This window comes from Ricinus communis, chromosome 10, assembly GCF_019578655.1.
Source record: "Ricinus communis isolate WT05 ecotype wild-type chromosome 10, ASM1957865v1, whole genome shotgun sequence".
Lineage (NCBI taxonomy): Eukaryota > Viridiplantae > Streptophyta > Magnoliopsida > Malpighiales > Euphorbiaceae > Ricinus > Ricinus communis.
Genome location: NC_063265.1, coordinates 15408315 through 15459123, shown reverse-complemented (window position 1 = coordinate 15459123; position 50809 = coordinate 15408315). Strand labels below are relative to the sequence as shown.

The 50809-nt window shown below is 30.7% G+C and overlaps 5 protein-coding genes and 2 pseudogenes across 10 annotated transcripts; 5 read left to right on the top strand and 2 right to left on the bottom strand.

Moving 5' to 3' along the window:
• The first annotated feature begins 2413 nt into the window (after positions 1-2413).
• Positions 2414-7272, top strand: LOC8274873 (beta-galactosidase 15). 2 transcript variants are annotated; one of them, XM_015725035.2, is made up of 17 exons: positions 2414-2706; positions 2856-2951; positions 3080-3192; positions 3318-3384; positions 3465-3557; positions 3670-3813; positions 4009-4097; positions 4186-4291; positions 4390-4477; positions 4590-4714; positions 4822-4980; positions 5092-5303; positions 5404-5513; positions 5616-5731; positions 5825-6061; positions 6166-6663; positions 6767-7272. In XM_015725035.2, exons 1-17 carry the CDS (start codon positions 2542-2544, stop codon positions 6872-6874), a joined length of 2526 nt encoding a protein of 841 aa, XP_015580521.2. In that variant the 5' UTR covers positions 2414-2541; the 3' UTR covers positions 6875-7272. The 2 variants fall into 2 exon arrangements, with proteins under 2 accessions (XP_015580521.2, XP_048236033.1); XM_048380076.1 differs by having other exon boundaries at positions 5404-5731.
• Positions 7273-7665: 393 nt separating this feature from the next.
• LOC8274872 (GDSL esterase/lipase At5g03820) lies at positions 7666-9869 on the top strand. Its single transcript, XM_002528582.4, has 5 exons — positions 7666-8194; positions 8283-8413; positions 8506-8739; positions 8982-9237; positions 9438-9869. Exons 1-5 carry the CDS (start codon positions 7951-7953, stop codon positions 9629-9631), a joined length of 1059 nt encoding a protein of 352 aa, XP_002528628.1. The 5' UTR covers positions 7666-7950; the 3' UTR covers positions 9632-9869.
• Positions 8778-23083, bottom strand: LOC8274871 (E3 ubiquitin-protein ligase UPL7). 5 transcript variants are annotated; one of them, XM_002528581.4, is made up of 15 exons: positions 22926-23083; positions 22710-22832; positions 22149-22389; positions 20749-21341; positions 19151-20146; positions 18713-19047; positions 17902-18180; positions 17549-17801; positions 16195-16365; positions 16016-16108; positions 12724-12831; positions 11900-12016; positions 10817-10906; positions 10318-10435; positions 8778-9251 (listed from the first exon to the last, which is right to left on the bottom strand). In XM_002528581.4, the coding sequence occupies exons 1-14, from the start codon at positions 22947-22949 to the stop codon at positions 10352-10354; spliced, it is 3507 nt and encodes a 1168-aa protein (XP_002528627.3). In that variant the 5' UTR covers positions 22950-23083; the 3' UTR covers positions 8778-9251; positions 10318-10351. The 5 variants fall into 5 exon arrangements, 4 of the variants coding, with proteins under 4 accessions (XP_002528627.3, XP_025014799.2, XP_015580524.2 ...); XM_025159031.2 differs by having other exon boundaries at positions 8778-9246; XM_015725037.3 differs by lacking the exon at positions 8778-9251 and adding an exon at positions 9275-9684.
• Positions 23084-24566: 1483 nt separating this feature from the next.
• Positions 24567-27596, top strand: LOC8274870 (pentatricopeptide repeat-containing protein At5g03800). The gene has a single exon (XM_048370263.1). The coding sequence runs from the start codon at positions 24690-24692 to the stop codon at positions 27381-27383; it is 2694 nt and encodes an 897-aa protein (XP_048226220.1). The 5' UTR covers positions 24567-24689; the 3' UTR covers positions 27384-27596.
• Positions 27597-31597: 4001 nt separating this feature from the next.
• On the top strand, positions 31598-33042 carry LOC125371383 (annotated as a pseudogene).
• A 54-nt stretch (positions 33043-33096) lies between these two features.
• Positions 33097-33772, top strand: LOC125371382 (annotated as a pseudogene).
• A 2669-nt stretch (positions 33773-36441) lies between these two features.
• Positions 36442-40589, bottom strand: LOC8274901 (threonine dehydratase biosynthetic, chloroplastic). The gene is made up of 9 exons (XM_002528579.4): positions 40039-40589; positions 39137-39316; positions 38783-39052; positions 38388-38594; positions 37895-38143; positions 37745-37815; positions 37455-37572; positions 37198-37332; positions 36442-36764 (listed from the first exon to the last, which is right to left on the bottom strand). Exons 1-9 carry the CDS (start codon positions 40522-40524, stop codon positions 36624-36626), a joined length of 1857 nt encoding a protein of 618 aa, XP_002528625.2. The 5' UTR covers positions 40525-40589; the 3' UTR covers positions 36442-36623.
• Positions 40590-50809: the final 10220 nt, after the last annotated feature.

Sequence of the window (50809 nt, the reverse complement as noted above, 5' to 3'; positions counted from 1 at the left end):
ATGTCTTATTCTTTATTGTTCATAACTCAGCCTGACCGCTAGCCTTCAATATAGACAATCTATAGTGTAAATTCTTGACACATACAAAATTGACAATCCGTGAGATCACATGCAAAGAAGAAACAAAAAAAAAAAAAAAAAAGAAATTGCTTCCCTCTATTTATTTAGCGGTTCCCATTTAAGAAAACCACCTTTATATTATATACATTTATGTTTGGCCTTTAAGAAAATGTGGGTGCTTCTCATCCTTATTCTTTATGTTAAATGAAGTTTGATAACATATAGTTTAATAGTGTTTATTTTGATGTGCACATTAGAAGAAGGAGATTATTGCGCAGAATTTTTAGCTTTTACTTGTTTTAGGGCAATGGGTGAGGTGAGACACACTCTTTTTATTTTTTACTTCTTTATTGGGGCCAGAAATTGGACTTACTTGGAGATTACTGAATAGTTTGGCCAAATAAAAATTAATTTTTGCGCTAATTTCTCATTAAAATAAATTAGAGGGTAAATTGCTATTTAAGCCAAGAAGAAAATATTCATATTCTTAAAAGTCTACCAAAAAAATAATAGAAAAACAATAATCAAAAGTGTAATGGGGGGTCTTTATTGTTTGAACTTTATTTTTATTTTTAGAAATAAGATATTGGTTCTTCATAGTTTTGGCTTAATGTAAAATCAAATAAAAGGGTAAAATTATTATTATTATTATTTTAGTAAAATTTAAGCTTTAAAATCCGATTTCCACTTTCATGTTATATCTATACAAAAGAAGATATTGAGTAATTAATGATCTTTTCTCAATCTAAAGAAAAATTAGATATTATAACACTTTCTCCTGAAATTGGGTTCAAATCAAAAAGATCCCTAAAAATTATACCCAATATCCTTACCATTATATATTAAGAGATTAAGGATATATGTGCAAAAAATCATATTCATCCTTTATGAAAACTCTGAACTTAAATTAAATTATATTCACTCCTTTTCTTTTTCTTTTTCTCTAAATTATTCACCATTGGATGAGTGATTTTTTTTGGATACTTAAACCTTTTATAACCATAAAAGAAAGACTAAGTATTCTTGAGTTTTTACAACAGTTGACCCTCCAATTCATCTGTTTCTCAAATTACTCCTTCCACATTCTTTTGTTCTTCATTTGAGTCCTACCTATGCCGACCCCCTAATAAGGTCCCAAAAATCTGTTCTTGTTAGCGTTTGCTTAACACCCTAATAATGAATAATTCAAAGAGTGTCAAATTTTGGAAGGGCCACAAAAGAAACCCTAATAGAGAAAAAGTAATTTCTAAAATAGAAAGAGAAAGCTTTGATGAGAGGCAACCCTATCATTCTCTATTTATATGAAATATAAGGTCATCCTAATACGTAAGGCGGCTGAGATCTAATCTCAGTTATGTATATATATATAAGAACTATTTTATTAATTTTATTTAGAGTTTCAGTTTGAGTAAAGGTTTCATTTCGAGTAAAGGCCAATTCTGAATTCTTTAATAGTCGGTTAATAAAAATAAAATAAAAAAGGTTTAAAAGCTCCAATATAAGACAAGATAGCTAGGATTGCATGAGACATTGGGAGACCAATCTCCATCATATGTATCAAATTAATTAACCAAATTTAATTGCAGTTTGCTGTCAGAGAATAATATATATAATATATAGATGTGGGTTTATAACTAAATTAAAATCATAGAACAAGGGAATTTGCAGATACCAAAATCGGCATTGTAGGCAAATGTCGAGGTACATGCTGCATTTTCTATTCCAATTTAATACGTAACGCAGACGTTGACTACCACTACTACTTCTTCCCTATTTTACTGCAAATGGACAGTAAAACCAAGAAACAACCATAAATTGCACCGTTTTGACCTCTGCCCCATTATTATTGGCAGAGAACTGTAAGCAGCATCTACCCACTTAATATCTCTTCTCCATGAAGTAGTAAAAAAATGCAAAATAATTATTCATTTACACAATTTGAATCCTACACATGCTCAAACCTCAGGATTTGAATTTTCATAATTATCATTTGTACATTCAATATCTCTTCTAAAATCTATCCAGAAAACTTAGTGAATAATTAATTAATTAATTAATTAAATTAAACCCTTTGACAAATGTTACAAGTATCTAATAAAAACTTAATAACTACTACAAACAGGATATTAATCAACAAACTCTTATTAAAAGAAACTAGAATAACAGTGCATTTTCAGGAAAAGGATTAGGCAAATATGCCAAATTTCTGGGAAAAGGACTAAACACACGTTAAAGAAAAGGATAAACATAGTACCTTTTTTTTTTCTCTTTTAAAAACCATTTCCTTGAAAAGATAATTAATTAGATTTATATGATAATTATCATTTGATAGATAATTACATTTCCTGGTGAAGTGAAGACTCCAATACAATCTAAATCTCTTGTGAAAACCAATCTGTTTCACTTGTTTTTCAATTATAAATACAATTACCATTTTGCTCAATTCTTGTTTATGAAATCTTTATTCCACAATTGCTAGAAATGGGGTTTATTTCAGTGTTTAGGTTAAGTATTTTATTATTAGTTGCTAATTGTATTTGTAGTTTTGGTTATGAGGTGACATATGATAATAGAGCCATTAAGATTGATGGGGCAAGGAAATTAATTCTTTCTGGTTCTATTCATTATCCTCGTAGTACTCCTGAAGTAAGTTGATCCATTATAATTATCAATTCTTTTTTCTATTAGTTTTTTTTTTTTTTAATTTAGTTCTAATTATATGTTTGATATTTCGTTTTAGACTTATTTTTGCCTTTTATTTTAATTTTATATATATTTTTTAATTTTTAATGCAGATGTGGCCACAGCTTATTAGAAAAGCAAAAGAAGGAGGTCTTAATACTATTGAGACTTATGTATTTTGGAATGCCCATGAGCCTCACCAACGTCAGGTTTAATCTCAATTTATCTATAACTAAATTAAAATTAATTTTATTATCGTAAATTAAGTTACAAGTTTTCTGATTAAATATTTTGAAGCATTTCATTTCTCTAATTCATTCATTTTTGTTGGTTCAAGTATGACTTTTCTGGGAATCTGGATCTTATAAGGTTTATAAAGACTATTCGCGATGAAGGTCTTTATGCTATCCTTAGAATTGGGCCATATGTTTGTGCAGAATGGAATTATGGGTAAATAATTACTCTTTCTTCTATATCCACTGTTTATTTTAATTTTTAAATTATTTAGAAACTTAATTATCAATTATTTTAAGTTTTATTAGTACTTATATACAATTTTCTCCAAATTATAATAGAGGGTTTCCAGTTTGGCTGCACAATTTGCCAGGCATTCAGATCAGAACTAATAATGAAGTTTATAAGGTATGTTTTTTGTTTTATTTAACAATTATTGTTATCTTCTAATATAATTTTGCTTTTTCTTTTTTTTTTTGAAATTCCAGAATGAGATGGAAATTTTCACAACACTCATTGTAAACATGATGAAAGATGGAAAGTTATTTGCATCACAAGGAGGACCCATAATTCTTTCTCAGGTTTATGAATGAATTATGTCTTAATTACTCACTAAATTGGCTTCAATTTCTCTTATTTATTAGATTATGGTACTAATTAATTTTGTTTCATTTGGTGGTGTAAATATTAAAGATTGAAAATGAATATGGAAATGTTCAAAGCTCTTATGGCGATGAGGGAAAGGAATATGTTAAATGGTGTGCTAATTTGGCTGAAAGCTTCAAAGTTGGTGTCCCATGGATCATGTGCCAACAAAGCGATGCACCATCACCAATGGTAACTCTTTCTTTCTTTTTCTTTTAATATTTGTTACTAATAATAATTTTCATTCTTTATTAATTTAATTTGAACACTGTTCGTCAGATTCTATATGTTATAGTTGTTTTTGAGTTATTTTATTAATGGAGTTTTTTCTTAATTATTCTTTTGTGAAAATAGGAAAAATTAACTAATTTTGATTTGTTTATGCAGATCGATTCCTGCAACGGCTTTTACTGTGACCAATACTATTCTAATAATAAAAGCCTTCCTAAGATATGGACTGAGAATTGGACTGGCTGGTTGGTTTCTTTTGATTTTTTTTTTTTTTTCATTTTATATAAAAATAATGATTTATTTATTTTTTAAATTCTCATAAATTAATATTAGGTTTCAAGACTGGGGACAAAAGAATCCACATAGAAGTGCTGAAGATGTTGCATTTGCTGTTGCACGTTTCTTCCAACTTGGTGGCAGTGTTATGAATTACTACATGGTTAGTCTTTATTTTATTTTATTTTCCTATTTAATCTTTTTACTCTATGTTAATAAATAAACATTATGGTTTTAACACATATTATTTGTCTTATTTAGTACCACGGTGGTACTAATTTTGGTACCACAGGGGGAGGACCATATATCACTGCGTCTTATGATTATGATGCACCACTGGATGAGTATGGTGAGGAAAATAAAAAAAATAAAAACAAATTCTCCGTTTCTAATAAATTATTTATCATTTTAACAATTTAATTCATTAATATTTGTTTTCTCTTATTAAATATTATTAATAGGTAACCTTCGTCAACCTAAATGGGGTCATCTTAGAGATCTTCATTCAGTACTGAACTCAATGGAGCAAACACTCACCTATGGAGAAAGCAAAAATTCGAATTACCCAGATAATAATAACATATTTGTAATTCTTTTTATTTACTTTTTCTTTAATTATACCTCTTTATTTTATTTAATATTTTTCTAAATTTAATTAACATGAACGTTCATTTCTGCTTTCCACCTTTGTAGATTACTATTTTTGCTTACCAAGGAAAGAGAAGCTGTTTCTTTTCAAGCATAGATTATAAGGATCAGACAATTAGCTTTGAGGGCACAGATTATTTTCTTCCAGCATGGTCTGTCAGTATTCTTCCTGATTGCTTCACAGAAGTTTACAATACAGCAACGGTAAAAATTCATTATCTTAAATTATTTTGTTTTACTTTTACTTTGAGTTCTTTAATTATGTTTACTTTTAATGATGAGTAATATTATTAAGAAGACAAAATTGTGTTACAGGTTAATGTCCAGACATCGATAATGGAGAATAAAGCAAACGCTGCTGATAGTTTTAGAGAACCCAATTCACTGCAATGGAAATGGCGACCAGAGAAAATTCGTGGACTAAGTCTGCAAGGAGATTTTGTGGGCAATACTTTGGTTGCTAATGAACTCATGGATCAAAAGGCTGTCACTAATGGTACGAGTGATTATTTGTGGATTATGAACAAGTAAGTCTGCTTCTTTTTTAACTTATTATTTATATTGTAATTGTTTTTATTTTTCAATAAAATATTTGATTTTTTTGTGTGTGTGTGTGTGTGTGTGTAGCTATGATCATAATATGAATGATTCTCTTTGGGGAGCTGGTAAGGATATAATTCTTCAAGTACACACTAATGGCCACGTTGTTCATGCTTTTGTGAATGGCAAGCATGTTGGTATGTATTATTATTTCCTTTTCTTTTTCCTTTTTTTCCAATTTATAAAATATATAATTTATTATTATTATTATTATTATTATTTTATTTTTTTGGTAATAGGATCACAATCTGCATCTATAGAAAGTGGTCGATTTGACTTTGTTTTTGAGTCAAAAATTAAACTGAAACGAGGGATCAACAGAATATCTTTAGTTAGTGTTTCTGTAGGATTGCAGGTAAGTGCTAAAAATACCTCTTTAACCATTTATGTTTTTATTTATTTATGGTTTTGTTTTTGTGCCCTAATTTGGTGGTACGTATTCGGTTAGAACTATGGTGCTAATTTTGACACTGCACCAACTGGAATCAACGGTCCAATCACAATCATTGGAAGAAGTAAATTGGGCAATCAACCAGATGTGACGGTGGATATTTCATCAAACAGATGGGTGTACAAAACTGGTTTACATGGTGAAGATCAAGGATTTCAAGCTGTTAGGCCTCGCCATAGACGTCAATTTTATACCAAACATGTTTTAATTAACCAGCCCTTCGTGTGGTATAAGGTATATATATGTATATATATATATAAATGATACTTTCTTTCTTGATGGGTTAGACACTTAGATTTTCTTTTACTAATTTTTTACTCTTTTTTCTAACTTGGTAGACAAGTTTTAATGCACCCCTAGGGCAAGATCCTGTGGTGGTGGACTTGCTTGGATTGGGCAAAGGAACTGCTTGGGTTAACGGGAGAAACATTGGGAGGTTTTGGCCGAAGGCTCTTGCCCCAGATGATGGTACTTGTAATGCACCTTGCAGTTATATTGGTACATATGAACCTAAACAATGTGTCACTGGTTGTGGGGAGCCAACTCAGAGGTACTACCATATTCCAAGAGATTGGCTAAAGCCAGAAGACAATAAGTTGGTTTTATTTGAAGAGTTAGGTGGAACACCAGACTTTGTTAGTGTCCAAACAGTTACTGTTGGTAAAGTTTGTGTGCATGGCTATGAGGGTCACACTGTAGAATTGTCTTGTCAACATGGAAGGAAGTTTTCTAAGATCACTTTTGCTAGCTTTGGTTTGCCTCAGGGTAAGTGTGGATCTTTCACTCCAAGCAACAACCATGATTGCCATGCTGATGTTTCAACTATTGTTGAAAAGGTTCGATCTTAAATACCCTTTTCCTTTTTCCTTCATTATTTGATGGTTTAAAATCTTATAAGGTAATTAATTAATATTGAATGATTTGGGTTTGTTTTTGCAGGCTTGTGTTGGCAAGGAAAGATGTTCTATTGATATCTCTGAAAAAGCTTTAGCACCCATTCACTGTGATGCCAGGATCTACAGATTGGCTGTTGAAGCTGTTTGTTAGTTTTTTTTGTTTTTTTTTTTACATTAGAATCGGTTTGTTAGGTTTTCTCTGATTTAGCATTTTTCTTGTTCCTTTGTTATTTTGGAAACTCAATTATATTTCAACTATGAGTTGATATCTAAGTCTGCCCTTTTTACTTTGTTTATCTTCCACATTCTTTTTGAGTTTCTCCTTCTAAATATGATAATCAATTTTTGTATATCTGACTGCACATTTAATTGTAATTTGAATTTCAGACATTATCACTTAATAATAAATGCTCAATCTATTGTAGGTATTAGATAATGGGATGTCTTAAAAATAACAAAAAATAAAGGAAAAAGAAAAATTCTTCCACTACAATCGTGCCATTGAGCCCTGAGCAATATTGAAGGACACATGTCAAGAAAATAAAATTATAGAACAGTAAACCTAAGCTGAGTCACTTGTGCATCGAAAAGAAATCAAAGCACTTCTGCCCGTCATAATGAGGTTTTTCTTGGTGCAGTGTTATCATTAAAGAAGTAAAAGAGTCACTGACCTTCTTTTTGTTGTAAAATGACCTTAATGCTCTTCTTTTTCTTTATAAAACGAGAAAATAACTATATATTAACTACATGCTTGATTAGTATTTCATGGTAGTTAATTTTAGCTATATGTCTTTATAGAGAAAGGAAAGTCAATTTATAATTAGCTTGAGTTGAGAAAGAAGACAATTGGCTACCTCTGGAGCTGCATGTATAATGTGATCTTTAATTGGAAATGCACAAGACTTTTCCTCAATCTCTAACCTCCTCAAAAATTTGCATATAAGAATGGCCGAGGAGGTTACACTTTTGGTTAGCCTGATGAGTACATATTAACACACAGGACAAAAAGATGGTGGACTTTATAGGGTGCTAAACATGCTTCATTTCCAGAAAAGAAGTGGCTTTTGTTGGAAACATGCTATTTTATGACAGTTGTGTCATCTTTTGACCTCTATTCATTGGAATTTCCCTTCTTAAATTCTTTCCCACCTGCCTCTGTTCAACATTCATTCTTCTCTGTCTCATACAACATAACTAGAATTCTAGTGGGAAGGAAGGAAAAGAGAAATGGGGTTTGCTAGTAGTTTCTGGGGTACTTCCTTTTGCCTTCTTGTTCTAGTATCCTCAGTGGCTAATGCTGATCCTATTGTTCCAGCGCTCATCATCTTTGGGGACTCCGTTGTTGATGTGGGTAACAATAATAATCTGAATACACTTATTAAGGCAAACTTCCCTCCTTATGGAAGAGACTTCGTTACTCACAGGCCAACTGGAAGATTCTGCAATGGAAAGCTAGCTACAGATTTTACTGGTAACTTTAATAAACCATTCAGCTCTTCCTTTTCTTCTTCTGCTATAGTCTTATGGGGTTGATTTTGGTTTGATTTGTTCATGAACAGCTGAGTATCTTGGGTTCACCTCATACCCACCAGCTTACCTTAGCCAAGATGCCCAAGGTAGAAACATCCTGACTGGTGTCAACTTTGCCTCAGCTGCTTCTGGTCTGTATGATGGCACAGCCACTCTATATGTAAAACCATAATCTCTTTCTCTCTCCGCCTTTTTCCTTTTTCTGTAACATTACTATAACTCACTTGACTGTTTCTTGTGCGCATTATGTAGAGTGCTGTCTCATTGACTCGGCAGCTGAATTACTACAAGGAGTACCAAACAAAAGTTGTAATCATGGTAGGACAAGCCAAGGCCAATGACATATTCGCTGGTGCTATACATCTTCTGAGTGCAGGGAGCAGTGATTTTATTCAGAATTACTACATCAATCCTCTTATTAATGGAATCTACACACCAGATAGATTCTCTGATAATCTCATCACATTCTACTCTTCTTTCATTCAGGTATTGCATTTCCAATTCTCACTTGGGGGACAATCTTATGCACTAAACCGTGATTAACAAAATCTGCCAACAAAAAAATCAACATGTTTCTACATCATAAAGAGAAAATAACAGGAATCAGTAGCATGATTTTCGTTTCAAATATCGGCATGAGTTGAGTTTGATATCTAAATAAATAAGACATCCAGTCTAGTTTCTTGGAGACACATAACTGCTGCTAACGAGGGCTGCGTTCACCACAGAATCTATACCAACTGGGAGCTAGAAGGATTGGAGTGACAGGCCTACCACCAACGGGGTGTTTGCCTGCAGCTATCACGCTCTTTGGTGCAGGAAGCAACCAGTGTGTTGAGAGGTTAAACAGAGATGCAATTTCCTTCAACAATAAATTAAACAGCACTTCTCAAAGCCTCGTGAGCAATCTCCCTGGCCTCAAACTCGTGGTTTTCGATATCTACCAGCCTCTCTTGGATATGATATTGAAACCCACTGACAACGGTAATGTGCCTATTCTGCAGTAAGATGATAGTCAATGTGGCGTAAAAATAATCCACATTTCGTATTTATACAGAGTACAAACATATTTTGGTAATACTATCATATATAGTAGTACGACTTGTATAGATCAAAACAATGGGACCAGTAGATTGCTGGGTGAATACTGTCATGTATAAACATCATTTCTTGATCCGTCACAGGGTTCTTTGAGGCGAGAAGGGCTTGCTGTGGAACAGGTACATTAGAGACCTCAGTGTTGTGCAATGCAAGATCTCTGGGGACATGCTCCGATGCTACCCAATATGTGTTCTGGGATGGATTTCATCCTTCTGAAGCTGCTAATAAGGTCTTGGCTGGTGATCTACTTGCACAGGGATTTGACCTTATTTCTTGAAGCAGCTCAACTAGAGTTGGAATATGTTGCTACTGTTGTATTTCTACAACCCTCTTATATATGCCATATATGAATATTTATTAGAAATATATAGGTACTTTGCTGGTTCTGCAATATAGTCATGTAAAACCTTCAGCTATACACGTAGGTGGGATGATTTTTTGCTTTCATCTTTTGGAAGTTTCATGCTTTGCTTTAATAAGATAACTATTGTTTAATGAGTGCATTGTTTTGTTTAGTCAACTTGTCCAGCTGAATTCTTATTTTTAAATGAAATAAGCACTCGAAATGATTTACCAAATCCTCAACGAATGCAGTTGTCATTTTAAGCATTTCTACTTTGTCAGAATTGAGTAAAGACAAAGTACATTAAAAAAGAACATCACATTCAATCACCTAGAAAATTTTTTTAATCAACTCCTTTCATTTATTTGTTCTTAGGACTGTCCCCTCCAATGGTTATGCTCATTTCTTCTTCCAGCCAAAGAAAAGAAACAGTTCTTGTTCTTTCCATGCTTGAAATTGTTTTAGTTATCTCAAAGTTGCAACCATGCATAAGTAAGAAATAAAATGATGCTTCATAATTGTACCCCATGGTGAACCATGTGATAATTTAAACAAGCATAGAAGATCTTCAATGATAGATGGCAATCAAAACTTAAAGATTTAGGACAAGGATAATATACCTGAAACATCAAGAATGCGAAGACCCCTGAATCCCTAAGAAAGTTCAAATCCAGTGTTGGAACTGATTGCGTAAAGAAGTTTTGCTCTCAAAGTGGTTGCACGTTTATATGTTGGAAGCTGTAGCCATCAAGAATGACGGAAATTGGATGAAAGAAATAAAATACATCAGATGAAGTGCGCACACGTATAAGTGTATGTGTGTGTGTAATGTTACTTAAACAATATTTAAATATGAGAATTTAGAAAATTTAGATTAGATATTATTTAAAATATTTGAATCAAGTTTTTATAATGCTTCTCCTAAATTAATCGAGTATAGAAAATAAGTTAAGGTTGACTTTGTCAATTCATAAAAATTACATGCCCCTCCTCTGTCCAAAAAACTTATCCCTCGACAGACACCTTGATATATATATATATATATATACATATATATATCCCATTTTTTGACTGGAATACATAAAAGCAATTTGATCATGAGCCTTGTATTACAAGTACCTTGAGAGTATTGTAGCATGTAGAAGCTGATGGAAGCCGCTCCACATCCTGTCCTCCAATCGTTGCCCATAGAGAGGCATCACATGCAACCTGCAAAAAATTAAATTCCCGACTTTCATTTCCTCTTGTGAGAAATATTGGGATTTCTTCTCTTTCTCTGTAGTTGTTTTTTATCTACTCAATTTAATTATGGGAGAGTTATAAGGAGGTTGTGAGCATTGTTCTCAAAGAGAGCAGGTCAATTCAATAAGGTAAAGAGAAACCTGCAAATTTCTGCGGGCATGAAGTTGTTACAGAACCATTTCCCTAGAAGAGTAATCAATTACAATTTTCTAAGCAAACCCCAGAGCAAGATATACTTCTGTAAGAGAACAAAGTCTGCAAGACATCTTTGGAAGAAGGAAAAATATCAAATTAATAAAGTGTGGACATGAATATTGTTTTCTTCTTAACTTTTCACTTGCCACATCATGTAACTGTGAAATTTCATGCAGCAGGAAACCCACCCATGCTGAGCATACATCTTGTTCAAAACTAGAAAGAATGCAGCCCATTCAATTTATGTTTACGTATACTTTCAGCAACTTTTAAATTGGTCCATTCTTGCTGTATGCTTGTGTAAAACAGTAGCAAAATAAGTTTTACTTTTCATAATCACAAGGGAAAGGCAAAAAGATCTTTAACATCTATACATAACACATGTAACTATTTAATTCATCATTTTCTCACCCAATACTGTGTATCTTAAGATGCACCCCAAGTGACAGGACAAAACAAAATATCATGCTAAGCCATCCGAATAGCATATTGTACTTTACGAAGTCAAAAAAAGCACTCAATCAAAGCCTCGTTACTGTATGAAAATATACCAAAATTGAAATAGAAACTAGATGCTAAGATTAGAAATTAAACAAATAGTCAGAATTTGAATAAAATTCCAATTACATGCCCAATCAAACATATAAGGCAATTGACTACATTTCTCACATTATGCAATTACATTTCTGATTCTAAAGCCACATCCTAAAAGTTCATTAATCTAACACTGTCTTGAGGCCTTGATAAGCGAGATCAAGAACATACCTTATGGATGGTAAAAGAGGGTTGCAAGTGTTTGAACCCAAGTAATGGAGCTCGAGAACAACTGGTGACAAATTTAAGCAGCATACACCATTCATTTGGTTCAAATCCTTTAATTACCTGAAAAATTTCAGAGAAATTCAAGAAAATACATTAAACCAATGCACTTCAGCAGATATCAAAAGATGAGCAACTCTGGAATTAGACTGCATAATATCATCAGTTCTAAATGAAATAATGAAAACAGTGCCTAATATGGCCATGGCTGTCTTAACTAAATGCTATCTTTTCTGATAGATGTAGAATATGCTTGCTGAACAGGGAGTCGTTTTGGAGGGGATAGTTGGAGGCAGCCCCTCCAGCAGGGAAGCAGATGAGGGAGTCTGGATGAAGATTCTGTTAACTATTATAGAGTGAGAGCGCAAACATGAGGATGAAAAATTAGAAAATGTATTTTATTTCAAAACAAAAACAATTTAAAGGAAAAATTCCAAAAGAATCATAGAAAAGAAGTTCCATGTGCAATTAGATAGAAGAACTACTACTGATACAGATCATTACATGGTTTGTTTAAGATTTGGACCAAATAAATTGCTGAGGTTTTCTTCTTAGGCAAAATAAACTCTAGCCTTTATCTTTTCAGAAACACTTTGTCTCTCTAAATGTTTAAATATTTGTCTAGCAAATCAAAGAAGACAATAAAGATTAAAGCCCTCTGAATCTTTATCCAAAAATAAGTTCAAAATGCAATGAAAATATAAATTAAAAAATCTAAGAAAAAATATAAAAACAAACTCTTAACCTCCATTATGGGGGACAATAAATACCTCCCAGAAAAGTTTGATCGTTCGACTCCCCTCAGAGTAGCCACCTGTGTAACGTGTGTTATCTCTTAGATCATCAACATCAATGTCAAAGTCACCACCTGAAAGTAGCTGAGTAAAGAAACCTGGATTAGCATTCAACCAACAAATGAACCCATGAAAAATGACAGATAAAGCTCTGGAAGATAAAATAAAGTAGCAACCATGTTGGATGCACAACTGTAACTATGTAGAAAGTATGACATTTACATGAAGAATGAAGATTGAAGGCCATGTCTAAAACTTCAAGAATTTAATTTACAGTAATCTCTAATCCACCATCCAAACTCCCCTATTGATAAAATTTTTTTCTTTATATACTTTTGAACTACACAACGGTCTCTTATAGCATAAAATTTTCAGCAAACTTGTAACTTTTATAGTGTCTCCACACAACTCATGTTATAGTAATTTTCTCATGGTTTACATGGTCGGACTCTTGCAAGCCTAAACATAGTTAAATTTGTTTCTTTCTTTCATATACACTTTTTTTGTTCATAACAAGAAAATATTCTGCTTATTAGCTGTAGATGGTGTTCAATCTGTGAGACTATGAAGATTAACATGCACATAGCATAATTTAATTCAGGTTTGGTTTATTTTGGAACCAGGATTGGTTTGAATAAGTCCCTATATTTACCTTCAATGTTTTACTCTTTTGCAATGATACCTAAACAACTCATACAGTCAACATAAAAGAAAATAGAGGTTGTGTTGTGGCAATTTATACTGTTAATCACCTAAGTACTTTCCAGTACTTAACTGATGCTACAGTGAAACTATCAGTCCACGCATGTCAGTCGTACTACAAAGCTATCAAACAATAGATCTGGTGTATCACGTGTGGGTCCCACCATAGAGGACCTCTCAAACCAGAAATCCCAATTTATTAAGATACGATAAATAAATGTAGTCGTTAACAGGAACCATGTTTATAGTGCATTCGACAAAAACATAATAAGTTAGCGGAAGATATTTACGAGACAATCAATTGCGAGTCTGCCATTAGCAGTGGGCTACTGAGTACATTACTGTTGGGTCATTCTTTTTCTTAAAAGCTTGGGTGGGCTTAGGGACTATTTGGAATCACATTTAGGTGTTAAAAAAGCAGGTTCAAAATTTCTCTTAATTTAGATTTTTCTTTTTTTATCAAACTTGCTTTTAGAAAAGCATTTATTCGTTTTCTTCTTTTGAAAAACAATTTTCAAAACTTAACAAAAATTTTGAAAAGCACTTTTGCAAACACATCCACAGCAGGGCTTTAACAACTTCATTGTAGCTGTAACTTAATATTGGAGATGAGCTTCAATGATTAGAAGTGTAAATTTTGACAATCTTTATTGTCCAATATTGGTAGTATGGACTTATTGTTTAAAGACAACTTTGAGGAAGTGTTAAAGGTTCAAAGAAAGAATCTAGACTAAAAGTTTAGTATAGAGGCTATTGAGAGCTAGGGGTAGGTCATTTATTCCTGCTTGACTTCTTCAAAGATTCCTTACTTAAGATCTCTTGCTCGTTCGAGGTAGGAGTAGAAAGTTTGAAGTACTGGATGTTGAATTTCAAAAAGATGATAGGAAGGCAGTGACTGCTACTAGTCGTGCAAGGGCATCCGATTTCAAGATGAGGTTTTCTAAAAGGGGGCATGGTAGTGACTATAGCTGGGAAGTAATACGTTTAGGGTTTGAATTTGTTATGAACTCCTTTGTGGGTTGTTCTTATCAAAGATGTATCAAGTAGTTAGAATTAGAAGCTTTGTCTTGTTATTTTCGTTATTTATCTCTTATTTGGGAGTTCCCTTACATGCATCTAAATTATAGGTTCCTAAGTTGATAAGAAGACTAGTCCTATTTAAAGGACTTTTAAATTGAATAAAAGGCTAAGCCAAATTTTAACCACAATTATTGAGATTGGAGCTCTCTCTAACGAGGTCCAAGGTATCAAACTCCCTTTAACGAGTTTGAAAATAATTCACCATAGATTAAGGAAAGAGTCATAGTAAAAGGAAGAGGCAGCCCTTAGAATCAGATTTCTTGGTAAATTTTCCAGTGACAAGATCCTTGGCTAAAAGAGGTAACAGAACTTTTTGCAGTTTTAGGTTATATCTTTATTGAATTTCTTGCAATTTCATGCAGTAACCACTAAAAACATATAAATCATACAACCAGGAATAAATTAAGATAATAAGATCTAACATTTTTTGTTTTTAGTCCAGATTGAACCATTGACTCGATAGATGCATATTTCTAACAGAATCAAGCTTATTCTTGTAAACTCGTAATCATACTTTTCTGGATAGAAATAATAGAAGACCAACATAGAGAAACATAAAGATTTATCCCTCCCAATTTAAATGAGTTTAAGACTTAACCAAGGTAACTTCTAAACTTCACATCACCATTTCAAGCCACCATGAACCATATATAAGAGATCTAGTATAGTTTATTTTTAGTGCATATAAAGCCATTGACTCAGTAGATGCATATTAACATATCAAGCTTATTCTTGTTAACTCCTTGGAATACTTCGTAGAAATAATAGAAGACCAACATAGAGAAGCATGTAGACTTATCCCTCCCAGTCCTTTATGAGTTTTAAGATGTCATGATCCAAGCAAGCTCAGGCTGCAATCCTACATCTCAAGCATGGTTTATAGTGTCACAGCAGGAAGGTTCAATGGGAATAACAGAAATGGCCAAAGAATAGAAGAGAATTCAGCAAGGAAAGTTGTTATTTGTCTATTGTTAATTTGCCTTATTAGCTGTCGTTGTCTTTTAGTGAGTTAGTTAGCAAATTAGTTGTTATTTTGTTTGCCACTGTCTAAAATGATTTGGATAAGATGCTTCCAATCATTTGTTATTAATGGTGCTGGAATGTATGAAACAATCAATCAATTATCATTACAAATATCTATTTCTTTCTACTATTCTCTCTCTCTTTCAACTCTTCTTCTTCCTTCTACCTCTCCAATTTCTCTCTTCTTTTTTAATTCCATTCTATTCTATGAACTTGTACTGTTTCATTGAATTCAATCCGTACAAAGCTGCATTCCAATACTGTCCATGAGCTTGGTACATGATATAAGACTTAACCAAGTTAACTTCTGAACTTCACATCATCGTTTTAAACTACCAAACACATTGCAAAACAAAGGATGACCTAGGCATGTGAGCTCAAATCAACAAATAGAATACCCTACCTGAGAGTGATATGCCATTGACAGAAAATAGCTGGCTAAATGCAAGTTAGAAAGAGTTACCTGATTGAATTCACTTGCATTAAATAACTTTAACCAAGATGGGGATATGATATCTGTTAGTCCCCTATAAAATGCATTTGAGAAGGCCAATATCTGCAAATTGAATGATCAGCATAAGGTAAATCTACTACAGAAGGTGATACTATCATAGAATTTGCAAAATGGAAACAACTATATGCCTGTCGGTTTAGTTTATAATCTGCCATAGCATGAATATACTGCATTTTGTTCTCATTTGTCACAGAAACATTCTTGCCACCAGGTTTAAGCTCAATAACATGCCGTTTCCCAAATGATTCCTCTGTAATTGTGAAGTCCAGGAAGAGATCCTTGAGATCACCATCATAATGCTGTAGAAACAACACCCATGGATACATAAAAAAGATCTGTGAACTTGTATATCTAATTTTGCAAATACACTTGAGAAAGGCATTTATAGTACAGCAGAAAATGCAAAGAAACAAAGAAATGATAAGACTTCCATTCACAAAAATTGCTCAGTTAAGCAATTAATAGTTCCTTATTTCCACGAAAGAGATGCAACCAGCTAGGCCCTTCACAAATTCTATGAGAATATTAATTCCTGTGCCACCAGTAGCTGATATTGACATTGGGGCGATGTCATTCTCAAGATGATACCACATTGATTCAGTTCCTGTAAGCATAACCAGGATATAACAAGACCTCTGTTCCGCGTACTTCCCCTCCCTCTATCACTTTCACCATCTTATTTCTTCTTCTGTTGTCTTTTTCCTCTCTTTAATTCTCTCCCAAACTTATTATCTAATCCACATTCACCAATTCTTCTTTCTTAACTTTAGGTAAGCAGTAGTATTTTCTCTCTCCGGCTTGTTCTCTCCAGTTGCACCACCAAAGTGAACCAAAACTTTGTCCTATTCCAAAAATCTCAAAGAGCCATGAATAGAGAAAGCTAGATCAGATTGTTTTCTTTATTCCTGTCACATTTTTTAAATGCCTTCTTCTTCTAAATCTTTTAAGCAAACAACTGACTACTTTTATCAAACAATTCAGTCTGCAATCATGTTATGTATGGCTTCCTTTTCTCTCAACTTCTTCAGTATAATTGAAATGCATTTCCTCTCATCAATGCTGCCATTTGTCATCAGAGACAGGAACTCAAATTAGACTATTTTAGATACTTCTATGCTATTCTGAACATATGGATCTTATATCAAGTTTTCTTGTTACAATAATTGTCACCTATCATTTTTCTGCTAGCTTTAACTTTTTACTTCCTACCCTGGCAGCCCATAAATACACTCAATAAAACATAAAGGTTTTGTTATTCACCAAGAACATCTTGGAGTAGCTTCTTTGGAACGCTGCAAGTTATCTAAGAGTATCGATAGAAGCAACTATTGATCAGAACCAACTAACATAAACCCATAAATGCATAAGTTGATAGATATTGCTTTAGCATTTAGCAAGGGCTCAACAGATGTGAGAGCAGGACAAGTATAGCTTAATAACTAAATGAATAGGCAGTGACCACAACTCATCAAGAAAATTTACCTTCACGTACATGAGATTCCTGTACAATTCTGGATCAAGTGTTGATAGTTCATCAACAAAGCTATATCGGCCTAACAACTTTTGTACAAAAACATGTGAAAAAGAATAATCCAGCAATATTCCTTCATAAAGAGCTTTTCCAACAACTCTGCCTAAAAATTCAATCATCTGGATTCCATTCTCTAGATATTTTGCACTCGGATTAGGAATTAGAAGTCTTTCTGAGGTCGATGTTTGGGAGAATAGACCGTACCTTAAACAATAAAATAATAATAGCATATCAAAACAGTATTTTCTGGGAGAGCAAATAAGCAGGAAAGAAAAAACCATAGAGACATTTCAATAAAGCGTACTCAGGGGAAAAGGATGCTTTTGATATATCAGTTAGAAACTCCTTTGATAATCCACCATAGTCTAAACCAGCCTCTGGAACGCCACATTCACTAACAAATGAAACATGAATCGATGACTTCAATCTTGATCCAAGAGTATTTAGTTGCCGAAAGCCATCTTCAACAATATGACCCCTCCGAACTACAATCTCAACTGCTCGTGAACCAGGACCAGTGACTTCACCAGCCATTTTTCTAGATACTTTGTCCATGTTGACGAACTCTCTAAACATCTGAACTCTGCAAAAATAATAAGATGTAAAAGACACCCATCAGTTTGCAAACCGAAACTAAGCATCGTCAAAGTAGTAGTAGATTTCCAAAGTCCATCAAACAAAATGATCCAGGGAAAAGAATTTCATCAAAAGTAATAGTACATAGTAAGAGAAGAGCAATAAACCATCAAAGAGACATAATTGACCCAAGAGAAAGAGGGAGATATAAGATACCAGCAAGGACAAAGCAAAATTAGCATGCAACTAATAAGTTAAGACTGAAGTTTGAAGTAAGCTTTCCATCTATTTGGTTCCTTAATCCAGAATCTCAAAGACTTTCTTTCTTTTGGTGGTGGTGGTGGTGGTGGTGGTGGAATGTAGGTTATAATGAAGATAAACCCATATTAATATAGAAACAGAAATATGCATATATACGAAAATGGTTAGGTTCAAATGCTCAACAATAATCTCCTTTTGCAGCTCAAGAATAAGTTTAATGCAAATAGTTTATGAGAACAAGATTGAGGCTTTGCAGCTATTAGGTGTCGCATGCTTACCTTTCTTCAAATGGATATACATGTGGAATGGTAGTTATTACAGAGCCTATACTTGGAACAGTCAAAGCATCATCTGGTTTCAGATTGGATAACACGCTTTCATGAGTTCTGGCAGCAACTGCAATTGGCGGTCGGCTCTTTCTAGCGGGTGAAAGCCACAAAGCAGGGGGGCAAAATTGGCGCCTGCAATCCCTTTCATACATCATATGCAAGCATCTGATTGCAGATTCCATAAGAGATCTACACTGCTGATCTGCACTATGGGCCAAGCCATTGTATACGAATGTATTGAGCACTGAAGCAATTCTCCGTTGCTGCTCCGATGTGAATGGGACCTAACTCATGCCACAAAATGCTCAAATAAAAATTTGAGACTACTAGATATAGTTCCATGGATGGTCAAGAAAAGTTAAAGAAGAAGAAGCAAAAAGAGTTTACCTGTTTTTCATAAAACTCAATGTCATCGAGAACTAAAAGCAGGTGGGAGTACGTGGCACAGAATAGATGCAGTAGACATAAGATATCTTTTGAAATTTTCTGTGGACCAGACCTCAAAAGTTCTACATCCCAAACATCTTGCAAGTCTTCCTCTACCTGTTCGCTGGGTTCTCCGTCAACTGAACCTGTAAAATCAACACCAGCTTGGGACTTGCCAGTAATTTTATGGAGAACATTCGCCCATTTATTACCTCCATCCTTATTGAGATGCCTTTGTTTTTTCTCACTGTCCCCATCTTTCTTGTTCCCCGAAATTTTACTTGCGGCAAAACCATCATCAGCAGTAATGTGCCCCTTCTGAGGAAAAAGTAACTTTTCCAATGCCTCCCACAGAGTGGCAAGATATCCAGGAGTAAATGATAGCATATTAAGAATAGGCAATGGCCCAAGTGAAGAGTTCAAGATTGAATACATTCTCAGCATGTAAGAGTAGAAATGTGCAATATCCAGCAGTTCCAACTTCCTCAAGTATTTAGAGTTTTGTGCAGTAGAAGTCTCATCTGTCTGATTATAAGCATCGGTCTTTGTGATTGCTAAAAGTTTTTTAAGATGCCACTGCTGAGAAGCAGGCCTCAGCAGATCCACAAAATTCATCTTCAAGGCACATGCAGTCTCATTCTCATCTAAAACATGACCACCAGGTTCTGCACTAGAATCAGCATTAACCTCAGGACATTGGTTATCCTTTTCAGTCCATCTGCTACCATGAAGCCATGACAATAAGCTCTCAGCAAGAATAGTCACAACACGAACATAGAATGCATATTCTAGACTTTGATTGAGCCTGCCAGGATCCATGAAATCATTCTCACTTCCTGCGGCTAGGCCAATAATGTTTGCAAGAGCCCAACCTACTGATGGAATTACTTTGGAAGAACGTTGCATTTTTGGATGATCCATCTGCATCATCTCTGTTAAAATATTATCCCTCAAAATCTGTCATCACCTGCCAAAGTTAGATCAGTCCCCACATGTTTGAATGATATAGTGGTCTGTGAAGTTGAATTAACAAGAACCACAGGACTTAAAGGGGAATTTGTAAAACAATTAACATAAATCATAGAAAACAAAACCAGTAAACATCAATTCCTGGGAGCTTAAATTGATATGTAAATATATATGAAGCAAAATCATTTCCCCATATACTCATGCCAGAGAGAAAAGAAAATACAATAGAGTTGTTAGGTCCAAAGTGCTAAATATGAAAGTTCAAGAGTGTTTTCTAAACTATACCTCAATAGCAGAAAAAAAAGTCATCACTGAATTGGGCTCTTTCAGAACTAAACAAGGTTGTTATAATCCTTAATGGATGCATTACCTATGAAATTCAATTTTGCTAAAACCAATTTTGGAGTAGATCAAACATGTCCACAAGCTCACATCATCATTGATGCAGCTTGTGAAGACCTATTGCGGGAAGCATGTTCAAATATAGTATGCACAGCTAGAGAGAAGAATTGTTCAAAGAAACAATTACTGAAAACTTATGCACTAAAAAAGATAGTAATAAGCTATCTTTCAAATTTAACAATTCTTACCAGTAGAGTCTGGAGGCATGGTGAGAGAATAGACTTGTGCTTTAGAGCAGATAGAAGAACAGCTGGAAGACGTTGTATAAGCCTGGGAATTGTAAGTATAAACAAAAAGTACTGCACGACAGCTGAGTCCATGTCCAGCAGGTCAGAGCCAGTTACTTTTAAGCTTGAAGCATGAAATGGTCGTAGAGCTAAGGTTACAGCAGTTGCAGTAATCAAGAATTTATCATCTGTCTGGACCATATTTTTTGTTTGAGAACTAACATGAATATCCAATTTGTTAATGAATGTTCTAATAGATATATAGAGACCACTTTTACAGCTTCCCATAAACCTAATCAAATGGTTTACTGCCACATTTGTATCTTCAAGATTACTGTTGGTAGTGCCTTTCCAACCATTCAGATCAGTTAGAACAACAAGAAAATGCATCGCAACCGAGGTAAGAACAACAATGTCATGTCCCACTGCATGAGATTTATCACACTCAGAAAGGATGAATGAGCAGAGACAAATCAACTTCTTTGATTGAAATGTCCACATTCTTCTCTCTTCAAGTGAACCCACTGATAGGGAGCAAAAGTTCTTTCTTGAATCTACCCTTAAGAATAAGAGAGAGGAAATCAGCTGTTTATGAAGTGAGCAGGTTTAAAGCAGAAAAGGAGAGAGAAAGAGAGAGAGAGAGAGGTTGATGGCTGACTGAAATGATACCATAAAATTGGGTAGTTTAAAGCTATCAAGGAATAAAATTGTCATCATTATCTGATATATCCCCTAGGCCCTCAAGAATATTGAGCAATTAGTGTGGCACTAAATCATTGTTTTTATGCTCATCTCCCCTCCCCTGCTAGCCCAAAAATTTCAATCCAGGAATTTATGGCTGGCTACACAGCAGGCATTCAGATCTTTATATGGAATAGGATATACATATATAAATACCAAAATGAAGAAGAAGAAGAAGAAGAAGAAGAAGTCCTCGTGTTAATCTGTTGCCATGGCAAGAAAAAAACTTTCCTTGTTAAATGGTGATATACTGCTAGTATTACTTAACGTTTTGATGCACAAGTTAGTCAAATTATTTTTTGGCAGATTGCTGCAATTTTGGAAAATAGCTACATCTACAAACAGTTTATCTCTGATTAAGCCAAATCAAAAGGATGAAATTATAGGTAACCCCATTGCTAACTGCATAAAATTACACGAATACTTATTTTATTTGACTCATTAAAAATTAAACATTCTTACAGTAATTGAGAAGCAAAAAAAAACCAGGTTGAATAAGAGAGAGCATCTATTCAAAAAAGCAACTAAATAATTTAGAAAACAGAAATCAAATCAAATTCCAATAATTTCAAATTCAAACCAAATCAAATCAAATTATACATTCTTACAAATTGACATACCAGTGCAATTAATACTTTCCAGCAGAATCTTAAAGCAAGTCTGCATACAGTATATATCTCTGGTGCAAATCTTCTGATGCCGAGTTGATGAACATGCAACAAAGAAAAGAAAAGGCCTCAAAAGGCTGTTGGAAATCCAGCTAGCAGTTATTGAACCATCATGATGATTCAACATGCTTTCCCATTCTTCTTGAAGCTGGAAAGCTACCTTTTTTGTCACAATATACCGCCTCCAGACTCTCTGTAAATACGCACAAAATAAAGGTCATATTCACATTCTTACACTAAAAATTAGCAGTTCAGTTAGGAAAAAGAAAACACACACACACAAGCTCTGCTCAGCTTCTATCTTAATTTTAAAAATAAATCAAAAAGATTTTAAAATTCTTCTATTTATTAAATTGATCATTGAAAAGCGAGTTACTTTTTATTTGCAAATTATAGCAACGAATTTACAAACCACAAAAGCAAACTAATCATCGTTCCTAGTATGGTATAAATTAATTTTAGACAATTAATCATCGCATTTAATAATAACTAAAAAAGAAAATAAAAAGGTACCTGGATAAAGATAGCAGAAGCAGTAGCTCGTCTAGCATAACTACGGAGCTCTCTTTCATGGTACACCTTTTCAAGAAGCGCATCTCTTGATATCTCTCTTGCACTTGCTCCTCTTAACGATACCTAATTTCACCATTCTCACATCAAACTCAACAACATTCAACTCAAAATTAACTAGGAAATCACAGCACAGAATTTCATTGATTAGTGACAGACCTGATGCCTGCGAGGTTCGTCCATTGTTGGAGCTATAAGAATACTTCTATTACTATAATTACTATGACCGCATGATCGAAGAATGAGAAAGCTTCGAAGATGTCAACAGATCCTCACGAGTCATTTTAGTTTAGTTTAGTTTTACTCTCATCATGATATGATGCTATAGGTATACGCCACTTGTTTCTTTGTTTATTATGCTTACGCGCTTCTGCGGCTGGGTGTTCTCCACTCGTTTCAATTTAGTTCACAAGAAGACCCTTCAATTATGGGATTATTTACACTTTTTATCATCTGAAATGGAAACCATCCAAATTAGACCATGTAATTATTTAAATAAAGAAAAAAATATGTACAAAATATAACAATCAACATATCTCATCCCTTAGAAGCAATAATAATAAATGAGTTTTTTTATCACCAACACAAAAGTATCAAAATATAAATAAAATTAATATTAAAACAACAAACAACATCAAATCCATATTGAAATATAAAATTCAAATTTCAAAGAACAACATCAAATAATTTTAATTATTTAAAAGAGCCAACAGTATCGAACTCAAATAATCGGATTAAACATTAATATTTACTCTAATAAATTTTAAAACACAATAATCTTAATTTTTAAACTCAATTATTCATTTTACTATAGAAATAATAAATTAACATAATATCACCAAAAGTATTTAAAATAAAGTCAATAACTCCCAAAATGATTTTTTCTAGCTAAAACAGAAACAAAGAATGAAAACAACTGATATGTTAAATTTCAAATAGTAAGTCTTACCGATTAAATATAAAAAAAATTGGCGATAGCATTAACAAACCCTCATACTATCAGTGATTATGATAAAGATATAATCGTTTTTAATGTATGAGTCAAGTTATTTCTACTATATTAATGATGGCATAGGAAAATGAGATTAATAAATTAAAAGTGTGAGTATTTGTAGTATCATTATTTTGATGTTATAGATAAAGAAATCAACTCAAAATGAATAAAATAAAAATTATATGAATAGGAAAAGATAACATAAATCAATTAGAAAAGTAAAAAAGATAAAAAGAGATTGAGAAAGAGAGATGAAAAATGGAAAAAAAAAAGTTAAAGAAATAAGAGAGTTAGAAGAAAAAATAATAAAATAATATTTTATTAATTTTAATATGTTTCACTCGATTTTAGGCCATAAGCTTCATATATAATTTCATCTCTACATTTTACTTATTCAATCTCTAACATCTCTTAACTATTTTTATAATATATGATATCTCTCAGTTTTTATTTTTGATATTTTTTGCCTTTAAATAATATCTTTTATATTTTTATTAATTTTTATGTAATCTTTTACGATATAAATTAATGAAAATATAAATTACATATATAAAAGTGATGGAGGTTAGAAACAGAATTTGAGATATGAAAATAGTTAAAAATAAAAATTGAGAGTTGTCATGTATAAACATAATAGAACTCTTTAATTTGAAGTAAATTAACTTAGAATGGCAAATATTTTGGGTAACTAGGCCAAGAAGTTATTTGTTTGGGAGATTTGGACATAGCCAACAAGTTTAGAGGCAGATTTCGACATTAGGCCTGCTGCTATAACTAAAAATCTCCATTTGGCGCGTGATGGAAAAACGGGTTTATTTCTCTACTTGCCAAAATCTGGGAGTTTTAACAAACAACAGACTGACCAAAAGAGCTAAAATTGAAGAAAAAAGAAAAAGAAGATTGAAGATTATGGTTGGCGCCTCTAGTTCATGGCTGCTATCATCCAACCCACAGCGCTACTCACTTGCTTTCATTCACTTCACTTTCCTTCAAAACCACCATTGATAGTTCCACTGCATACTTGCTTATTTAAACCAAAGCAGCAGCACCACCACCAGCCTCGCTTCTCCGTTTCCACTGCTCAGTCTCTCCTATCTTCAAACCCTACTCTCTCTAGTCACCGAAACATTGAACCCCTTTTCGGTCTACACTCTAAATACGACACTTTTATTGACATTGACATTGACCATTTACTCAATTTGCTTCGAATTTCTGTCAGATACACTGATTTTGACCTTGCACGAGCTCTACATGCTTCGATTCTCAAGCTTGGAGAAGATACCCACCTGGGTAATGCCTTAGTTGTAGCTTACCTCAAGCTGGGCCTTGTTCTTGATGCTTATGAGGTTTTTAAGGGTCTTTGTAACCCTGATGTTGTGTCTTATAGTTCCTTGATTTCGAGTTTTGCTAAGGGAAATCAAGAAATGAAAGCCATTGAGCTTTTCTTTAGAATGAGGAGTTCAGGTGTTGAGCCTAATGAGTATAGTTATGTTGCTATTTTAACTGCTTGTATTAGGATTTTAAATTTGGAGTTGGGTTTTCAAGTTCATGCTTTGTTAATCAAGTTGAGTTACTTAGAATGTGTCTTTATCACGAATGCTATGATGAGTTTGTATGGTAAGTCTGGGAGTTTGGATTATGTCCTTCAACTGTTTGTTGAGATGCCTCAAAGAGATATTGCTACGTGGAATACTGTGATATCGAGCTTGGTGAATGAGTTGTCTTATGAGAAAGCTTTAGAGTTATTTCGGAATTTCTATCGAACAACTAGTCTTAGAGCTGATCAATTCACTCTATCAACAGTGCTAACTGCTTGTGCTGGGTGCTATGCTTTAATGGGAGGAAGAGAGGTTCATGCACATGCCATTAGGATTGGGTTAGAGGACAGTTTGAGTACTAACAATGCTATTCTCAAATTATACACCAAGTGTGGAAGTCTAAAAGATGTGATGTCTGTGTGTGAGAGGATGCCAGTAAGAGATGTGATTACTTGGACACAAATGATAGCAGCATATATGGAATTTGGATTGGTTGACTTGGCTGTGGAGGTATTTGAGAAGATGCCAGAGAGGAATTCTGTTTCTTACAATGCTCTTTTGGCTGGATTCTGTAACAATGGTGAAGGGTTAAAGGCACTGGATTTATTTATTAAGATGGTCCAAGAGGGGGCAGAATTAAGTGAGTTCACTTTGACTAGTGTCATTACTGCTTGTGGAATACTAAGGACTCTTGAAATTAGCAGACAAATTCATGGATTTATCATGAAGTTTGGTTTTGGATCAAATGCTTGCATTGAAACAGCTTTGCTTGATATGTACACAAGGTGTGGAAGGATGAACGATGCTGATAAAATGTTTCGCAGTTGGCCATCTGATAGGGATAGCTTAGTGATTCAAACATCAATGCTATGTGGCTATGCTCGAAATGGTATGCCAAATGAGGCAGTTTCCCTGTTCCAGCTAAGCCTCTCAGAAGGGACAATGGTAGTTGATGAAGTTGCTTTGACTTCAGTACTCGGTGTCTGTGGGACTTTAGGTTCTCAGGAAATGGGGGAGCAAATCCACTGTCATGCTCTTAAAACCGGGTTCCTAGCTGACTTAGGAGTGGGAAATTCCATAATAAGCATGTATTCAAAGTGTTGCAACATGAATAAGGCAATTAAATCTTTCAACGACATGCTAGCACATGATGTTGTTTCATGGAATTGTTTGATTGCCGGCCATCTCCTTCACAGGCAAGGAGATGAGGCCTTGGCTGTCTGGTCAAGGATGGAGAAGGCAGGTGTAAAACCTGATTCAGTCACTTTTGTATTAATCATTTCAGCTTACAGTCATACTAGGTCAGATCTAGTTGAAGACTGTCGTGATTTGTTTTTCTCTATGAAAAACATTTATGAAGTTGAGCCCACTTCAGAGCATTATGCCTCCTTTGTCAGTGTTTTGGGATACTGGGGTCAACTTGAAGAAGCAGAGGATATGATCATTAAGATGCCTTTTAATCCTGAGGCTTCTGTTTGGCGAGCTTTGCTTGATAGTTGCAGACTCCATTTGAATACAAGCATTGGAAAACGAGCTGTGAAGCATATACTCGCCATGGAGCCGCAGGATCCTTCCACATATGCACTCGTATCAAATCTGTATTCTGCTTCTGGGCGGTGGCATTGCTCAGAGATTGCCAGAGCCAATATGAGAAAGAGGGGGCTTCGGAAGCACCCCTGTCGAAGTTGGGTCATTCATCAGAAGGAGGTCCATTCATTTTATGTAAGAGACAAAGCTCATCCATGTGCAAAAGACATCTATAGTGGATTAGACATTCTGATCAAGGAATGCCTGAAGGCTGGGTATGAGCCTGACACGAGCTTCGTACTTCATGAAGTAGAGGAGCATCAAAAGAAGGATTTCTTATTCTATCATAGTGCAAAACTTGCAGCAACCTATGGACTTCTAAAGACTAGACCAGGAGAACCCGTTCACATCGTGAAGAACATCCTTCTATGTGGGGATTGCCACACATTCTTAAAATATGTTTCGGCTGTCACCAAACGAGAGATAATCGTGAGAGATACTTCCGGATTTCATTGTTTCTCAAACGGTCATTGCTCGTGTAAAGATTACTGGCGATGATTCCTTGCTAGCTAAACAGAGTCCCATAATCATGGAAGGTAGAAAACATTGAACAATTGTTATTTTCATTTCTATCCTTTTCATGTTTCGGTGATAGAGTGCATAGCATACAAGCATATACATATGTAGTTCCTCAAATGTTAGCGAATTTTAGGATTTCTGTAATTTCTTCAAAGTTGGTATAATGCAAATGATTCATAAGATTTTCCTTCTCCTTCTTCTTATTCTTCTTTGATGATTAGGATCACTAATAGTACTATAGTTACCCTCCTTAGTGAACGCACCCATTAGTCAATGATGCTGGTAAACCCAAGAGGTTTGGTGCATCTTAAACAGTGCTTATAACATGGACCTGAGTCCATACAGGTCTATAAACAGCACGTGTGTGAAAAAATGTGTGTAAAAAAAGGGGGTGTATAACAAGTCTCCACTTCTTTCAAATTGTATAATAGGTAGACTTTTGTTTCTTCACATTTTTTCTAAAACAGTACTGTTTTAGTTTTTTTAAATTATAATAAAATAAATTTATAAAAATTAATATTATATTAAAAATTATATATTAAATAAATCTTTTTATATATTTTAAAAAAATAGTCGTTTATTTACATATTATATAACTGTTATAATTATTTTATTATTATTATTTAAAAGATTTTTGTTTTAATATGTATATTTGTTTTTGAAACGTGAGATTTTTTTAATTATAATAAAATAAATTAAAATTGACATTATATTAAAAATAATATTTTAAATATATTTCTTTATATATTTATAAAAGCTAGTTGTTTACTCGCATGTTGGACGATCATTATAATTATTTTGATTATAAGTAATAATATAAATTAAATTTATATATAAAATTAAATAAAATATTAAAAAATAAGAGTAAATTAAATATTTTCAACGTTTTTGTTAGTTTTTTTATATTTAAGATTTTATCAAATACAAAAATATAAAAATTATAAATAAATTAATAGAAAAACTATAAAATTATGCGTAAACTTGAATTCTACGTGTTAATTATAAGTACACGTATCAAAATTAAAAATTATATGTATTAAAATATAGTAACACAGGTCAAAACGTTTTTATTAGACTCGATACATATTAATATATTTTTGTTTACATATACTAAAATGTTCATTTTCTATATGTATAATATTCATTAGATGTAATATTCTAAAATAATTAATTTTCTTTGTATTTAAATATTTATTATCTATGAACTTAATATTCATTATGGTTAATATTCATGCTCATTTCGTTTAATATATTATTCATCAGTGTTAATATTAATGTTCATTATCTAGTATTGCAATGTTCATTGTCTATATATATAATGTCCATTAATATTTTGAAATAAAAATATTGATTATTTATGAAAATTTTTGTTGTTTTTATGACACATATTGAAAATATTTTATGATTGATATAAACATTCATCATTTATAAGCATAATATTTATTAGTTTGTCAATGGATATTCTTCATTGATGAAAATCATACTCACTAATTCATTCAAATGAACATATATAATATAGACAAAATATAAATCGTCCTTACACAATTGGTAAATAAAAAAATATCAGACTAAAGTTATACTACAAATATTTATATTATGGTATACATATCTTTTTAACAAAATTAAGTTAACAAATAATGAATATTTAACGTTTTTAACAAAATTAAATTAATAAATAATAAACATAAATTATTTTCAAAAAAAATTGCATCAGCATTTGATGCGCACAAAACTTAAAACACAAATTTTTGTATAAGTAAAACGATGCCAAATAAACCCCTAAGTTCATAATACTACATTGACAGGGTCCATCTTATAATTTGCATATAAATTTCAATTATTATAACATGGACCCCGGTCCATGAATCTATATGGAGTGGAGTTTATAACACACGTGTGGTGTATTTTCTTTCTAAGATGTATGGTGCATTCTACTTCTAAAGTGTATAACGTATGAACTTTTATTCTCATTTTTTTTATTATATATAAATTTGAATTTTATGTGCTAATAATAAGTACACGTGTTAAAACTAAAATTATATGTATCAGAATATAGTAACACATGTCAAAAAGTTTTTATTATACCATATATATATTAATATTTTTTATTTATTTACATGTACTAAAATGTTCATTTTCTATATGTATAATGTCCATTAGATGTAATATTTTATTATAATTAAGTTTTTGTATTAAAATATTTATTATTATTGAACTTAATATTTATTATTGGTGATGTTCATGTTCATTTTATTTGATGTATTATTTATCAATGTTCACTGTCTGTATATATAATATTCATCAATATTCTCAAATAAGAATATTGATTATTTATGAAAGTTTTTATTATTTTTGCGATGCATATTGAAGAAATTGATATAAACATTCATCATTTATAGGCATAATATTTATTAGCTAGTTAATAGATATTCATCAAGCTAAAGTTATACTACAAATATTTATATTGTAGTACATTCTTTTTCAATAAAATTAAGTTAACAAATAATAAACATTATATGTTTAAACAATAAACATTCAATACATATTTAATGAGCATAAGTTAATGAACATTTATTATGAAATCAATGAACATAAATTTTTTTTTTAAAAAAAAAAATATTGTCAGTATTTAACATGCTCTGACGCACATAAGTGTCTATTGCACGTGTCAGATGCTAACGTAAATTTTTTTTACAAATAAAATGATACCAGATAGACTGCTAGATCCACATAGCTATATGTACCGGAATCCATCTTATAATTTGCGCATCTTAAATCCCTTTAAATAAATAAACTGGTCCAAGTTCACAATGAGATATGTTTATCCATTGTTTACAAGTTTGGGTCAACATTATGTGGTGCAGCGCTAGGGCAGAGTTAATTTGATTACTTTTTAATCCTATTAATATATTATAAATATTATTTAGAACTTTCCTTTTGTTTTTTTGAGATATAAAATCACTAATCAAACTTTTGTATTTAAAATCTAACAAATAAATTTTTCTCAATTGACAATATAGCTAAATTATTTGATTTTCCTTGCAACAATGGTAAATAAAATTTTATTAACTTTAGTTTTGAAGAACTTTTTTCCGCTCAAGCTAAGATAATACCTTTCATGTATTTGGAAAAAATTTCTTTATTTTCTTACACAATCTAATATTTTAATAGGCGTTTTATTTTCGGGTTTATAATTTTTCCGGACTCTCATGAAAATAAATCTAAACCAAATTCTTTACATAAATATTTTACTTTATTTTAAAACTTTAATATTAGCATATCAAATATATTTTAAAAATGCATTATATGGATGCAAATCTTTTGAAAATGGAACCTATTATATATATATAACAATTACCATATTTAAGTCATATAATTGACATGTATTTTTAAGACATTTTGCTTTGGACTTGGGAGTCTAAAAAATCTAACGATTTTTCCCTTTAAAAAAATTCTAACTATTTTCTATTCGTATTGTCAAGGTGTATAAATATAGTAATAAATATTTTCTTTCAATATCTTTTATGTATTTATTTAATAAAACTTTTCAAAATCTAGATTAGATATACATATTAAATTTATTTTTTAAAAAATTTATATAGAAAAGTTTTAGTATATAAAATATATATAAAAATTACATATTATAATTTTGTTATATAAGTCTTACAAAACGTTTACATATTATCATTGAATAAATATATAAATGTATTAAAAAAGAATTGCACATTTTACAGAATTCACCTCTTTATTGTATTAATAACAAACCATTAAACAGACAATATATGTTTAGAATTATATACATTAATGATAATTCATGATAACAATTCTTTTTAAAAAAATTCACAATTAATGACTGTCCAAAAAATCAACGTGATGTTACTGAATCTTTTAATTTTCTTTTCTGTCAAACAAAATTAGAAAGAAAGATATCAGAACTTATATTCAATATTCACTTCAACCATTATTAAGAGTTCAAAAAATGAAAATTTTATTATTTGGCCGAGCGGGTCGAATGAATTACCTTACCAAACCGCAGGGTCTATCGTATGTATGGTTCACCAATGGACTCCTTATCGTAGGCTGAACGGAACCTCCTTATGTATGGTTCACCAATGGACTTAATGTCATAAGGGAGGAATGGTAGGAACAATATCTTGCCAGTACATTGGGCCAATGTCGTTGATCATCTTATAATGGGTCGAATGGTAGAAACAAGGTTATGCTTTTTCACTAGATTTCATCGTAACAGGTATTTTGTTTACCTTCACAACTATCTTATAATAGGCTGATTTCTAATAGTAACAAAATCAACCAAATTTAATTATTTAGATTTTGTCAGTGTTCAATCTTTCTGCACAAAAGTTAATAATTTAAATATTACGGAAATTAAAGTATCCCCAGTCCTATTTAGTTTAGGATTATTTGTTTTCTTATTATTTTGCATTAAATTTAAGGTTTTAGTACTGTGTAGTATTAAGGAGAAAAAAAAAAGAATGGCTAACAACATGATGAATCCAGCAGCAAAGATTATAATCTAGTGGAGAAGATAGTAAGGCTAAAGATTCGTCAGACAACATACTGGAAGAAGCAGTGTCTCGGTTTAACAGCCGCTACGCTCGTCGACAAGGCCGTAGAGCTTGACTATTTTGGTGGTGATAAATGAGCTTAGATAGAACTCATTCTAAAAGCTAGCTCAAAGGAAGAGGGTGTCCAATCCACTTATATATATTATAACAGCTCAGTAACCAAACGATGTGCGATAAATACAACTTCTAACACCCTCCCTCATGCTTAGCGTGACATGCAAACGGGCCGGAACCAAACCCACCATCGCAGACAAAATGCTGGCTTTGATACCATGACAAATGGACTTCGATAGAACTCATCCTAAAAGCTAGCTCAAAGGAAAATGATGCATAATCCACTTATATACGTTATAACAGCCCAATAACCAAACAACTTCTAACATGTGTCACCTCCGGTGGTAACTAGAATCCTACTCCCTTTATGTGCTTGGTCATGAAGATGCTCGAAATTCAGCCCGACAAGGACATTATCGTCGACTTCATAAAAAACAAAGATTACAAGTACGTCCGCATCCTTGGTGCATTCTACTTGCGTCTGACTGAGGCTGATGTCGATATTTATGGTTACTTTAAACCTCTGTACAATGACTACCGTAAATTGAGGCTTAGATTACCTGACGGAGAATTTGTCGTGACGCATGTCGATGAATTTATTGATGAGCTTCTGACAAAAGATTATTCCTGTGATATTGCTCTTCCATGTCTTAAGGAGAGACGGGTTCTTGAATCACTTGGTGCACTTGAACCCAGAAAGAGCGTGTTGGAAGATGATTTCCAAGAGGAAGAAGAGACTGACCGAATTGATGATAGAGACTAAGGCCGTGGACGACGAAGGGAGGCAGAAGTAGATGGGCTGGGACATGGATCGTTACCGTTTAAGACAAGAAAAGGATAACGGTGGTGAGAGGGGGCGAGAAAGAGAAAGGGAAGGTAGGGCACGTGGCAGGCGTAGGAGTCGAGGTAGATGTAGGGATGGCAAGAAGCCTAAATGCAGCAGTCCAAGGAATGGAGACGTGCCAGATTGTGAGATTGCAGAAGCTAATAAGCTATAGGGCAGCCCTTGGATTGAGACCTCTGAAGCCCTAATAACCAAACAACTTTTAACATGTGTCACCTCCGGTGGTAACCAGAATCCTACTCCCTTTATGTGCTTGGTCATGAAGATGCTCGAAATTCAGCCCGACAAGGACATTATCGTCGAGTTCATAAAAAATGAAGATTACAAGTACGTCCGCATTCTTGGTGCATTCTACTTGCGTCTGACTGAGGCTGATGTCGATATTTATGGTTACCTTAAACCTCTGTACAATGACTATCGTAAATTGAGGCTTAGATTACCTGACGGAGAATTTGTCGTGACGCATGTCGATGAATTTATTGATGAGCTTCTGACAAAAAATTATTCCTGTGATATTGCTCTTCCACATCTTAAGGGTGCACTTGAACCCAGAAAGAGCGTGTTGGAAGATGATTTCCAAGAGGAAGAAGAGACTGACCGAATTGATGATAGAGACTAAGGCCGTGGACGAGACAGGAGCAGAGATAGGGGCTGGGACATGGATCGTTACCGTTTAAGACAAGAAAAGGATAACGGTGGTGAGAGGGGGCGAGAAAGAGAAAGGGAAGGTAGGGCACGTGGCAGGCGTAGGAGTCGAGGTAGATGTAGGGATGGCAAGAAGCCTAAATGCAGCAGTCCAAGGAATGGAGACGTGCCAGATTGTGAGATTGCAGAAGCTAATAAGCTATAGGGCAGCCCTTGGATTGAGACCTCTGAAGCCCTAATATATTTGTATACATGTTATATTATATTAGATACAAACTTGTTATAAAATCCAGCAACAAAGGAGATTAACATAGCAATTTTATAAGACCGCTTTTCTCGTCAAGCTTGTACCTAACCTTGCTACCAGCTCCAACCAACACCTGCAATTTAAATCTAGATTAGAGCTCTTTGAGAGAAGAATTTGCATGTTAACGAACCAACCAACCAAGAACATTATGCACCTAGTAACCAGTTGCCTGGATAATGAATACTGCAAATTCATTCTGTGAATCGACATTTAAAGGATCGGATCCAAAATATTATTCAGACAGCTTCTTCATCAGTATACAAACTTCATTATGCATAAGATCAGAACCCGAAATGCATAAGACTTATAAAAAGACAATGCAGTACGAACTGGCACAATTAATATATTACAAAAAGCAGAAGACATGGCAGCACTAGATGCATGCCCACCCGATTGGTAGGTTTTCATTATATAATATATAAGATTATGATTTGAATTACTAAATTATTTACAATTATATTATTCTATAAATCTTTTTTTTTTTTTCATATTGCCATTCCACGCAAATACATATGCATATTATTTGGGAATTACTTCCAAGGTCACTGTATCTTATATTATTTAGTATAATTTTATAGTTGCTTTACAAATTCATATTTTATGTATTTTTAGTCTAAATATATTTAATTTTTTTTTCCATTTTAAGTATTTAAAATTTTAAAAGTTATAATTTGGTGTGTGATTTTAGTAAACACTTACAGTTGAGTTTATATAGTATGTTAATAACAATTACAGATTTGTAATCTTAAAATACATATTATCCATTTAGTAGATTAAAAAAAATAAAATATCAAAAAAGTCTGTAAAGAGTACATAATTTTAATAAGTTAATATATCATTGTTTACTACCAACATCATTACACTGTTCTCACTATATTTTTATTAATGTTTTTAAAGAAATCTCTATTCAACTTTGAGCGATACTTTGTCTTCTTCAATCCATCATTATAAACATATAAAACAAAATCAATCATTATTAAGGATAATAATTTTAACTATAATATTAATACATCTTTTTATGAGATGTATAATATTTACTATCCTTTATATAATCTTTCATGTAAATATTATCTTTCATTACGAGAATATAATAGAGTTTCATTTGTCTATATTAGATTTTATATATATAATGACTGGTTTCACACACTCAAATATTTATTATTTTTAATTTTGCACACTAAATTATAACTTTTTAAGAGTTTAAATACTTGATTATTAAATTTTAACAAGTTGATATACCATTTTGTAATAAGCTGTAACATGTTGTTGACCTGCTATATACATTCAATCATAAATATTTAATAAGTTTATACACCAAATTGTAACTTCTAAAAATTTAAATATTTAATTGTCAAATCTTAATAAGTTTATACACTATTTTTATAATTATCCCAATAATTAATGATAAAAATTTCAATGTATATGCATTCAGTATTGTTCTTTTTCTTATAATGAAGAGTTTTTTTATTATTGAAAAGAATCCATGCATATATTGATCTGATGTCAATTTTTATTTCCCCTATCATTAGAGTTATATAAATATATGCTTCCATATATTAACATGATTATAAATAAAAGATAGAGAAGAGTAAGAAAATTATTAGCTTAATATGGTTTTGAAGCAAACCTGATAGTTGAGTGTGTAAGGAAATCATCACCACCTTGGAACTAAGAAAAAATAAAAACAAATAATAATAAATTTTTGTAAGTTGTAAGTTTAATTATAATGCCAATAAAACATCTTAAACAAATTAATAAAGAAACTATAGGTCATATAAAAAGGAACAGAAAAGAGAATCAATCTTCAACTTAACTGAGACACAAAATTATGAAACTAATTAAAAACTAAAGTTCAGAATATATATATATATATATGAAGAAATAAAAAAGATACAAAGAGTAAAAAGTAATAATAATAAACACTAGCCAGAGCTTTAATTAATAATGGGCCTACCTTCGTGAATTGAGAATCTATGCTAGAATATGATATAAGAACAAAATAGAAAAGACTGTAAATACGAGTCTTTTAATATATTTTTCTAGTTATCGTATTATATGATTTAAAATATTTAAATAATAATAATAAAAAAAAAAAGGAATGTATTCACTTTTTAAGTAATGAAAAACAAAAAGTCTAAAAGGTTAAATTATAATATTTTATAGGTTACAACCTTATAACAGGCTAGTTCACTATAATTTAAAGAAAATTCTTAAAATTAATTTAAAAATATGGCTTAATATGTACAAGACTATAATAAAAAAAATTATTTACTAAAATTATTTTATAATAAAAATTAAAAAAAATACTTGTTCGTAAAGCTACCTAGTTCACTGTAACGTAAAGATTTATAAAAAATAGCTTAAGATATACAAAATAATATAATAATAATAATATAATTTTAGTCTCTTTTAGAAATTATCCGAGAAAAAAGCCTAACCAGATCAGATAAAAATGAAAGCTAATTATAATATTTTAGGTGTTAAAAACTATAATAATTTATAGATTATAAATTGTTTGTGTAATATATTAATATTTTTCGAAAAGGCTAGTACACCATAATGTAAAGAAATGCATTAAAATTCATTAAAAAAAGAAAGAGATTAATAAAAGCCAAATTGCGACGTTGCTATATATATATAGAGAGAGAGATATAGATAAATTAAAGATGTAATATTGTACATTCTGTCCACACTCGCTCCAAGAAGTTCAAGTGGTGAGCCTACCATAACCCAACACAACACAAAGAAAAAAAAAAAAAAAAAAAACCACATAGCAGCTCCAATTAATGCATCAAAAGCTGGAAGTTATTGTCGTCAGTTACAACAACATAGCCATACCCAACACTGTTGGCACGACTATGGAACTCCTCCATCTCACTTTCAGGAACCTGGATTCCTACCAATATGTTTGCACCAGTTTCACCCTGTTGCAGAGCAAAACCAATCATACTTAGTTCATATGGACCATGGGAGAAATCCCTGGAGCATAATAATTCACCTGTCTTATATTTGGTTTAAATCCATAAAAAAATTCATTTCATTTAATAATAAGACATGAGAAAGAAAATAAAATAAAAATGATAAAATTGAAAGAGATATTTTAGTGTTATGAAATGTATTGACTTACTAATATGGAATTCATTTGGAAATTCTACCTATTTTTTAGAATTTAGTTTAGTTATAACCAATTCCACACAAATTTGATTATGTGGAATACTAAATTAACTTACACTCCATTTAAAACATATAAATTTTAGATTCACAAATAAATTCCATAAATTTTATGAATTTCAACCAAACACTTTGCTAATGAATTGAAAAATCTATGGAAGAGATGAGATGGTTTTGGAAGCCAACCTGCCCCCGGTAATGGAACAAGCTAATGTTCCAACGTGGACTGAATGCATCCAAGAACTTCATAAGAGCACCAGGTCTTTCTGGGAAAACAAATTGACAGAGAACCTCATTTTGAACATTCAATCTGCCACCCATCTGCAAGAGGTACATAACAAACTAGCCTTAGAATACCATTCTGCTAATGACACAAAAATTCAATAGATTCATTTCAATTTCAAATTCATAAATCCAAACCCGTGATAAGAAAATATCATTACCAAATATCGCAAGTGATCTTTGACCAAATCGCTTGATGTAAGATTGTAAGTTCTCAATTGTGAAGCTTCCATCCGCTGCTGTAACGCTTGAATTTCAAAAACTGTATGAAGGCCAACACTGCACAGAATATCAGTGATACATCATTTATATGATTTACAAGAAAATAGCCCTGCGAATTTTCCTAAAACATCAATGGCATAAACAATTAGACAGAAGAATACTTTGTATTAATTATATAAAACAGAATTATTTGGATTTTCCAAGTAACTAATGAATTTAATACACTAACCTGTAGAGAACAACAGCCTCCTTTTCAGAACTACATCTGTATTTGAACTCAGTTATATTCATAGGTCCCACCTGACACCCAAAGTAGTTTCAATACAAACTAGAACAGGTGCTTTATAAAAGGGAGTTCATTAAAGTTGTGAAGGCAAACCAGCTCACAAAAACGTTTGAACATCCCGGGCTCTTCTGGCATAACAGTTGCAAGCACAGCCTCTTGTTGCCTACCAACATTGGCAAGTTCAGTTACAATCCTCAGTTTATCAAAATTCATATTTGCCCCGCTGGTTATTGCCACAACATTTTTGCCCTCAAGGCCATAATACTTGCAGTATGCTTCTGCTCCAGCAAGGGCAAGGGCACCTGCTGGCTCTAAAATGCTCCTTTTCTCCTCAAACATGTCCTGCAGTACATGAAATAATTTCCTCGATCATTTTGACTGCCATATGCCAGCTTGCATGGTTAGCCATAAAGGAATACAATTTGACCAGATATCATTTTAAAAGAAGATAGCGAGCATGAAAAGGGAGCCAAGGGAAACAAGGGCACAGTCTCTTTCTCTGTCAACTCTCCAGTTAAGCTAACTAATAATGCAAAATGCATTGAGGTGATATTTAAAGAGGCTCGGAACATGGAAGAGATCTTACCTTTATTGAGGCACAAATAGCATCACGGCTTACAAGAACCACACCATCTATTAATTCCTTGCACAAACGGAAAGTTTCTTCACCCACCTCTTTAACTGCAACACCATCCGCAAAACCTCCAACCTGGTCCAACATCACTCTCTCACCATGATGTAGGGACAGTGCCATTGCATTTGCATCAGAGGGTTCCACCCCAATGATCTTTACCTGCATTTAAGAATCACGTTAAGTGGTAGTCATGAATTCAGAGCTCCCAAGTCCATGAAACTTCTCCATACCAACATGCAGAAAGTAGTGGCACGACGAACAGAATTCATGAAAAAACTAAAGAATAAATGTCGAACAGTTAAAAAAATAAACAGTAGCTACAAATTCTAGCACACCAACCAACAGACCTCAGGATTAACCCTCTTCACATATGCAGCAATACCAGCTATTAGCCCACCACCCCCTACAGGCACAAAAATTGCATGCATTGGTGCTTGAATTTGACGAACAATTTCCATCCCAACAGTTCCTTGTCCCATGATAACGTCTGGGTGATCAAAAGGAGGTATGAATGTTCGACCCTCCTCTTTGGCCCTTTTCTTAGCATATGTCTGTGCCTCATCATATGAATCCCCAACTAGAACAACTGTTGCACCCAATCTCTCAACAGATTGCCACTGTAAGGGGAAACAATCTATAATGAAATTACCAAAGCAAACTATTACGATTAAGTCATAAAAATAAACTTGAAAAAAATGTACCTTAATCTCAGGAGTAGTTATAGGCATAGCAATCACTGCATTGCATCCTAGTCTCTTAGCAGCTAATGCAACACCTTGGGCATGATTTCCAGCCGACGAGCAAATAACCCCTTTTTCCAACTGTTCCTTTGAAAGTTTTGCCATCATGTTATAAGCTCCGCGTAGCTTAAATGAGAAAACCTGAGAAACAGAGCGTTGAGACAAACAGTACAAGAGCCAATCAGAATGCACATTTTTCCAATTCAAATATCAAACAGCGAACTCATCTGAAGACATTGCTTTGGAAAATTGACCAAGTACATATTGTTTCTCGAGCAGTCGCCACACAGACGTGGCCTCTGCTCTTAACTAACAAAAGAATCTGAAAAAAGCAACCTCAGGCTTTGCATTAAGTATGCCATATTTCAATCACAAAAGAGAAGGTGAATTAAAGAATTCATAAGCAAGAATATACTGGACGCTAGCAGCTCTGAGAGTAATGAATAACAGGAAAACAAGCTAATTCAATTACTTGTACCACCTAGCTCAACCAAAAGGATGCTTAAATCACATTGCGAAACTGGCGAAATAAATCTCCTTCCTAAACTGTAACCTCAAACCAAACATGAAAATAAAACAAAGATAAAGCCCTCATCCAACTGAATTGTCATCAACAATCACTTAAATGAAGCAAGAAATAACACGAGAAGAATTCAAAGTACCCAAAAATAATCAAATCATTTCAAATTCTATAATCCCTCCAAGAAAAAGAAAAACAGAGTCGCTACATTTCAAGAACTAATTCAGTAAAATATCCTCAAGAAACCAAAAAGAATCAACCTAAAATCCAAGAAAGAAAAACGGTAAGTGTCTTATTCAAATAAAGTAAAACAAAAACAAAATGGAAAAGATCAAAGCTTTACCGGCTGTAAATCCTCTCTTTTGAGCCAAACTTTAACCTTTAATCTCTCAGATAATTTAGGAGCAAATTGCAAAGGAGATTCAATAGCGACATCATAAACTTTAGACGACAATATATTAGTCAAGTATCCCATCGCATTTATAATATCATTAGCTCCATTATTATTAACTGCACGGTCAGGTACTGCCCCAAGATATCCAGGAGGGTATTGCAGAGAATTTGGTGAAACTTTATTCAAGGAAATACTAGATACTGTTGTTGATGATGATGATGATGTGGTGGAGGCGGCGGAGGAGGTGGTGGAGTTGGTGGTCGGTGATGGTGTTGGCATTGAAGGGACTTCTGCTGCTTGTTTTGAAATGGCGGCATTTATGAACGGTTTGATTGGAAGTTTGTGGAGGCCGGAGGGCGTGCTTGGATTCAATTTGACACGGTGGTTTGAACGGAGAAGCGGCGCGTGTGACGGTGTTAAACGGAAAGTCTCCATTTCTATGTTACGTTTATTTGAGAGAGGAGAGTAATAGACACGGACGCATTCTTTTTCAGTGATGGCTGCTCATAAATAGAGGCTTGGATTGGGAAATTATTATTTTTTAAAAATATTTTACGACAAGTTTTATCGCAATTTTCTTTTACGGTTTAATTAATTTATTTTTTCCTTGTTATAATTTAAGTAAGATATATGCATAATATGAATAATTACTATTTATTTATTGTATTAGTTTCTTCTTGATATTTAGAGAATATATTAAAACACTCTTTATTTCACATTATTATACTAATATATCTTTCGGTTAGATTTTTCAATTAGTTAACAATTAATTCAAAATAAATTTATTTATAAATTTAAATTTATGTATTTTAAATAAAATAAAAATATAATCAAAATTCTTATAGAATTGGTTATAGATGGACTAAATTCTAACAAAATATATAATATTTTCAAATGAGTTTCACATTAATGAGTTAATATATTTTATAATACTAAAATTTCTCTTTTAATTTTATTATTTCTATTTTTTTCTTTCATATATTTTTCTAAATTAAATGAATTTTTAAATATATTTCAACCAAATATATAATTTATCCTTTCTATTTCCTTTTTAATAATCTCCTTATTTATTTCAATTTTTTTCCTAATAATAATAATAGTAAATATAATAATTCTTTAAACAATATAAAAAAATTAAAATAGTAATTATTCAACCATAAATATGATATATATTAGTTATTAGTATTAGATGAGGTAAAAGAATAAGTGAAAGGATGTTTCAAATTCGAGATCTATACCTTTAAAGATGATTGATTATAATAATGATGATGGCGCAAACTTCGCTACTTACATTCCAACAGTAGTACTTCAATAAAATAGTTATTTATACAAACCAAGATTTAAAGGCACAAAGTAATAATCATCGGAAGACTTAAATTTGGTATTCACATACTTTAGCCATTAAGACATTCAATTGCACCAATTATATCCGGTTTATACGCATTGTCATCAACATCAACAACTTCATCGTCAATAATAGTCTAACCTCAAACTGATAATACACATCAAAATTAATATGAACATCTCAAAATTTATATTATCAACAAGATCTTTTCTCTTAAATTGCATCTAAATATCAAATTCTTAGACAATATTTAGAGATTCTGGTGGTGACGATGGTGTTGGAATACATTAAGAAATAAGCTCATTTTTAAGATTAAGCAAGCTTGAGAATAAGCTTCAAGAAGAGGTTAATAGAGCGAGTGGCTAGTATCCATGAAGGAAGAAGTTCTAGTGGCGTACAAGAGGTGCGATAGTTTATGCCGCCATGGAGAAAGAAGTTGCAGCCACGATAAAAATTATTGGTACGTGTTAAAAGCAGAAATAGCTTTTGGATTTGAGAGTTTTAAAGGAAAATGATTCACGTCACGACCATCATATAAATAATAATATAGCGGGCTATTAAAAAATTTTATATATTGAATAGAATCTATATCTTATATAATTTTTTTTATGAATAGCTAATAAGAGAGAGATAGAGTGATCAATAGTAATAATTCTGCTAGGCGTGATCATACAGACTCTCCTTTGCTGCAGAATGTTCATAGAGCCATAACTAGCTTGGACCGAACCCAAATCTGTCATTGCAGCACCAACCTTGGAGCTAAGAAGAGAGACCCAACTGAAGTAGAGTTCTAGGTGCTCTTAAAAAAATGTCCTCAATAAAACGTCTCGCCTTATATATGAACCCGAAATCTTGAGCAACTTGATAAAAGTCATTCCCATCGAGCTACCACCATAAGTGGTCCCATATCTTATATACATATACATGGACCCATAAATTTAATAAAATATTTGCAAGTTTTAAATTGAGGATTTGAGTTTTTAATTATTTTTTTTCAGATTTGTATTTAGATTTATTTTCTTAGAAGGGTGAAAATGGTATTCTAGGGGAATATTTGATATTTTATAGATAGAAATAACGATTATTTGATTGAAAATTTGACGGACAGATTTTTTTAATATAAAAAATTAAATAGAAATTTTAATATATTTAAATAATAGTAAAAGATAACTAGTATAATATACTAAACTGTAGGGGTAATACTTGTTTAACCATCATCCATGAGAAATCACAAAGTCAAATTTTAAATTTTTAATAGAGTTAATAAAATATAAATAAAGTGGTTTTGGTGAAATTAAAAATTATATATTAATAATTTAATATTTCTAAATCAGTTTCTACCTACCACATTAAATATGATATAAGTGATGGTTGTGCTAAAAAAAAAGACTATTAAGTAATAGTGATTTATATATGCACGTAGCATAGGTTATTGCTATTATTTTAATTATTAGTATAATTATTTAAAATAAAAATTAAACAATTCTATTTAAAAAAATAAAAAATATATATAAATATATAATATTGATTAATAATAATTAAATATTAATATAATTAGCAATATTATAATCCATTAATTTTAATAGAGAATAACTTTTTACATCTGTTTATATCGGTAACATCTTATTAATTTTCTTTTTAAATTATCTTAAAGGCACATTTTAAATGTCGGCATGGTGTATTTTATTTTTTCAAATAAAACGATATAAAATTTTATCTTTTCTTGTCCACTCGCAAAAATAAATAAATTAGAACTATAGTAACCTCCTATACCGTAAGGGTTGCATAACAACCGTTGTATTCATTATTTTGAAAATTTGACCGTTGAGCAAAACGGAAAATACTATTTATCAGTGCAATCAATTTAATCGACTGGATCGGTTAAAAAAAATTGATTATACTTTAAAATAGTAACTATAACAAAATAATTAATAATTTATTAACTTTTAATAATATTTAATAAAATTTAAATAATAAAATAAATATAAGTGGATGCATACATAAGTAAAATATATAAATTGTAAGAAAGCAAATAAAAAACACTAAATTTTCAAAAAATTATTAATTTTTCTTTTAAATATAAATTGTAATAATCTTAAACACAAATTCTATTTTTTATTTACTTTTTAAATATTTATTTAATAAATATATACAAAAAGATTAAGCTGGTTTTCTAGTTTAACCGGTTCCATCTGATCAATCCAATTTAACCGTAAATCTAGTTTTTAGATTAACTGGACCTAGATGACCACTAATTTCGGTTGAACTAGTCGATTTGGTCTGATTTTTAGAAAACCAGTTGAATCCTTAAGCAAGTTCTACGATTACAATTGTTAAATTTCGATCTTTTATTCTTTCTCTCTTTTCTATTAGAAAAAAAAAATATAACAAATAAGATATTAAATTTAATATCTTAGACACTTTTATCATAATATAAGAAATAATAGTAGTCTATAAATTATAAAATCAATTTATATATTAATAAATAAGTTAAATATATTTTAAAATTCTAGTAAAGTAAGTGTGGTATTTACCAAAATTTGATTAAAAATTTCGAAAATTCAATATATATCTATATAATTGTTGTTGTACGTAAAAATTACTTATAGTCCAAAAATTGTATATTTACGCGTTTAGATTTCGATTAAACTTAACCAAAATTAATCCATATCTCACACTTTGATGGATTGTTATATAAAGCATGCGAGATACGTGTTATATTTTCTTTTTCTTTTTTCACTTTAGATACTTTACACTAAACAAAAAAAACACTTTTCTTGTCCATTTCTTTATTTTCTATTATACTAATATTAATAATTTTTATTATATATTTTTATTTTTATTTTATATTTTAAAAATATTTTTTTCTCTTACAACATTAAAATATATTTTTAATTATATAATATTTTTATAATTAAAAATACCATATATTAAAATTAAATTTAATATATATCATGAATTTTTATTAATAATTCAAATTTTAGTGAAAAATATTAAATCAAATCATAATTTAGATATATTGATATTTTAAGTTAGGGTAAAATTTAAAAAACTATTATGTGATTTGCACTTTTACACTTATAGGGTCAGAGATATTTTTTGTATCAAATGAGTAGTATGTGTTTTATTTTTTTAGCATTTTTTAGATACATTCAATATTTTCTCATTTTTAGATTGTAAATATTAATAATAGTATAAATATTTGATAAAATAAGTATTATTAATTAATATAGCATCTGATTAAATATTTTGTTATCATAACAATTTATTATAATATATTTTTTTAGTTCTAATGGAATTTATAAAAAAATTTAGATAAAATTTTAATATATTTATGAATTCTTTGATGCATTGTTACATGCTATATTTCTTATAAAATTTTAATTTAGTAATAGTTCATATTAAATATATAAAAAATTATGTAGAAAATAATAAAAATACAAATGTGTACCTAAAAAATGCTAAAAAAATAAAACACATGGTACTCATTTGATACAAAAAATATATTCATCCCTAAAGTGAAAAAGCGTCAAACTACAGAGTAATTTTACTTTACTGTTAAATTATATTACATCTTATTTTATAAAATTTTAATTTTAATTAATATTTATTATATAATATTTATGTAAATTTTAAAAGTTTAATAATAATAATAAAATATTAAAATATATAATTTTATACTCATAATTATAAATTATAAAGCACAATTATAGATTATGAATACAAGTTTATCAATAAAAGCTATAAATATCAATCATAAACAGATATATAAATTATAAATTATAGATTCACTACGTGTATATATGAGGTTTATATCTGAAAATTTATAAAAGAACTACAAAATTATATGTTAAAAGTATAAGGTTCGTAAATTATAAATTATAGGCTTAGTACGTGTACATCTAATTCATACATCATAATTCAAAAATTTATAAATTAAAAAAATAAATTCATATATTAATAGATAGATTTACAGTTCATAAATAATGAATTTGTACATTGATGAATCTATAAACAATAATTAATAATTATATTGTTTATAACTACATTTAATAGTAAATTCTCAATAAACCAATACTGTACTAACAATAAACCTACAATCTATGCTTAATGAATCCACAACTTATCTACAATCTATATTTAATGAATTTACAACTTATCGCATATTAATATATGTGACGGTGAAAAATTCAATGTAATATAAAAGATTAAATATAATATTCAATAAAAATATAAAATTATCCTCATAAGTTATTTAAAAAGAATACTCATACAAATGTTTAAAATTTATAAATAAAATTTTTATTCAAAATATAAATTTAGTTTTTTATTTTTTCTATTAATTTTCATGATATAAAATTATCATTAGAATAATTAAACAAATCCAAAAATTCAACCACTAATTTGATTTTTTCCCCAACTACGAATATAAATATTTATAAAAATTAATATATAATATTAATTATTTTTAAAATATAATAAAATAGAAAAAACATAATATTTTGAAAATATTATGAATAGATATATTTTTTGAAAACAATCAGTTTAGTTTGATTACAGTTAGCGTATTTCTTTCTTTATGAACATCAAATTTTTGTTGGAAGTTATATACGTGGACGCGTGACTATTCATTAAATTTATGTTCTTTAGATCGAAGGCAGAATGCATTATGTATCTCAGGTGCAGAATATAATTTGGCACAACTTGAAAAGCATGCGGGCAGTTAATCTTGAGTCTGGTCCATTCATTATTGTTGTTGCATAATTGATTGTTCAAATTAAAACCATTAATTCTATTTTAACTACAAGGCATTTTAAAATATCTATTCTGATCCAAAAACTACAAATAAAGACCTTTAGCAGGAATAAGACCTTCTCGAATAGCAAGCATTTCACTAATAAGAATAGAGTTATTCGCGGTCACACTAAATTTGTTATTATTTTCATAATTAATATAAGTGTATAACTGTATTTTATTATGTGATAATCATGAATAAGAAAAAAGAAATGTTTGTTTTATTTTTTGTTCTTGAAATTTTATTATAAATTTTAGATTTAAGTGTTCAAAAATATGAAAAAATATTTAAAGTGAACTGTGGACTCATAACATCTCTAATACATCAAATATCTGTTGGTTTTTTAAAATTATTAATCGAATAACATTAGGGATGGCAATCGAGTGGGATTTCGAATACCCGAGACGACCGTACCATAATAGGATGAATTTTAATGATAATAAATGAACTTAAAATGTAATTTTACTATCCGTATTGGATTTGAATCGGTTCGAATTTGAACTCGCTAATACCCGTTAACGGAACTTGATTAATTAAATTTTATTGCATCTTATTTAGTTTTTTTATTTAGAATATTATTTTAAATTCTATTATATTTATACTTGGATTGTATTAATATAATAAGTTATAATATTAATATTTAAATTTAATTAGTTTATATTTTATATTTTTTTCACTAATTATTTAAATATATTTTAGGAGTAGATAAATAAACATCTTTAATTACATAAATGTTCATATAAATGAATATTTAATGAGTAAGATCTTTATTGTCTATTTAAATATTTTTAAAAATTAAATAATAAATATTTAATTTAAACTAGTTTGAATTATATTCGGATAGTATATAAATAGTTTTATTGAATTTTATGACGTATTCAAATAATAAAAATAATTTTTTAATCAGATATAAAATAAATTTAAATATAAATATTTTAATTAGATTTAAATTTGGACATTCTAAAATGAGCAGGTATGAGTTATCATTATTAAATAATACAGGAATATAGGAGTGTATATTTATAGAAGTATCTCAATAAATTTAAATAACTCTTTTAAGAGGAGAAAAAAAGGAAAAAAGAAGTAATAATGATAATTATGTGAGGGAATTAAAAACAAAAACATTAGGTCAAGGAGCAGAGGTGAGATGCATGCTAGGTAGGTCCCGACTCTAATGCTGCTGCTGTTACTTAGCGCGTGTTTGGAGTTACGTACAAATCCAGTCAGGACATGACACGTGGCTGTGATGTAGAATATGATTTCCTGTTGAAGGAAATATGATTTTTCTCTTTTGTTTTTCTTTTTAGTGTTAAACTGTATCATTTCTGTTGTTATTTGCTTTGCATGTGACGTTGTCACGTGAGCAAACTTATTTATAAAATTTTAATTTTAAAGTTTTAAACCCTTAATAAATTAGAAGAGGATTATTATTATTATTTTCAAAAAAATAAAAAAGATTATTTTTATAAAGAATAACAGCAATTGTAAGATATTTATAATAATTTATAGTACTTTGACTTCTTGTTTAAAAAAAAAAGGTGAGGAAAATATGTTGAAAAGGAAAACCAAATAGTACTTCTTTTCTGTCGTCTTATTGGACAAAAAAAAAAAAGAAAAGGAAAACAGAGAGAAACAGAGACAAAATAATTGATGGTCCCTCAAAAGTCATTTTCTCTCTAAAATGAAATAGAAGAAAAAAAATAAACAAAAGGACAATTTAAATTGTGATTTTATACTCATAATAATTCATCAATTATGAAAATATAGAAATTCAATTTTTAAGAGTTATTTTTTCACTTTATCTAGATACTAAAAAAGATAATTTATTTTTTTCTCTTATTTTTCTATTTTTTCTCTTTTTATGCTCATATTTTTCATCTTTTTTTATATTAAAATCAAGACGTCCTCGTATTCCAGATCGTAATCACTAGTATTGAATTTTATCTCTTTTTTAGGAGGCAAACAATATTGGTAAAGTAAAAAAGAGATTAGTGTCCAGGAGTTAAAAGAGTAGTATCTAATTTTGACCGAGATTTTAATTTGGTTATAATTATAATCAATTAGTTGAATTATATCATTTAATTAAAAATCTAAATGAGGGGTCTAATTTACAAAAAGACACAAATATTTTTAATGTCATTAGACCTCATATATTATATTATTCCAAATGAATTAAATATATAAATTTGATAAATTGTACAAATAACACTAATAGTTTTAATAGAGGAATAGCAATCGCAATGCAACAATGATAATAATACATATAATAAATAAGTATGAAAATAAAAGAAGAAAGGTATAGGAATCAATTTGCTAATTGACATTTTTATTATGTTACTATATATTTGCTTTTATTATTATTTTAAATAATAAAAATCCTAATTTGTAGAAAATATGACTGTTAGTGAAAGTTTTTTAAATAAAAGAGATTAACAGCTACTATCTTAAAATATTAATTAAATAGCTTAATATATATTTTTAGAAATTAAATATACAAATACTCATTAAAATAAATAAAATGCCTTTTGTATTTGCGTTGCGTCGCAGGGTTGCACACCAATGATATTTACCTTAGCATTTGATAGTCAAAAGTGGTACTATTTCATGAACTAAAAAAATTCCAAGGGTCTTTCGAGAATTCTATCAGAACCAATAAACTTGTCAGAACAATTTTTAATAAATTAGTAAAAGCTTAACAACTAATAAACCTCAGGATTACCCCTTCTAATCATGGGCAAAATACCAGCTAATCACCACCCTAAATGGCACCAAATCATGCCAAACGTACCGTGTTTGGAATTATATAAAATAAGCACACCTAATGCAAAATTGTCTTTTGCTTAAAAAGAAAGAATTTATGCTTAGACTGAAAGAAAAAAAAGGTCATTTTTTATTTTAATTTAGTATCTAAAGTTTATTATTTACTGCAATTATATAATCAGTTCATTAAATAAAATAAATTCTTAAAATCACATATGTACAATGTTTTAAGTATTATTTAATGTGGTAACAATAAGTGGTCCAAGCAAATATCTAATTTATGTGGGTTCTGGCGTTTTGCTGATGAGAGATGGAGTCAAACTCTAAAGACTGACGGGGCAGGGCGGCAGACTCATGTAACATTAAAAGAATACTAACAACATTAGCTATTAGGTTTCTTTTTCTTTTTTTGTTTTAATAGGATTTATCTTAGTTAATTTTTTTTTTATCGATAGATAGATTTTAGATTTTATAGAGACAAAAATAATCAATATTATAAAAAAAGGTGATAGTCTGTTAAACTTTAATTAAATTAATTCACGAAGATATTTTTCTAAATAGACTTTGTAGGCAATTAATGGGTCACCCAATTAATAATGTAATCTATAATAAAAAGGATGAATATAAAATTAAAGATTCAAAAATTATATATAACTTAAAATACTATAAAGCTCACTAATAATCTATAGATTAGACAAAAAATTTTAATTTCTTTTCCATTCATTGGATTTGCACAAGCGACATCACCATCACTGATATTTACAGCTGTTAATATATTTTGGACTCTAGTAATACTTAATTATACATGTTTTTTGTATTTTCAACATAAAAAATACACCACCTTCTAGATATTGTTGCTCTTTATTGATTTTTAATAAATTTATAAAAAAATCTAAATTTTCTGTACTAATAAAAAGAGAAAAAGAAATAACATAAATATTTTTTTCGAAAAGAACATATAATAGATAGAAGAAGATGCAGACGTGATAAAAATAAAAAAAATTATATAAAAACAAGAAGAAAATAGGTTACTGCCGTCGTCGACAGTAAAAAATTTTTTTTAAAAAGAGAAAAATGATTCGAATTATAGGATTAATTCACTATAAGAGGAGCGCAACCATAGTCTTAACCTCATATTAGTGGGTTTTTTTTAAGGAGTGCGTCATTAGGATCATATTGCATTTCATGCATAATTACATATGAAAACTAATAAAAATATTATAATGCTTACAATTTAAGATATAAATGAATATTTAATAATTTAAAATATAGAAAAAAACTATTGAATTGATTTAAATTTCTAGAGATGTCTTTGGTCTATAGAAATAATAGAAACTCAAATCCCAAGGCTTGACTGAAGAAAAAGACGTTTCACTTGTTTTTTCTTGAGATGACACCTGTCTCTTTGAATAACCTCAAATAACTAATTTCAAAAAAGAAAAAAAATAAAGTTGAGAATGGACCTTCATAAATTTAGTGTACTCAGATCATAGACATAACTATTAATTCTTATTGATTTGTGATTTATTCATTTTTTTAGAAATTTTAATATCACTCCAAATTTTTATTTGACCAATTTCCATATACCTTTTCATAAATTTTTATCAACATTTATTTATTTTACTGTTATGTTATTCATTCAAAATCTATCTTTTATTTTTAAATTCAACTATTTAAGTGAATAATATCAGATAATAATTGTTAGACATGTTTAAGTGCGCAAAAATTAAAAGTCCAAGTGTACAACTTATGTGTTTTTTCCTTAAATATATAGAGCAAATTATTTATTAACTTTGTCTTTAAATTCTTACCCATATAAT

Coding starts and splice junctions, on each gene's coding strand:
- LOC8274870 (XM_048370263.1), top strand. CDS start 24,690: ATGGCTGCTATCATCCAACCCACAGCGCTACTCACTTGCTTTCATTCA.
- LOC8274872 (XM_002528582.4), top strand. CDS start 7,951: ATGGGGTTTGCTAGTAGTTTCTGGGGTACTTCCTTTTGCCTTCTTGTT. Junction 8,414..8,505: donor ATGGCACAGCCACTCTATAT/GTAAAACCATAA, acceptor CGCATTATGTAG/AGTGCTGTCTCATTGACTCG. Junction 9,238..9,437: donor ATTGAAACCCACTGACAACG/GTAATGTGCCTA, acceptor GATCCGTCACAG/GGTTCTTTGAGGCGAGAAGG.
- LOC8274873 (XM_048380076.1), top strand. CDS start 2,542: ATGGGGTTTATTTCAGTGTTTAGGTTAAGTATTTTATTATTAGTTGCT. Junction 2,952..3,079: donor ATGAGCCTCACCAACGTCAG/GTTTAATCTCAA, acceptor TGTTGGTTCAAG/TATGACTTTTCTGGGAATCT. Junction 6,062..6,165: donor AGCCCTTCGTGTGGTATAAG/GTATATATATGT, acceptor CTAACTTGGTAG/ACAAGTTTTAATGCACCCCT.
- LOC8274871 (XM_002528581.4), bottom strand. CDS start 22,949: ATGGACGAACCTCGCAGGCATCAG. Junction 17,802..17,901: donor AAAGCATCCTTTTCCCCTGA/GTACGCTTTATT, acceptor TTATTGTTTAAG/GTACGGTCTATTCTCCCAAA. Junction 10,907..11,899: donor CCTCTTTTACCATCCATAAG/GTATGTTCTTGA, acceptor AATTTTTTGCAG/GTTGCATGTGATGCCTCTCT.
- LOC8274901 (XM_002528579.4), bottom strand. CDS start 40,524: ATGGAGACTTTCCGTTTAACACCGTCACACGCGCCGCTTCTCCGTTCA. Junction 39,317..40,038: donor AAAGAGAGGATTTACAGCCG/GTAAAGCTTTGA, acceptor TCTGTTTCTCAG/GTTTTCTCATTTAAGCTACG. Junction 38,144..38,387: donor CTATTTGTGCCTCAATAAAG/GTAAGATCTCTT, acceptor CATGTACTGCAG/GACATGTTTGAGGAGAAAAG.